The sequence below is a fragment of the Silurus meridionalis genome, chromosome 11 (genome assembly GCF_014805685.1).
Source record: "Silurus meridionalis isolate SWU-2019-XX chromosome 11, ASM1480568v1, whole genome shotgun sequence".
Lineage (NCBI taxonomy): Eukaryota > Metazoa > Chordata > Actinopteri > Siluriformes > Siluridae > Silurus > Silurus meridionalis.
The window spans coordinates 15,056,830-15,128,918 of NC_060894.1; the positions used below are offsets into that span (position 1 = coordinate 15,056,830).

General features: G+C 37.3%; 4 protein-coding genes across 5 annotated transcripts in view; all 4 read left to right on the forward strand.

Annotated features, from left to right (window-relative positions):
• timm10b (translocase of inner mitochondrial membrane 10 homolog B (yeast)) overlaps nucleotides 1-2,754 on the forward strand; it is a 2,818-nt gene extending 64 nt beyond the window's left edge. Inside the window, exons 1-3 of the mRNA XM_046861437.1 lie at nucleotides 1-166; nucleotides 264-359; nucleotides 1,800-2,754. The exon at nucleotides 1-166 is cut by the window's left edge and continues 64 nt beyond it. Coding sequence (XP_046717393.1) covers nucleotides 140-166; nucleotides 264-359; nucleotides 1,800-2,408 — 732 coding nt within the window. The 5' untranslated portion in view covers nucleotides 1-139 and the 3' untranslated portion in view covers nucleotides 2,409-2,754. The remainder of the gene's footprint in view (nucleotides 167-263; nucleotides 360-1,799) is intronic.
• Nucleotides 2,755-8,703: 5,949 nt separating this feature from the next.
• On the forward strand, nucleotides 8,704-24,472 carry ilk (integrin-linked kinase). Its single transcript, XM_046861468.1, has 11 exons — nucleotides 8,704-8,854; nucleotides 11,470-11,644; nucleotides 18,475-18,640; nucleotides 18,750-18,845; nucleotides 21,364-21,460; nucleotides 21,589-21,672; nucleotides 21,906-21,991; nucleotides 22,126-22,235; nucleotides 23,539-23,666; nucleotides 23,841-23,962; nucleotides 24,287-24,472. The coding sequence occupies exons 2-11, from the start codon at nucleotides 11,556-11,558 to the stop codon at nucleotides 24,470-24,472; spliced, it is 1,164 nt and encodes a 387-aa protein (XP_046717424.1). The 5' UTR covers nucleotides 8,704-8,854; nucleotides 11,470-11,555.
• Nucleotides 24,473-24,771: 299 nt separating this feature from the next.
• LOC124393857 (NHL repeat-containing protein 3-like) lies at nucleotides 24,772-35,739 on the forward strand. The gene is made up of 7 exons (XM_046861902.1): nucleotides 24,772-24,951; nucleotides 27,927-28,079; nucleotides 28,187-28,337; nucleotides 29,013-29,216; nucleotides 31,205-31,296; nucleotides 33,260-33,372; nucleotides 34,094-35,739. Exons 1-7 carry the CDS (start codon nucleotides 24,859-24,861, stop codon nucleotides 34,338-34,340), a joined length of 1,053 nt encoding a protein of 350 aa, XP_046717858.1. The 5' UTR covers nucleotides 24,772-24,858; the 3' UTR covers nucleotides 34,341-35,739.
• A 2,630-nt stretch (nucleotides 35,740-38,369) lies between these two features.
• Nucleotides 38,370-59,754, forward strand: emsy (EMSY transcriptional repressor, BRCA2 interacting). 2 transcript variants are annotated; one of them, XM_046861186.1, is made up of 21 exons: nucleotides 38,370-38,450; nucleotides 40,861-40,928; nucleotides 41,600-41,708; nucleotides 41,823-41,922; nucleotides 42,614-42,688; nucleotides 42,840-43,015; nucleotides 43,102-43,257; nucleotides 44,512-44,768; nucleotides 46,335-46,563; nucleotides 46,750-46,959; nucleotides 47,406-47,555; nucleotides 47,999-48,172; nucleotides 48,413-48,549; nucleotides 48,641-48,817; nucleotides 48,905-49,106; nucleotides 51,034-51,198; nucleotides 51,314-51,463; nucleotides 52,457-52,584; nucleotides 54,624-55,181; nucleotides 56,397-56,732; nucleotides 58,899-59,754. In XM_046861186.1, exons 3-21 carry the CDS (start codon nucleotides 41,603-41,605, stop codon nucleotides 59,094-59,096), a joined length of 3,684 nt encoding a protein of 1,227 aa, XP_046717142.1. In that variant the 5' UTR covers nucleotides 38,370-38,450; nucleotides 40,861-40,928; nucleotides 41,600-41,602; the 3' UTR covers nucleotides 59,097-59,754. The 2 variants fall into 2 exon arrangements, with proteins under 2 accessions (XP_046717142.1, XP_046717143.1); XM_046861187.1 differs by having other exon boundaries at nucleotides 46,753-46,959.
• The last annotated feature ends 12,335 nt before the right edge of the window (nucleotides 59,755-72,089 follow it).

Below are 72,089 nucleotides of genomic sequence, written 5' to 3' on the forward strand. Positions count from 1 at the left end.
AGTCATGCTACATCTTGTCGGGATCACTACGCGTTGTTGGGTTTTTTTAAATAACAATTTATGAACAATCACAATAGAGCAGTCTAATAGTAGCGTTTACAGATATTTTATTTATAGATACATTTACTGATTTACTAATATGGAACCCGACGGACAGCTACGGAATGTAAGTAAACGGAATACTTGCTTCATTAGATGGGGAACTAATACTACGAAGGTATAAAACTTATTGTTGAATTCTGTTTTGCGTTTGGACTGTTTAGCTTCGCGACTTCCTCTTGGTTTATAATCGAATGACGGAAATTTGCTTCCAGAGATGCACGAACAATTTCAACTACAGAACCCTTACAATGGATGAAGTAAGTCAAAGCATGGATGCGAACCAGTTACATATCAATAAACTGCAAGTGCTGAGCAACACTATGTACATTTAATAATGCTTTATAAGTCCAGTGCTCTAGCGTTCACTAAAGATTTGTCCTACCTTATCAAAATCTTATAGACCTTCATAATCTACATTACAATTGTTTTGTATTATTTGTTTAACATTTCAGTTTAACCTTTTAGGAAAATGCTTCCAGCATTCAAATAATAGGTACCTACTTTTTATACACTACCAGTCAGAAATATAGACACAGTTTTTCTTCAGTGTTTTTTCTTTATTTTTATTATTTTCAAGATGGTACATAATACAAAAATATCCTAACTACTGAAAAACACACACAGAATTATGTAGTAAACACAAACATGTTAAATACGTCTGCCACTAGAACTCAAGAGAAGTATTTATGTGAATCGTAGGTTTCTGAGGCTGTTAATTCTAATAAACATATCCTCTGCAGCAGAGGTAGCTCTTGGTCTTCCTTTTTTGAAACGATCTTCATGAGAGCCTGCTTCATCATAGTGTTTGTAGTTTTTTGGCAATTGCACTTGGATATGTTTTAATTTCTTGAGATTGACTAACCATCATTTGTTAATGTAATAATAGACTGTCTTTTCACTTTAATTAACTAAATGTTTTTGCCATAATATGGATATGTACAGAAGTTGTATCAGCACTAATAGGGCCCTTGACTTTGTATTCACCCTGAGGTGGTAACTCAGTGGTTAGGGCTCTGGGTTACTGATCCTTAAGCAAGGCCTTTAACCCTCGGTGCTCCAGGGGCACTATAACATGGCTGACATGAGCTTTCTAACATCACTGTGATATACAAATCAATTTTTTATTGTGCTGTAAAGTACATGTAATAAGTATGAAGCACCTTTTCCTCTGCACAAGACAACTATTAAACTAAAGCACATTAAGAAGGCAACAACCAGGCACACATGTGAATTAAAGACCATTCCAGGTGACTATCGTGTGAATCTAATGAGAGAATGCCAGGAGTTTGCAAAGCTGTCATCAAAGCTTTTTGTAGCTCCTTTAGACAATCTAAAATATTAAACATATTTGGGGTTGTTTAACACTTTTTTGTTAACCACATAATTCAATACATATTCTTTCATAGTTTGGCTGTCTTCAGTATTAATGTAAATATTTAAAATAATGAAAATAAAGAAATACCACTAAAGGGGTGCTCAAATCGTTGACTGGTGTTGTATGTATAGATTGTCTTGTCAGAAAGTGTTCAAGTGAAGCATGCATGCTCAGAAACCCATAGGCAATATAGATGGTTGTCAGAAGACTGGGAAGAGTTATTGTGGCATAATCATAATGAGCATGGTTTGATAGCATTAAAACATGATTTTAGTGAATTGTGTAGACATAAAAATGACAAGTTGTTGTTTGACATTCTCAGGAGCGTTGTGTGGACAACTGTGCTGGCAAACTAATCCGTTCCAACCATCGCCTCATGGGCACATATGTAAAACTGATGCCAGCTATGGTCCAAAAGCGAATGGAGGAGTTGGAGAGCAAAGCTGCTGAAGCAGCAAAGGCAACCGAAGCCATAGGCCCAGTCGAGCCTCACACTGGAGGTTTAAATTTGTCTGTAGCCCCATCTACAGACATAACATCTACTCTTGCTAAACCTGCACCAGATGGGCTGACACCTGCATCTGCTGCAGAAGTGTCAGGAACAGCATCTATCACAATCTTATCTGCACCATCACCATCTACAAATGAGGCATTTGTTTCACCCATCCCTGTTACAGAAAGTGCACACAAATGTTCAACTGAGCATCCATCAAAGCATGCATCCTTAGACCTGACTTCTCCACTTTTAGAGGGACTGCATGTCTCTACACCTCCTGCAAAACCTAGTGTACAAACACAAGAGTCCTTCCCCAGTGCTTCATCAGGCATTGCTTTAAAAAATGTAGATGTAAACCACATTGGTATAGTGAACAGCAGCATATCACCACCAGCCTCAGCCCATCAATTTACTGGGGGAGAAAGACCATCTTAATTTTAGTTTATTAATATATAGGGACAACTTTTATTGATCATAGCTGTTATATCAAAACATGTACTTAGTAGAATGACCAGTATGAAAACTATTGATTTTCATATTGTCTTGAGGGACGTTGATATTTCCAATTCCTATTGATAGCAGGCGCAGAGGCAACAAAATATGACCGTCATATATGAATGACAACTATGTTTAATTCATTTTTCTGTTCATGTCCAAATTTGGGAAGTAAATGTGATTATGTGACTGAAAAGACAAGCAACTGGGAAAAGGTGTTGTAATGGTGTTTAGATGGGTAGAACAAGTAAACTTTTGAGTAAAAAAATAAAATGTGTAAATCCTCTGAAGGTGTTTTTTCAACTTCTTAATATGATCTAATTTTGGGTTGATGATACTTTTACACTCATGTTATTGTAGTACAGTGGAACCTCAGAGCTCGCGAGGGTTAGGGACCAAGACCGGTCGCGAGTTCCGAATTTTCGCGACCTTTTGATACGCCCCTTCCAACCCAGTAAAAACCCAAAGAACACTATACGAAATCGATTTAAATGAGTAAATAACACTATTTCACTCCATAACACTTAATTATTAGACTATTTTAACAAAACTTTATGTAAATTAACAGCAATTACAATGCTTAATTAAAAAAAATAAAGTACAGGTAAAGTATGCAGTAGAGAAGTACAGAAAATACAGTACAATACAGTACAGAAAATACAGTAATGGTGTGTTTTATTGAGATAAACCTTGATGATAAATGTTAAAACTAGCATTTTGAGCAGCTCGCGGTTGCTCACGAGCCGATCTGAATGAGAGTCGCCGGTCGGAATGAAAGTCGCGAGCATGCGAGGTCGCGAGCGCTGAGGTTCCACTGTATATTGGACAAATAACTACCGTATTTTTCGGACTATAAGCCGCTACTTTTTTCCCACGTTTTGAACCCTGCGGCTTAAACAACAAAGCTGCTAATTTATGAATTTTTCCTGGGTTTTTCTCGGTTTCACAAACTTCAAGCCAAAAAACTGAACCCCATAACATTAGACCAATGAAATTTCTGAACGGAAACGAAAAAACCGCACCTCACCTGTGTTCTAAGCTGCACGGCTTCGGGAGAAAAAACTTCCATCGGGTGATTTTTAAACGCACGACGATGCCAAAAGATAAACTAGTGGTAAATGGTAAATGGAAGGAGGAAGACGGTGAACAATGACTTACTTGGTCGGCTACTGTTTAGATACAAGCCGTTGTAACGCGTTGAGTCAGGGTGAAGGGAGAGCTTCAGTCAGAGATAGCTTCTCCAGTTGCAACAGAAATCATATAAGCACAGACAGGTTTCCAAAACCCGTGCTTTTTTATTTTTCTTGGCAACAGCGTTACGGGTTAGTCAAAGAAACTTAGAAATGAGCATCAGAAAATAATAAGGACATTATCCTTGGTCTCCACACATGCAGTAATACCGGAAAAATGCGGCGGCATGCTATTCCCAAAATAACGCTATGCTCCTAAAGGAAGCACATATTTCACCCGTTACACCATGTGTAACGTGTCTTTCGTTAAAGCCTGTGTAAAGTACATTAGTGTAGACACCTGCGGCTTATTTATGTTCAAAATAAATATATTTGTAAAATTCAGTGGGCTTATATATGGGTGCGCTTTATAGTCTGGAAATTACGGTAAGTTTTGAGCTGGTCTGAAATTTCTCATGGGAAGTGCTACTGGGACACCTGACATTTCTCATATTAGTCTTTTATTTGTTTAATCTATTGTCACAATGAATGTATTAGATTATAGATAATACTATAGTTTACTGTTCTTTAAAGAAACTGAAACAAACACTTCACTCACAGACTGCACAAATGTTCTGTTTGATAGCATGTGTATTTAATTTATGATGGCTCTCAGTAGCTCAAGAAGCAATGCCTGGAGTGTAATCTTGAGCAATAAACAGTCATTCAAGACCTGCTAGACATTATTAGTTCATTCTCAGTGGTGGACACTAACAAAGTAAATGTAATTGGTCAAATATTGATACTTTTTACTCAACTTTGAATTAGTTTCGATTGCCCCTTGGTAGTATCTGCTAAGCACAAATATACAGTTCTACAGTTCAACAGCAAGCAGAACATTTTGAGAGTAATAAATGATGGAAGAAACTCCTGATTGGATCTTGCCAAAACACCCATGGCCTTATTTCTTTGACTTTCTTTTGGGCTCATGATTATATTGATAGAAAGATATCAGTGTTTGACTTGATATTATTCTATTTCTAGATTTGTGTGCTAAGAGTAACAGATTCTTTTCACATAAACTGGGTTGATTAAGCAAGAGTCTTGTGATCAATTATAATAAGTTCCCCCCCCCCAGGAGTGTAATAAAAATAGGCCAAGAAATGTAGTTGTAGAAATGTAGTATTTGTGCAAAACTCAAGAATATTTAAGGACTGAAACTGAAACAGATTTGAATAAAGGTAAAAGTAAAGAAGTAATTAGATATTTAAACATAATTTGTGCAGCTTTGTTCATATTTAGTTTGATTGATACAACATGAATACAGATGTAAAAGGAATAAAATGGATGTTTTTCTATGCAGATTAGGAAATACCCAATGCATCTTAGAATGGGTTACTCACAGGAAGTAGTAAAAATATTTTGCAGTGTTGCAATCTCCTCATCTTTTTATGTATGTATGTCACTGACAGTCACAGGAACAAGCTGTCTTCCTGTTGGCTATACAGATTAAAATACCATCATGATCTAAATCTCAATGTGTTTCTTTATCATTATTACTTATGGCACTTGCTGTTTCATTGTGAGCATATAAACAATAAATAGTGATATATTTGTTTGCCTGTTTTTATATATCTCTTTTTGAAATAGGTGTGATAAGTTAGAGTTAAAAAAACAAAAATAGGTACTACATAATCCACATGTATTAGTATAAATGAAAAATATGTTTTTTGGGCACAAGAGTGTTTTATCCCAGTCTTAACCTAAATACTGTATAACTAAAACAAATAATTTACACCCATAAAGTCATCAAAAGTATATATTATTATCCTGTATATTCTGTATATACAATGATAGGTTTCCGTATCATTGGTAATCCTATAATCAGACTGCGGTTAGTCCAGCCACAATAGAAATGAGGTGCGCACACATATGGGGTTTTATAGTAACCACCTTGTGAAATGTAAATGCTAGTTGACATGGACAATTTTTTTTTTCTTAGAATAGCTAGTATTTGTTCACTGCAAAAAAAAAAAAAGAAAAAATTATTTTTAAGGTAAATAATACTTAATAGGTAAATAATTTAAAGTAAATTATGCACTTTTCAGCCCCAGTCCTTAGCAATGGAGGAGGACCACAAAACACTAGGGCCATCCAAGGGTGGAGCTGGGGGTATGGCCAGGGGTGGCCATGGTCATCATTAAATTAAGATTGGGAAGCAAATATGCAAATAAATTTGTTGTCTTTTTTTATTCATCTGAGCTCACAAAATCAAAGTTCTTTTGAATGTTTAAAAAGAAATGAAAAATAAATAGTCAGACAGTTCCCAAAATCCGAAGAAATGTTAATGTATCTCCAAATGCAGACAAACAATCAACGCTATGATGAAACAGGAACTCATGAGGACTGTCCCAGTAAAGGAAAACCAAGAGCTACATCTGCTGCAGAGAATAAACAGAATCAATATTTGTCTAATAACATAACAAAAACATACAAAATTGATATAAAATACAACCTACTCACCAGAGATGCAGACTCATAATTTGCACCGCTCCTCAGAGGCTATAAGCCAGTGATACCGCTAGTAGGCACTGGTCTGAAAGTGGCAAACAAACAATTTCTGGGGCTGAGACAAGCTAGCTCTCGACCTCTCCTTTTGATGTCTGGCTTTTCTGAAAATGGATTCCCTCTGGTGGAAAAATGCTGACGCTATTCTGAGCAAGCTGGCCCTGTTAGGTGAATTTGAAATCTGATTGGTTAAAGAAACAGACCTATTGCTAATATAGTCTAAGGTAAAAAAAGGCCAGCACTACTGATTGTAAAGGCCCTGGACAGATTACATTGACATGGCAGCACAGAAAGGCTGAAATCTGATTGTACAAAAAATTTAAGATCTACATACACATACTGGAAACAGTGCAGCCAATAGAAATGCTACAAAATAAAGTGAATAAACTGTTGGGAATAAATTCATACAATTTCATGAAACAAATATTAGAATTTAGGTTGTAAATGTAGGTCAGTGCCTCTGATAGTGTTTAGGCCAGCAGAGAAGGCTTTGCTGGCCATGATGGCCCACCACTGGTGAGACCATCCTTTGTATTTCAACAAATTAATTTTTTAAAAGGACAACGACCCCAACGTACTAAAAAGCTAAAGGTTATGTAAGAGATATTTCTTTAAGAAGGAGAGTTATAAAGTGCCTCATCAGATGATCTGGCCTTCCCAATCACCTAATCTAAATACAGTTAAGATGGTTTAAGATTAATTGGACTGGAGAGTGAAGGAAAAGCAGCCAACAAGCACTCAACACCAATGCAAACCTCATGAAGCTAAACGAAAGAATGCCAAGAGTGTGCAAAGCTGTCATGGCCAAAATGGTGGCTATTTAAAAAAATTTTAAAATATAAAACAGTCTGGGCTACTTAACATGTTTTTGTTGATCACATAATCCATATTTGATCTGTCATAAATTCAATTTTTGTATAATTTACATACAATGTTGAAAACAAAAAAAAAAAAACCATTGAATAAGAAGGTCTGTACTAAACAAAAAAAAAAACATACAAACCTGCTTCCTCTGTAAGTATATAGTAACATTTTAAGTTATAATTCTATACAATTCTACTAACCTCAGTGCCCTCAATTCATTTTGCCATGTATTTTTTGACATTTAAAAGCATGATATTCCTATCTTAAAGGTTAGTACTAAGTTTAAAGAAAAGTAGATTGTTTATTCCTGTGAAATGACCTCTCGTACACAATGTTTCCCATACAGTAAAGTGTGTTTTGGGTATTTTTTATTTATATTAGTTTCGCTGGATCAGGGGCGTAGATTACTTTATTTTCTTTATTTTCCTTAAACTCTTTTATAGATGAGAAGCAACGTCGCAGAAACACTTTTGGCAGTTTTAAGTAGCTTTATATGTTGAGATATCTTTTAGCTTTAACACTGTGTAAAAAGCTACTACTTTTAAACAAACCAGTCAGGAAGCTTAAAAGAAGTGACACTAAATGTTTATTTGATCTCATTGTATAATTGATATAGGGTCTTGACATGTTTGTCAGTTGAGTTCAATACATATTTTCTTTCAATAGGTTGTTTTGAATTACCGTAATTTCCGGACTATAAGCCGCACCCACTGAATTTTACAAATATTTTTATTTTTAACATAAATAAGCCGCACCTGTCTACACTAATGTACTTTACACAGGCTTTAACGAAAGACACGTTACACGCGGTGTAATGGGTGAAATATGTTGCGCTTCCTTCAGGAGCATAGCGGTATTTTGGGAATAGCATGCCACCGCATTTTTCCGCTATTACTGCATGTTTGGAGACCGAGGAATATGTCCTTATTATTTTCTGATGCTCATTTCTAAGTTTCTTTGACTAACCCGTAACGCTGTTGCCAAGAAAAACTGGACTGTAGAATAAAACAAAATGAAGTATTATTTGAATGTGCAAGTATCTATTACTGTGTGCCATGTACTGCGCATACACAAAATACAATATGAAATATGTAAACAATATACTCTTAGTACCATTATAAGGACATCTTTGTACTTTTTACTCAAAAAGGTACACATTATTACCTTAGAGTACCAATGTGTACCTTAATGTACAACTATACATTTTTGGGGTAAATAAGGTACAAAGATGTCCTTTTAAGGGTACTGTCCCAGTGGCAAGCTGTTGTATTTCTTTCTTTCTTTCTGTTTTATAATCATATATAATCATAAAGCATATAAAGCAAAAAAATCATGATTAAAAATAAAACCTGTCAATTACACAACGGTTAACTGAAGAAAAAAAAAAAAACAGGTAACACTAGACATATCGTCTCAGGCACTTTTGAAATGATGGCTACGCCCCTGCGCTGGATGAAGATACCACTCACTCAGATGATTCATCTTCATCACAGAACTTCTGATCATCTCTGTAGATAACTCTACCTGTGGAAGTCCTCAGGACTTTGTTTTCTAGAGTGTTTTCTAAAATTGCCACCTGAGGGCACGGGTTTTGAGCGGATTCCCAACAGAGGGCGGTGCAGGTTGGTTGTTCTGTGTGTGGGGGAGCGATTTTACACTCCCAGCAAGGCGGTTCCTCATTCTGTACGTAAAGTCTCCGAGTAGGGTGTGGACAGTGAGGGCTAGTGTCCGCCACACTGTCCTTTCTCGGCTTGTTCACTTCAGCCAGAGCTGCCTCTTCAACAGGTAATAACCGAGGTTTATATTTCACATTTCATTGACTTTCAGTGGAATAATCCGCTTGAGTAAAGGCACTCCTGCGGTCTGCTCAGCAGATCTACGGTTCGCTAACGACCTAGCCTTCTAAGCTAAAATGGCTAAGAGTTGGGTTAGCTCATTGAATACCATTCTTGCTTTTTTTGCACTTAAAAACATAAACGGAAATGTATCGAAGGCGAATATTTTAGTCATTATTCTTTAGGTTTTTTGCTTTCATTACTAACTTTTCTCTATTTTCCTCCTCTGCCTCAGCGAACACAATCTCAAACTGCAGTGCTAACGTCACAAATCCCGAATCCACGTCTGAACATATCAGACATAGCTTTAAAACCCCTCATCTTTTTTAAGAAGATCGTTTATTTTTTCAAGCTAAAAACTCATATTCTATTATTTCTTTTAGAAACGTGCCAGGTGTTAGATTTTTTATGACCTTATATGAATGTAGGCAGAGGTGGTCTTGTTGTGATTTTGTGACGTCATCGTGTTGGATTTCTCCCCCTCTCCAGACCAACGTTTAGTTTAAACTGTAACATAATGCAAACATGATGTTCTCCTCAGAATGAAAGTGTTTAGAGAGAAGTAATAGTAACTTATTCTAGGGCTATTGCTTCATCTATGAATAAAAGGGTGGATCAATTAGAGTGTAAATGATTGATGTTTTTCTCTGGTAACTGCAGACAAGGCATGTGTCTGTACTCAGCTGCAGGATACATCAGTTTTACTGTCATGGACATTATTATCACATCCCCTGCATTCCATTAAGGAAGGAGCTGCTTAGGTTGACTCTTTTGGAATGTCTTTAGACCATCTCCTACAGAAGGTAGAATAAGTAAGGAACCTCGTAAATTCAAAACAATAATCAGTTGTGTGGATTTCTGATCAATTACTTTTACATCAGTAACAACTCCGTTTCATTCGACTGTCTGCTTATAATCTATACTATATCTGCTAAGATCCCATTAATGCACCTTCATCTAAAGTCTCATTTAAGATGTCCATCTGATGGCCCTGATATGATCATGCACTTTCATTCTCTCTTTTTTTTCACTATTACAATTTGCTGGTGCAACCTATGTATAGTTACTCAATTTCTACTTGCATATACAAAAACTTCATGTACATAGAAAAATTATTACGCGCATAACATTTCACCACGTAAACGCACCTTGATGTGCAGTTTACTAACTGTGTATCATAGGTTTTTCTACACTGTGTTGTGCTTGTACATTGTTGTATGTTTGTGAACTGGCTGCTGTAACATTACTCTTTGCTATTCATCCATCCATCCATCTACATATCTTAAACTAATCTATCGTGGCGACAGTGAGAATTCATCTTCACCTTGAGCGCAATGCAGCAGCCCTTTAGTTCTTTATTTGGCCCATCTCTTTCCCTCTACACTCTGTACTAAGAAATGAAGATACAGAGTGACACAGAGTCTACTTAATATCGCTATTTAATACCGTTGAATTCTTCATCTCATTACTAAATAGCCAAGCAAAGTCTCTGCTGTAACTCAGTCAAACTTCATCTTATAGCAATGTGTTCTTTTACTTTGAGTCTGTTGTTTGCTGTCTCTAGATTTCTCATAATAAAATGTCTTTAAATGTTTCTAACAAATAGTCAGTGCGAAATGAAGCTCCTGCTGGTTTTTTGTAATTAGGATTATCTAATTTTTATATCTCACGTTTGAGATTTGTTGAAAATTATTCTGCCAACTAGTACACAGACTAACCAACATCTTAGCAATTACCATTAAGCACTTCACAAACGTGTTTCTGGGTCAACTGTACCTGAAATTCATTTTGCCACATTTAACCGAATAAACGTGTTTAACCAAATAAATTGTGTAGTATTAGGCTATGATTTATGACCTCAAAATGTGAAGAAATGAAACATGCTAAAAACAAGATTGCACATAGATACGAAACAATAAATGCAGCATTTTCTTATATTTCCAATAAAACAAAAGCTGTTCAAACAACAAAAAAATGTTTCCAAAAGCAATCTGTAAAATAACACGTAATGTTTTCTGAAGCATTTTTAATCAAAATTGTTTAACGTTTCCAAAACATAACAGACAACTATTTGTTCTTGTAAATGTTTAGAAAGTTTCACTATATTTAACTAAAGTAATTTGACTCCACAGGCATTTTGCTGATGACGTGGTGAGACGGAGTTGAAAATAAGAAACCTGTCAGAGTTTTTATTTGTATTTTATTTTTCTTGTTAAATGCCACCCATATACTGCTAAACAAGTAGTGAGGTGGGATGTAAGAAAAATCTGTACTGCACATTTATCATGAGCATGTATTTGAATATTGTGATGTAATATTTTACCATATTGTCTTTACACATGAAGCACACGACATAGATATCCGACTGAATTGTTAATTACTTTTTATGTCTTCAGTTGACGAATAATAGGAGTTCTGATAACATTGCTATATTACCTACCTGCTTAATATGTAAAGTAACAAACTGTCATGTCTCTCGAATGTGTAACTGCTGGAAAATAGGGCTTTATCATGTTTATTCTCATTGATGTAAATGTCTTATTTTCTTCTGCTTGTGTGCTCCAGGTAGCGCTATATAACACCCCTCTCCCAGGGCACTCCTGGTAGGGGACGAAGGATTATATTAGGCAGAGGAAACCTAGCGAGTTACAATGGACGACATCTTCACTCAGTGCAGAGAAGGGAACGCTGTAGCCGTCCGCCTCTGGCTGGACAACACGGAGAACGACCTAAACCAGGGGTAAGTTCGCTTTTAGATACATGTGAAATGCTTCTAACTGTTAACGAGAAACAGCTGAATCATTGAAGTGGTCTTTGAGGCTAAATCATTCCACTGATCAATTGAATATTACAGTTCTGTGCAAAATACTATAGTTAATCTGTAAGCATTTTTTTTACGGAGTCTGTCACTTTAAGCAGGCAGGATACTTGACCTGGCTTGTTGCTTGGCATTTCACTTGCACTCTAAGCACTGTTATGCCATGTCTTTTTATTGTGTTTTTTTTTTTTTGTACACAGGTATATTTTGCTGTGTGTTTCATTGTAGCCCTTAATTTGTTCTGTTCTCGACAAATCTCGAGGTTCAAATCAGTCCAATCAATCCTTTTTGGAAGGTGTGGTGGTTCAGTGTGTAACCTTCAGTGTGTGATGGGAATCCTAATGATCCACATTAAGAGAGTTCAGTGAGTTGGTACTTGATTGCAGTTCACTCTTCCAAATAGTGTGATGGCGTTGGTCCCGATGTTTTTGGAGGAACTGTTGATTGCTGGATAATAGTGCTTGCTTGTGCCTTTACAATTTGCTTCCACATTCTTCTTCTCAGCGAGTAAACGGTAAAAACAGTGCTGGCTCTTCAGATAACTCGCTGACAGCAAAGTTATTTTCCACCGAAAGACCATCGGTGAACGTGGGCTTTGTTGGAAGGGTGACAGTGGAAAAAGCTGGAGTTGAGAAATCGAACGCGCGTCCCTATATGGTGCAGAGATATACAACGTTTATCCTTGACTCAATGTTCCAGACAGCTCTTCTAGCTGCTACGTTGAAATAGGTAGTGATATCATTTTAGGCACCCAATCCAAGCATATTTGAAGCAGATCCCATTCATTCTGCATTCAGTTCAGTTTGTATTTATGCAGACATTTCAGGCAAAAGTCCATTCCCGTATTAGCTTTGTTAAACTGTTGCCAAACAAAACCATTTGAGAATATGTGCTAGACAAGGAGAATGAATTACGAAGAAAAACCATTGCTATAAGCAATTAAGTGCAGGACAAAGTATTCTTTTATTAACACTCCCAGTGGAGAGTTCCAACATGTTAGGATGTTGTCATTGTCTGATGTGTTGATCACAGGCAAATACATGTTTGTAGCATGGCACTGCTCTGTTTATAGTGTAGGCACTATCACGTGAACAGTTGAGCAAATCGTCACATCCGTTTGTAGATCCTATCTAGGCATTTCCTGGATGCTTCAAACTGTTAACCACTGAAACAATCAAGCAATCAAGCCCACCCTAATGGTCAACTGAAATAGACTAATGAAGACTCATTAATGATAAGATTCGGCTATATATTCAGCCAGGTATGTTTTGCAGTGTGACTAACATAAGGGACATACTACATTACATGTTTCTAACACTATACTGACTGCTATTGTGGAGGTGGGAGGGGGAAGGAAAAGCCAGACTGCTCAGGAATGGCAGGGGCGAATAGTTTCCATACTATGAGCTCACTAACCCGAGCATTCTGACTTGAGCCATACCAGTGGTCTTGCTCATTCTCCTTTTCTCTCTTTCTGTCTTCCGTTTTTCTATCACCCTTTTCTTCCTTTCACACAATCTTTCACACAAATTTTCCTCTTCCAGAAATAGAACTGCTAACCAAAATTATCTGAATATAATTGCAATTCTGGTGTTCACTCACTTGTCCATAATAAAGTTTAGAATTAGATCATTCTGGAACTGATCACAAAACATGGCTTCGATTTCTCATGAAGTGCATAAAGTAAATTTGCAGCTTTTTCAGGGCTGTAAAAGGCATTTAGATGTCACGACCCTAAATTGTTGTAGGAGGGGACAGGAAATGGCAAAAAACATCCAGGCTGTGTAAATGACCATGGAAGCTTTAGGATTTCAGTTATAGACGGATCTTATCTGAGAGCACGCAGTTAGTTTGAGGACCCGCTTTCTTTTAATAAACTCAATGGTCTGTAATTCTACAGGAATTTTGCAATTGTCATTACAATGATTAGTTCAAGGTTTTCCACTGTGTTGTCATGCATTAAAATTAGTTACACGTTTTTTTGGTTTGGATGCAGGAGAAACTTTAATCAGAAGACCTTTTGTTTACCAACTCATTACTTAAATTGCTTCCAACAAAGCCAGTTTAGTCTGTAGAATCAGCATAAATAACAGAATGTCCTCATGTTAAGTAGGCTTTCATGTGTGTTGGATGGACAAAGATGGGGAACATCACTGCTTCTTCTCACTTCCCCTTTCGAGTTTAATACCGAATGGTGCATAAAAGCTGCTGTACGCTCAGATACTGTATATATTTAGAATTTGACTCAGAACAGTTTGCAGGGGTGGGGAAATCATCAGTCTATTAGCTGGTGCACCAGGAAAGTACAAGCTTCAGTGTGCCAAGTCAAGTCATGTCAATAAGCTTTTATTGTCATTTCAACCATATATAGATGATGCAGTACACAGTGAAATGAAACAACGTTCCTCCAGAACCCTGGTGCTACATAAAACAACATAAGGCTACATCACAGAAAACACAGGGCTAAGGACTAGTAAATGTCCTCACAACATAAAGTGCATCGTGTGCAAACAGTGCAAAGACAACACAGGACAGCGCAAGACAACACAGGGCAGCGTAGGACAAATACACAAAATAGTACCGCCGGTAAACCTGTTGTATATTACACACTGTGGTGTGTAAAAGAGTACTGAGTACAGGAGTGAACATTGAAATTAAACAAAATGTTGTTCAAAAGAGCAAAAACAGCATGTAAACAGTATGTAGTAATGAGGTGAAGTAATATGAGTGGTGCTGAAAACATGGATGTGTGAAGTGAGTGCGATTGTGTGTGTTGAGTCCGGGTTGTACAGATCAGTCACACAGTTGTGTGTGTGTGTGTGTGTGTGTGTCTGTGTGTGTGTGTGTGCATGCGCGTGCGTGTGAGTTTCAGTTCAGTTCTGTTTTGATTGCCAGGAAATTGATTAGAATAACGAATGGCAATCTGTTTAATTGCATATAGTGAACCAGTGTGTTAGTTATGTGCATTGTTACAGACTAAGGAAAACATTTGCGATTGTTATTCACATTGGGATTGTGCCATAGATAAAACGTCATCCAGCTGTTTGTCAGCATTTAAGTAGATTTGGTGTTTTGTCCTCTCATCACATCTATAAAATATTCAAGTCTGAATTTTATTTTATTCTATTCTACTGAGCTTTTTTCTAAACTAAGTTTTGTTAGTGTTTCCACATGAAAATCTGAAAAAAGTCTGGACGTGCGTAATGAATATTCCTGGTAAAAATGAGTGACCTCATGTGCTGTAGTTACTGTATCGAGGTATATTACACAACCATAAAGCGTGGGGGGTTATTATTTCAAAAAGAAAAATTGCTTGTAATGGTCTGGTGTTTTATCTCCCTTAATGTTTCTATTTTTTATTTATTTATTTATTTTTTATAATTTCTCTCTATATAGAGAGCAGTTGTAATTTAATGACATAATCTAAAGATAAATGTGATATTGTAATTGTCACATTCTAAAGTCCTTACTGCCAGCAGTCCATCAGTTTCACATTCAGAAAGTTGTTCAGCAATCAAATCATATCACAAGAAAGAGCAAGTCATTACAGCCTAATTAGAATTTTTACATTACAATTACTTTACATTTTGGTTTACACTTTATTACCTTGTATAATCCATGTGTATGTGATGTAATGCTGTTGCACTAGCGCACATATGCGTGCTTTTTGCTGTCCGTTTGTTGTACATGAAGAATCAACATTGCCATGACACACGAATGATGTTCTGTTTACATCAGCAAGGTCAGGGGTCTCAGTAGCACCTGAAAATTGCATCTGCCCGTGGCCCGGTTCAGGAAGGCACTAACATGTTTCCTGAGTGATCCGCTTGAATGGCGGTTGCACTAAGTACAGTTATAAACAGGTCAAAGGCCATGTGTCCACATCACATTTCTATTGTGAACATGAATGTGCTTCAGTGCATTTCAGACAGCAAGAAAGGATTGTCTCATTGCATCACTGCTTTAGCTTAAAATGTACAAGGCCTTTGCAAGACTGTTTGGAAATCGTACTGCCATTGTAAAAAATAAAAGGGTAGCGGCCACATGAGTGGCAGCTTGGCTATACTGCGGCTTGAACCCCCAACCTTTCGATCAGTAACCAATGGCCTTAACCACTGAGCTACCACCTCCACAAACATTAAAGAACCTTCAAAGAACATTATGCTGAATATGGACACAGCTTGCTGCAGCCTGGTAAACATCTGCTTGTTTAGATACTCTTTTATTTATTTTTAAATCACAATCATACTACTGACCTGTTGCCAATTAACCTTAATTTTTTTTTTTTTTTTATAGTAACATACTGTTCCAACCTCATGTTGTCACGTTTTGCAGCAATCAAATTCATTATTTTTTCCTTAAAATTGTACATTTCATCTGTTAAAACATTTTATATGATTTCAATGTTTTCTTGTGAATAAAATTAGGGTTTATGAAATTTGCTTCGATTTGAAATCTGTTTTATTTACATTTTACACAGTGTCAGAATTGGGCTTGTAAATGCAGTGGAAGACTGGTGTAATAAATGTACACCCTTCAGCAGAAACGATGTATGAAATCTGATAGGTAGTGACAGGGGACCTGTTCATCTCACTGGAGACGGATGTTACTACCAGGTGTGAACAGGGCCAAGCTGTTTGCTCTCCACTGTGGTGACTGGTGAATGCATTCGTTGATTAATTTATGCCTAATATCTACAGGACAGTCCTGAACAGAATTGTTTTTTGCACTTCCCTCTGGACATGTTGCTGTTGCTGATAGCACCATTAATTTGGGGAGAATTAAAAAAAAAATTTTTTTTTATTAATTTTTTTTTTTAAACAATACTGAGTACACTTCTCTAAAAGTATTCTACCACATAAACCACTATTTTTCTTCTAGTGGTGAATTTTCATTACAGAAGTATAAGAATACTGTGATCACAAATATAGAAAAATCATAGAGCTGATCATGCTTAAGCCAACCTTAGACACACAATAGTTATAAAAAATAATCCTGTGTAAAAGCATTAATTACAATTATTTAATGGAAGTATAAAAGTATGACTGTCACTCATCGGGCTGTGAGCGGTTCTAAAAGGCAATCGAAAAAAAGTAAAAAGAATTCTGGCTATTGGAAAGAAGTAAAAATTAACATCATTTATTTGCATAGTTAATTTGATGTTATGTAGGAGGTTTCAATAATCCTGCGTAGTATCGCTCAAGCTAATATATGTGCTTCGTGTTGGTTGGTTGTTCTTTTACACCCTCAGTATGAGTGTTAATGATGTGCGCCTTTGGACTTCACATCCTTACATGGACAAGAGAGTGTCTTTCTAGGAACAGCACAACACCCACACATGGTAAAAAGGCGAGGGGGGCAGCCAGGGGTATTTTCTATTTCCTGGCTTTCCTGCTTGCTTCGCTAATAGTCCTCCTTCCTATGTTTGATAGTGTCAGTCTTTTCTCTGCGGAATCATTGTGAAAGCTGTGTGATATTGATGCACAGCTGCTGTAATGTTGCATATCTCGCTTGCAGAAGGAAGCATGACTCTTTTTTTTTTTTGTTTGTAATAAAGCATGTCTTGTTGCTGGGCTCTTTTTTTTTATTTATTTTTTTTAATTATAAATACTTCCCTAAACCTCCCTGGCTAAAATTCTGACTCAGAAGCTTCCTTTTTTTTTTTTTTTTTTTTTTTTGGTGTGTCTTTATCTTTTTGTAAGGTCTTGTTAAGAAATCTTGTAGACAGGGAGTTCTGGACCGTTCTTCTTACATGGTCGCGATCCAGAGACCTTTAAACCCTCTAAATGTATCCAGTCACCAGTTTGTATTTGTGTGTACATGAGTATGTGTGAGTGTTTGTGGCTGAGTGTGTGAGTGTGTGTGGTCAGTGCCTATGTAGTAATGCAGCATGAGAAACACTAGCAGCTGACTTAAGGTTATCTGTGCTCAGGAGCAAAAAAAAAGAATCGAAGAATTTTTGCGATTGTAATAAACTCGCTACTTGGGTAGAATTACCATTGGATTGCTTATAAGATAAAGGTGTCCTCTGATTTTCATAGCCTTTAGTAGTTTGTGAAGTTCTTGCTCTTTCTTTAGTAGCTGTAATTATTGCTGCAGCTATACAGTGCAAATCATTGGTACCGGCCAAACTGCTGATATCAGCATTCACGACCGTTCCCATTCGACCATGAAAAAGGAAATGGATGGCCAGAGAAAGAATCCCGCATTCAAGTATAAATAAAACCCGTTGCTGATTGAGGTAGCATGTCACATACACACACAGAGCAGGGGGGAGGATGTGCTGCAGACAGCAGAGGGCCAGTTAACTGCTGTTTATATATAACCCGACAGGGGAGCCTTAGAGACTGACAGCTGAGAGTAGGATTGCCCGCAGTGTGCGAAAAGAGGGCGGTGGAAGTTTCTGTGGCCAGTGGCTTTATTGAATAAAGGAAAAAAATCCTCCTTATATGAAGAGATTATAAAGCTATTACATCAGTTCATTCAAATGAGGCAGCTACCTAACTTGGTAATATTTCTGTAACGTGTAAGGACATGCTCACGGCAGCACTCCTAGCTGTGATGTGTATTAACTTGAACACATGAGCTCACCACAGTAGTCAGAGTGTCAGTAAAGTACAGCGTGTAAACAATCTTGTTATACTGAACTATAAATACCCAATAAGTCCTACAAATCTGCTGTATGTATTTAAATTTTCTTCAGATTTGTCAGATTTTCATCTGACCGTAATGCTTCTGTGTTTGTGTCTTAGAGATGATCATGGATTTAGTCCACTGCACTGGGCGTGTCGGGAGGGCCGCACCAATGTGGTGGACATGCTCATTATGAGAGGAGCTCGCATCAACGTGATGAACCGCGGAGACGACACGCCTCTCCACCTGGCCGCTAGCCACGGACACCGTGAGATCTTGGGCAAGGTTTGCACATATTTCTATAGAAGGATATGCTGATTTTATTGGCTGGTTCAGAATTACATTTGCATTGTGGTATGCAAAACTGATGTTTGTGTGTTGACTTTTTATTCAGCTGATCCAGTGCAAAGCAGACACCAACGCATCTAACGAACACGGCAACACCCCTCTCCACTATGCCTGCTTCTGGGGCCATGACTTGGTCGCCGAGGTGAGTTTACGCCTCCCCCTGTTGGCCATAATATAGAACCACTGGATTTTTTGGAAAAGACTAGAATGGCTTTAAATTAAAGCCTGAACCTTGCCTGTACCAGAGATTGTTCGGCCAGAAACAACCGGTACTTTTGAATTTCAGTCATTTGCAGTCTGCCGTGTTTCTGGATTGCATGCGACAGTTTCATTAAAGCACAGCTGCCCCCCCAGCACACCAGCTCAACAGAGAAATGCCCAATTACCAGTTTGCTCGGTGAACAACAGATGTAAATTAGCAATTATTCTTGGAGCACAAAGGTTTCATATCAGAGATTGCAGAACCATTTTTTTTATAACCATTTATACAAACATCCTTATCAGTAGTATTTGTGAGGAAAACAGAACAGGCAGTTGATTGTTTCAGTGTGGACCTCTATTTCTATCTTAATAATATTTTGCATTATCTCAGCTAACTAGTTATAGCTAGAAGTCTGCAAGGTATTTCAAGTAAATGCAAATATATACGAATAAGATGAAAAAGAACATTGCTAGTGTCCAAACCTTTATGTATCATGTAAATCAAGAAGCTGTGACAGAATGACAGTATCAGTGTGACAGTAGTTCTAGAGTACACTGGTGGACACCAGTGTTAAGAGAACTTGTCTTGAGTGCAAGGAGAGCTACTGAAGACCTTTTTTGACTCTGAGGTGGCCTCAGCCATCTTCTATGGTATGGTCTGCTGGTGCAGTGGCATCTCAACTGTAGACAGGTAGAGACTGGACAACCTGATCAGGAAGTCCAGCTCAGTCCTGGGGATTCCCCTGGACACTGTGCAGGAGGTGGGAGAAAGGTGGATGGTGGCAAAACTATCATCATTGCATTGGAGACTCTTACCCCCTGTATGAGCAGCTCCTTTAGTGACAGACACACATGGATTTTAGGAAATGTGTAGTGATATTGCACATTACCTATGTTTGAAAGCGTAACTACTTTCTCTTTTTCTTTTGTTTTTATGTACTGCGATGTATATACTTGTATTATGTCTCTACTTTATATATATATTATTTTGCACTTTTGTTTTCTTTGCTGCTGTAACAGAGAAATTTCCCCACTGTAGGACAAATAAAGTTATATCTTATCTTGTTGAAGAACCCTTTACAAGTAATGTTCACAGAAGCCTCTCCTGATTCAGTAGAGCCCAAAGGCTTTTAAAGAAGTGTAATTCTGGGGATGTGGGAAGTTTGACGTGACCGTGGAAAAAGACATTTGGGTGGCCTCTAAAATGTTCTGGCAAACTGCTCAGATCTTCAGGAAGGGGAGATAAGACCATGCATAATTTTTGCTGTAAAAGTGTGTAGGAGTGTTTACATCTACTGATGATATTGTTGAGCAATAGAAGGAGCAGTTGAAGGATATCATTAAACCACTGTACATATCCCCCCTTTATGAGGCACTGCCAGAAAATTCTGGTGTTATGTACTCCCTCTCTATAACTGGGGGTTACTACAGCAAAATCTTGTCAATGAAAGACAAAGTTCAACAAGCTTCTTGAATGAAGATTCGAGGCTGTGTCTGGGAAACTGGAATGGTGGTCCCTATTTTTAAAAGAGGCTATGTTCCAATTATAGGGCAGTTGTGCTCCTCAGCCTCCTGGGAAAATGCCATTCCAGGGTTCTGTAGAGAGGATACGCCATCAGATAGTTAAACCTAGGACTCGCGAGGTATGCGGTTCTATCCCTATGCATGCCAAGAAACGGTTAACCAGCTCTTTTACTTTTGCACAGCTTTGAAAGAGGTTATGGTAGTATAGTCAGTTTACTTGTCTTATAGATTTTGGGAAGGCTTATGATTGTCCTTAAATTTTGGGAGGTACTGAACATGGGTGAATGCCTGGGTTTGCTTCTAAATGTGATCTCTCTGACCACTGTAAGTTGTATCCATATGTTTGGCATTAAGTGGAACTTTCCATCTCCATCAAGGGTGTGTCTTGTCCCCACTACAATTAATGGTTTTCTTGTATAAAAGGTATAAAGCTGTAGCCAAGGCTGGAGAAGTTTCCAGCATGGTGTGGGCAAGAAGTACCATCCCTGTCTTGGCACCAAATAAAGAGGGATGTAAATCAGCACCTCCAAGTCCAGAGCTTATGGTTCTCTCTCAGAAAATACTGGGATTCTTTGTTCAAGTGAGGAAAAATTGTTTAAATATTTTGGGATCCTATTCCTGATTAATAATAGGCACCTCCCACTGGAGATGCAGGACCAATTAGAGAGACTATTTCGTAGTTTGTTTGGGAAGGTATAGGGGTCTCCTAGAAGGAGCTGGAAGCTGTAGCTATGGTTTGAAAAGTCTTGGTTAATTTTTCCCTGCCTTTTGCCACCACTATCATTACAAGGAAAAGCCGAATGAATAAATACATAAATATCAGCTATCTGTTGTACCTAATTGAAATATTAAAACAATCAATTTCTTATGATAATATTTTTTACTTGCTCTTACTAAAAATATCATAATTGATATCTCGTTTAAATCCATTTTAGGACCTTGTCAATAACGGTGCTCAGGTGAGCATCTGTAACAAATATGGAGAAACACCAGTGGACAAAGCAAAGCCACACCTGCGAGACCATCTGAAAGGTGATCAATCTATTTGTGACCAATTGTACAACTAATGGAACTTAAATGCGTTCTTGTTTTAAACGCTATTTTGTATCTGCTTGTCACAACTGTCTAAAATTGTCAAAAATAAATCCTGGTTTATCTAGAAATGGCTGAGAAGCAAGGACAAAATCTGACCAAAGTTCCCTTTAAGGACACCTTCTGGAAGGGCACAACCAGAACACGACCACGTAAGCACACCCACAGTGTGAAAAATGTGCATGTAGGATGTACAGTGTGTATTGAGTTTCGCTTAGGATTCTCCTAATTATGCGCTTATTAAAATGTGATTTTAAAATAAGAACCGCCAGTCTGAACACTGTGATGTAACTGGAAGGAGGTACAGAATATATCAGGAAACTTCTTTAAAAAAAAACATACGTTTGTTCTTTAGTTTCACTGCTTTTACTTTTGATATCTGTAGGCAATGGCACCCTAAACAAGCATGCCGGAATAGACTACAAGCAGCTTTCATTTATGGTCAAGGTCAATGAAAATCACTCAGGAGAGGTGGGCCCAGTTCTTTGTTGTTAACATTTGGCAGTTTTTTGTTTGTTTTTGTCTTTTGGGATATTTCTTACTTTGGCTTTGAAATATTGACTTTTTTCTGAAATTTGTGTTGTTGATTACTCTCTCTGTGATAGTTGTGGAAGGGCCGCTGGCAAGGGACTGAAATTGTGGTTAAAGTGTTCCACATTCGGGATTGGACCACCAGAAAGAGTCGTGACTTTAATGAAGAATACCCCAAACTAAGGTATACATACACTCATCCTATGTAGCTGCTACATCTACAGACGGAAATGGGGATTGCATGACATCATTTTGTTCTCTTGTACTGTACATTTTAAGTCATTTGTCCCATTTCTAGCCTTTATGCCGGGCGCACACTGCACAATATATTGTTATTATTTTTAATATTCCTTGGTGATTACGAACAGGACCCCCATTTCACAGTGTAGGATCTCGGTAGTCATAATGTCAGACTGCCAGTCAAAAATTGATGCACACAAGAAAAAGACACGTCCAAAGTTTTATCATTAATCCGTGATGCGCTCAGACCCACTTTCTTTTACTAAAGGTAGCAAGCAGCAACAAAAACAATCTGTAGTTGATGTTGTTCATGACATTCCTTAATAATAAACAAACGGACAAAAAACACTCCTTTTCCCTTTATAACTCAATACGTTTTTCCTCTTGCTGTATTTTCCACCTGACCCACACCTCTACATTTTCCCTGAGGTGGTTTATTGGTTTCTTGGTTCACGGTGATCTGACACTGGCAGAATTAGACTTAAGGGAAAAATTATCGCAACAGCCAATAATCAGCTGTCGGTAAACATGTTTCCCCACTGACCATCATTACTGATGCACCACTCACCAAACTAGAAATTTCTAAACAGGGCTGGAAACTTGCGTACTCCACTTTTTTCCTCCTCTGTTTCTACATTGTGCATACGAAGGGCTCAAACTTTATTTACAGGTGCACACATTCTCCCGTCAAGTTTAGTTTTTTTATTTATTTATTTTTTTTAATCAATCACAACCTTTGCGTGACAAGTGGCGCACACACGTTTTCATCCTTGTTTTGTGCTTACACCACTTTTAGAAATTAGACCCCTGGATAGGTAAACACAGAAGACGCTAAAAACGAAGGAACGGAGAGAAAACGGCGAGATATATATATACTTTTTTTTTTTTTTGCGTTTTGATGTAATATGGCTATTAAATGCACTAAATGTGTTTTCGTTTTCACAGATTGCAATTTTAGCAATAAAAATTTTGTTTTTCTAAAGATGAAAAAAATTACTTGTTCATTTATAGAGACCCGTCTTATTTTCTCTTGAATATTTTGTATTACTCTTTAATTGTAGAAAAAATACTTCTCATCCAACTACTCGATGAATTGATTGAGTAATTAGTAGAATATTCTATTACTAAAATAATCCTTAGCTGCAGCCCTTGTTGATGTGGGTAGTTGAACTGTTTCAACCAAACTTGCTCTTAAATGTTTGTCTGCAAGCTGTCATGTGTTCATATGTGTTTGTAACCCACTGTAGAATATTCTCCCATCCCAACGTGTTGCCCATGTTGGGGGCTTGTCAGTCCCCCCCTGCTCCCCACCCCGTCATCATCACACACTGGATGCCATATGGCTCCCTTTACAACGTGCTCCATGAGGGCACCAGTGAGTAAAATTTTTAAACACAACACAGTCTGAACACAGACAACAAAAATGACATTGTTTTTAAGTGGTTTTGTGTCTCATGTTTGGCATCACAATTATGTTTTGCTTTTTGTGGTATATGTGTTGCAAAATTATGAGATTATGATTATGAATTCCTAATACGTCTCACTTTAGACTTTGTGGTGGATCAGATGCAAGCGGTGAAGTTCGCCCTGGATATTGCATGTGGGATGGCTTTTCTTCACACACTGGAACCCATGATTCCGCGTCACTATCTCAACAGCAAGAGTGTTATGGTAAGCATGAAATCAGCACACGATCATTGTAGGCTTTAAGAGTATCAGTACATTGGATGAGGTTTGCAGTATTTTGCACAGAAAAGCAGCAAGTTTGCATAACCATCCAGACCTAAACCATTTTGTGTTTAGTAGCAAGTCAGGCTGTTCAATATTATAACATTTTTAAGTTGACTTTACTCCACTACTAGACATTTAAAATGCATGGTATTTTTCTGTCCTTCATAAATAGTATATTCTGTAAATTACTACTTTCATCTCATTTATTTATTTATTTATTTATTTTTTATTTTATTTTTTTTTCTGCCATTGATGACCTAACAGATAGATGAGGACATGACAGCCAGGATAAGTATGGCAGATGTAAAATTCTCCTTCCAGTGTCCGGGCAGGATGTATTCTCCAGCATGGATAGCCCCTGAGGGTATATCTCTTTCATTTTGCTTTTTCATTAAACCCGATTTTTATATCTTTTCTGATTTCTTACCCAGTGTCCTTTTTTTTCTTTAGGTAAACCTCTAGGTTGTGGAGGAAGAGATCCTTATATTTTAAATTATCATGCAAGTTTTTTTCGGCTGATATTTTGAGTATATTTTGTGGCCTTTTGTTTATCCTGTTTTGGGCAGTTTATATATATTTTTTCATGTTAACAGGAGTTTACAACAGAAGACGAACAAATAAAGTGTTTTGGCCTTGCTTAACCCGATTTGGCTTCATTTTCTTTAAAAAAAATAAATAAATAAAATGTATTTCGGGGTTTGTTGGTTTTATATCTTGATCGGTGTTTAGAAAAATCTTGCCGTTTCAGACCCCTTGGTCACGTGATCAAAACAGGAAGCAGATCGCTCAGGTCAAGCTACTCGGTGTAGTTTGAGAACGCAGCAGAGCTTTTCTATATGAAAAAGAGGTGTCAGTTGTGTTGTATTTGTTCAGCTATGGCTATTATCTTCCTCGTAATGTTCGTGATGTATAGCACCTTAAATTCCCAGGTACGTGTTTTATTTTCTACTGCATTTGACATTGGAGTCTGCACAGACCTCGGTTGCAGATGTTTGGAGCAGAGAAGGCACCTAGCTAGATGGTTAATACTAAACAATTAAATGCAATAATAATAATAATTTCTGATGTTCTGATAAGAGGAAACAATCCTTGCTCTATGATCTGTCACGGTACCGTCCATCCTTAATGCGCAGTGATTCCAACCACCGGGCCGCCCAGCAAAAATGACAACTTTAGATATTTATTTTCATTTTATTAACGTTCTCGATCTGCATTGGGTTTTATTTTATATTCATAAATGACCAATTCTGCCTATATCAGTTTCACTTATGAGTTGCGTTTTTTTTTTTCTATGCACCGGTAAATGAAGCTCGACTGATTCTGCGTTATGATGAATGGAGTTACATTTGCATTATATATGCAGTAATTAAAAGAATACATCAATCATGTAATGTGCATAATAGGAATTTAATTTGCACGTTATTGTGTTTAGCACGTCATAGGAAAGGAACCAGGAAGTGTTTTTTGCCGGGTGTAGCCCAGCCTTAGTTATTATCACTGTGTCTGTGAATCATTTTTGTAAGCATGATGGACAGGACAGAATCAGCTTCCTTCTGTTTTATTAGGATTATTATTATTATTTAGAATTAGACCTGTACCAGCCTAGTATGGCTACAACCCTTAATAAAAACTCGATACCAGTCAGTGTACCAGTCCCTTACACTGCGCTGCTCGGCCTGTACCCCGGCTCTATTAACAGTCCTGGGTCTTCTTTGTTGTACTTTTTGCTTGTTTGTTTTGTGATGTTTTAAACTCGTGATAAGTTTGGACTGTAGGCAGCACCCAGCCTCTTTTACTACTATGCAATATGTGGTTTAGCATTGTCTTGCTGAAATGTGCAAGACCTTCACTAAAAATTATGTCTGGAGTAGAAGCATATGTTCCTTTATATACCTTTCAGCATTGATGGTTACTCCAAATGTGCAAGCTGCCCATTCCATAGACACTAATGCACCATCCATACCATCAGGGATGCAGGCCTTTGAACTGAGTTATGATAAACTCTATAGCCCCTCTCCTCATTAGTCCTCAATATTTTGGGAATTTTATACTTGTCTCTTTTTAACTTTGCCTTAATTCATTTAAAAGAGCTTTAGCCCAGAGAAGCTGGCCACTTTCTGGAACATGTCCACACCATGGCTTCATCTTTGCATGATAGAGCGTTAGCCTGTGTTTGTGGATTGCACAGCAAACTGTGTTCACAGACAACAAATTCGGCAGGTGTTTCTGAGACCATGCAGTGATTTAATTTTGGAATCTGCCGCTGTGTATGCCGTCCTGACCAGACACCTTGCGTGTGTCCACTCTGCTTAGTGCTGACATCTGTTGTGGAGAGTGAAAGTGGAATGTTATCAGAAGAAGGGTCAGCATTTGAGGTGAAATGTCCTATGCCTTGATTAAAGCGAGCAAAGAAGTGGTTAAGGTCATCTGAGAGGAAGTCACTACTAGTTGTTAGAGATTGTATTGCGGTCAGTAATAGTCTGGATGCCTTGCCAAATGTGTCTGGGGTCAGAGTTGTTGTGGAAGTGCTCTTCAATGTGCAGTTTGTATGAGTGTTTGATTCTTCCTAATACCCTTCAGGTTAGCCCTGGCTCTGTTGTAGTCCTCTGCATTGCCAGATTTAAAAGCAGCATCTCTTGCTTTCAGCAGGAGATGGACCTCAGAGTTCATCCACAGCGTTTGATTAGAAAAGCTTTTCATGTTTTTGACGGTAGTGACAATGCATGGGTTAATATGTTCCAGAACAGAAGTGCAAATTACCATGTCTGTGTGAAAGTCCAGTGTAGCCTGTGAGGCAAACATGTTCTAGTCATTATCCCAAAACTGTTGCTGTAGAGAAGAAATGGCCCTCTATAGCCATACCTTCACCAGTCTCACAGATGGTTTCACCTGTTTGATCAGTGGGGTGTATTTGGGTAGCATGAGCAAAGAGTGGTGATCAGACTGACCCATATGGGGAAAGGGAATGGCTTTGTATGGGAATGTTTGTGTATGCAATTAGTTTTTTACATTGTTCCAGGTAGGTTTGAAAAGCTTTTTTGTCTTAATAAATGAAATCATTATTTAAAAACTGTTTAACAATCTTATATTTATTAGTGTTATTTAACACTAAGAAAATGCCACCCAGAAATCTGAGTTTAGGTTCAAACTGGGAATCCTGGACCTGTGTGGCAGCAATGCTATTCACCATGCCACTGTGCTGCCCCAGCTTCTTGATTACTTGACTTATATTGTGTGTCAAAGGTTTTGAATAACAGTCTTCTATCGTTTTTGAGACACATGCATGTTCCTTTGGTTTATATGCAACAAACTAATTAAAAAAGAAAAACACACAAGAAATGACAATGAATGACTGGAAGAAATGTGATGAGATGAAGATAAGACCAATTTGACATTTTTGGCTCTGATATAAGAACTTACTGTATGTAAGATGGAGAACAGGTGAGAAGATGTTAGCAGACTGCATCACAACCACAGTCAAAAATGGAGATGGAAGCATTATGGTTTGGGGTTGTTTTGTAGTAGAGAAAGTTGGAGACATATTCCGGTTGAAGGGATACTGAGCTAACATGGCTACCATTCCATACTACAACGGTTTGCAATTGTGTCTGGACTAGAGCTAATTGGATGCAAATTTACCGTACAAGACAATGACCCGAGTATATATTTGTTTGGTCAGAGTAAGTCTTCATACTTTTAAATGACCTAGATTGTTGCAGGTAAACAAGAGGAACATTCACGTAGGCACATTTTTCAGCATTCTCTTAACCTACTGCATGCGTATTTGGTTAAATTGAGCTAAGATCAATTATTTAAAGCATTTTTCTCATTGTTACTATCAAACTATCTTTCCTCTACGTTACGTATTTGATAAATTTTTTTCTTTATTGTAATGTTTGGGAAGTATTTAGCATCGGGACATAAAAGGGACGTCAATACTGTCGGAAGATCCCTCTACAAGCTGGATGTCTCATGGCCCAAATATTCGGAGCATTTCACCGGAGAGGTTTTCGGAGTGGCTGTAAACCATCAGGCTGGCCTAGTGTACGTAGCGCAGGTGAGGTTTAAACATGCAACTGATTTAACTTACTTACTAATATTACTAGTTACTTATATGTAACTGATAAAACAATACAGATATTTATTAGATGTGTTTCCATGCAGAGAGGTGAGAATATCCCCAAAGTGCTGGTGTTTAGCACAGATGGGGAATTCCTGCATGCCTGGAACACCAGCACACTAGAGATGCCCCATGGTATTTTCTTGGCCAATGCTTCAAGTGCACCCTCTGTGTGGATCACTGATGTAGGGAAAGGTAAGTTCATGCAGAGATTTTCAATAATTTCAGTTCTGATCTTTTATTTAATACTAGGCAAAATTCATTTCAAGGATACTGATACAATTACTTACTTGGAAGCAAAAGTATTTAAGGAGGAACAAGTGCAAGATGTTGCATTAGGATATAATAATTAGTATTGTAGTACTCAAACCCATATTCCCAAATAAAACCAGGTCTTAAGCAGAACTGGCATTACTTTGTCTATATTAATAGTCACCTTACAACATGGTCACCTGGTGCACCACAGTCTGGTTGCAGAGCCATCAAAATTTTCTAAGACTGGGCAGTATGTGTGAAAACTGTAGAGTTTTTTTTTAATCCACTACCTGTGTTGAATGTCTGAATCAAATGGGATGTTGGCACCTTACAAAGCTTTATATTATACTTTAAACCGGAAGAAAGCTATTAAAAATATTTAGACTTGCACTATATAAGACTTTTACCTATTGTGCTTACTGTAACCATGTCCCTGTTTGGATAAATTACTAAATCCAATTTGTTCACTGAATGGACAGATAAACAGACAAACATCTGAAAATGGCAAAAGCTCAATAGCAGTCTATTAACAATAATGTATTAAAGGTCGGCCTCTTGTTTCTTATTCTAATAATAAAAAAAAGTAAACATAACTGTGTTCCTATGTGTCTGTAGGACCCTATGGACACACTGTAAAGCAGTATTCTCCCTCAGGGAAGCTGCTTCAGGTACTAGGAACAGCAGGGAAACCCGGCCCTGGTCTCATTCCACTACAGTTTGACCAGCCTGCTGAGATTTTTGTCCATGACTCTACCAGAGAGATTTACATTGTGGATGGAGATGGAGGAATGAACAACCGGCTCATCAAACTGTCTCAAGGTGTCTTTTCTGTTCCTCATTTTTTGCATTGCTCAGTTATTCACAATAATAATGATAGCTTAATTTATTGTATATTAAGAATGCTAAGAAATATTAAAGATTTGCAAGTTAGAAGTGTTCAATGCAGATGTGCAAATATACAGCACATAGGACAAGAGAAAGACATAATTAATTTCCAATAACTTTGATAAATGATTGGTGGATTAATGATCTTGGCAGTGCTAATGCATGTTTTTAAAAACTTGATCTTTGCACTGCATATTTAAACAGTCAGTAATTAAAAACAGAATCCTCAGAGCGTCAAATTAGTCAATCCAATGATTTTTTTCACAGTTCTCTGTGACTATTTGATGACTTTTAGAAAATTGACACCAGAGTGATACAGTAAGCTACAGCTTACAGGCTGAAATATTGGGCGGATATGCATCTAAGCATTTCACATTTATGTTAATTATTTTATATATTACCATCAAACAGATAATTAATGTTACCAACAGGAGAAAATATTCTCTTGTTTCTTTTTTCCCTGCATTACGTATTATTTTTTGAATAATATAGACAGAAGGCACATTTAACATATTTTATTAGTGTTTATGCATAAATTGACACTATTTTACTGACATTTGAAAAATGCTACTGAAAAATGACTAAAAGCAGAGACCTGATTTTTAGGAGGCACAAATAATTCTATTTAATTCATTTTATGTTTCTATAGAGATTTTTACAGTGGACATTGTCCCAAAGCAGCTTTACAGAAATAAATAGATTACTAGGGCTGCAACCAACGATTATTTTGCTATTTGATTAATCAGATTTTATTTTTGTTTTTTTTTTACTAAAAACATTTTTATTAATGTTTTGCTTATTATAACTATATAAAACCTTAATTCCGGGTATTTATGTATAAAGGTGTACTATAAAAAATTCAGTTTAACTATCTTTAATTTGTCGCGAAGGAGCTGATAACTTGAGCAGCCCAACTACTCAATAATGGCATTCTTTGACAACGAATTTCATAATTGATTTTTATCACTATAGATTACATATATATATATATATATATATTATCATTTTAAATGTATAAATCAGTTCCCTGTAAGTTTATATGAGCAAGCCATAGCAACAGCAGTAAGGAAAAACTCCCTGAGATGGTATGAGGAAGAAACCTTTAGAGGAACCAGCCTAAAAAAGGGAACTACATTCCACCTTGTTGATGTTATCATTTGGTTACTGATGGTCACTTGAATGGAAAAACAGTTTTGTAGCAAAATGTTTATATTAATCACAGTCCAAATCCATCTTCTTCTTTCTTAAGTTTAACCTTGCTCAGTAACTTAATGGATCTTTAGACTGTTCAAGTGGAACCATTATTAGCAGCAGCAATGATGTATAATTATCAGTACTCAGGCAACAGCATTTGACACTTTTTGTAGTTCCACTTTCAGGCAAATATCAATATAATCTATTTAATGGAAAATCCAGTCTCTGTGGAAACCAGGCTTTATGAACAGAAATCAATCTCCGACTATTCACAGCAAGGTCTTTTTGAAAGAATTCCTTTGAAGAAATACTGAACATTGTGTGTGTTTCTAATTTCTTATTAAACTACAGAGCTGTTGAATGCTTGATTCTGGTTGCTCAGAAAATGTATTCTCTGTATAATCAGCTATGATGGAAGTTCCAGCTGCCGGTTTTATATTGATATAACTCATTTTTACACATTAGCGTTTTTGTCAGTGGTTAAGCTGTAACACAGTTTTCAAAGTCACAGCAGGCTTTTTTGTTTCTTAGTATGAAAACAAGCTGTATTTATTTTACTCTTTTTAACTGAGGGAGGTAAGAGAATGACTGTTTTGTGGATTTTATAAATATCAACCTTATTAAAAAGTCTGTGTAATTTTTTACCAAATGATTGTGGTATGACAGGAATAAAGCACATTGGGACGTTTTTTTTTTTTTTTATAATTTTATTTTATTTTTGTATTTAGACCTACAGATGGTATGGATGCATGGTGAGAAAGGTGAGGGACTCTCGCAATTCTACATCCCTCACAGTGTGGCTGTCGATAACTTTCAGAGGGTATGTCACCGAAATATTTTGTGATCCTCTTTTAACTGTCATTCATCCACTTTTACATCAGTATGGTTTTTACAACCTTGTACACTGTAGAAAAAGGTCTGTTGTGCTCATTTGTTTTTTGTTTTGAGAAGGACAGTTTAAAATTTAAGATTTCATACAAAAAATATAAAAAATACACTTAGTTTATCATTTCGATAATTTATAATGACCGAGTTATCTGATTTTGTCACACTCTTGCGCAGCCCAGATGTAAAATAACTAATCAACCATCAGTGTATAAACCTTCTGTGGCTTCATCGAACAATCCGGCTTTGCTCTGGGAATTTAATATGTATCAGTACATGCTTTTCAAAAGCAACAAAAAAGTGACAGTAAATGGGAGTCCAACAAATATCCTCAAACACTCACCCTGCTTTGTACCATGCTCTACCTCATTGCCTGCAATCTATGAATATATTGCTGTAGTTTCTATTATATTATATTATACAGGTAGTCGTCGACTTCCGACCACAATTGGGACCAACAGATCGGTTGTAACACGATTTGGTCGTAAGTAGAGTAGGCTATATATACAGTACTGTGAAATGATGCCGGAAGCGGCCTCCGGCACCATTCGTAACACAATTTGGTCATAAGTAGAGAAGGCTATATCTACAGCACTGTGAAATCATGCTGGAAGCTGGCACGCAGCACCGCTTGCCACGGCCAGCAATTGTGGTCGTAAGTCGACGACTACCTGTATATTATATCCCCCTGTCCTCTACATCTGCCTCTTTCAAACCAACTACCTGCCAACTACCAACTTCCCTCACCACATCCATAAACCTCCTCCTTGGTCTTCCTCTTTTCCTCCTTCTTGGTGGCTCCATTCTCAGCATTCTCCAACCGATATACGCCATGTCCCTCCTCTGCACATGTCCAAACCATCTTAATCTCGCCTCCCTCACCTTGTCTCCAAAACGTCCTACATGCGCTGTCCCACAAAAAAAAAAAAAAAAGGCAGAAAATAAAAACGAAAATATATTGCCCCTGCACTCACATTAGCGCTCACATTACGCTTTTGCTCTAGCTATTATCACTGTGCTACCCAGAAAAGGACAATCATGTCAACGGTATGGAAGTATTTTAAAATAGTATTTTAAAGCAGTAGTGTCACCGCTACATCACAACTGGATGCGTATCTTGCTGAACTACCCAAAAGCGATAATCCACTTGACTACTGGCGCATGAACAAAGAGAGCTTTCCATCGCTTGCTCGGATTGTGCACAGGTATTTATCTGCCCCAAGCACAAGCACAGAGAGTGAGAGACTATTTAATGCAGCATCTCATGTTCTCAATGAGAAGGAGGAACCTTCTCTCCTGCCAGAAAGCGGAGGAACTGTTGCTCTTTAAGTAAAACCTGGCACTTTTATAGAAATCGAAAGTGGTCTAATTTGCTATTTGCAGTTACATAAAAAATATGCGCAGCCTTGAAAACGTTGTTCTCGACTTGTGGTAACATCTGTTATTTATAGTTTGAGGTTAGGTTCAGTTTGTATTACTGCAGTTTTGCACAATAATTGTAAAATAGTATTATGTTGAGAAGAACTCAATGAAGAATAACATTTAAGTTTATAAGTAAATATTTTGTTTAATACTTTTGGTTTATGTTTTTTTTTTTCCTTTAATTTGTTGAGATTCTTTCAATAAAAATCATGAAATGCATGTTTATTTTTTGGTTTATAGTTTGTCAGTTCAGATAAATAAAATTTCCCAACATTACAAAGTCTAATATTAAAACAATTAATTATACAAAAAATATATTTAAATAATTTAAAAAACAAAAAAAACACAGAAAAAAGGAATATCTAGGTCTAAATTCACATTTTGTTTTTTAATTGCGAATCAAAAATATGTATGAATGCAGTATATGTGTATTCTACACGGATGTTGTGTACTATAAATTGTTTGTTTATTGTCAGGTGTGGGTTGCGGACCGAGGAAACAAGCGGATTCAAGTGTTTAACTCTGTGACAGGGGACTGGCTGGGCTCATGGGGAAGCTGCTTCACAGACGATGCCCCCTACTCCGTGAGGTAAGAACAGATCACATGATGACATGATGAATAAAAACCCAGTATGTGTTCACATTTTAATACAGAGTTTCACCAAGATGATTGTTGCACATCTTAGTGGACAGATACACATTCGCATGTGCTTTCTGAACATTCAATTCCACATTTAGCTCCCATTTGCTACTCTTCTGGTAAGACTTTCCACTAGATTTTGGAGTGTGGCTGTTGGGGATTTGTGTTCATTCAGCTACAAGAGTTGTAGTGAGGTCAGGCACTGATGCCAGGTGAGAAAGCCTGGGGTATAGTCTGCATCCCATTAGATTTCATTGTTTTAATGGACCTTGCTTTGTGAACAGGTGCATTTTCAGGCTGGAACATGTTCAGGTCTCTTATTTCTAAAGTGAAGTTATAATGCTACAGAATACATTCTATACAATGTTTTGATATACAATACAAAGCCTGATGGGCATGCTCTTGGTCTCGCTCTGGTTGCTGTATCTCGTGCTCTTCTGGGAGAAGTGCCTTTACAAGGAATTTCACACTTCATAATGCCATAGAGGGCCATAGTCCTAAAAAACTTTCTGTAACTTATGTGAACTAGGAAGGAGCGTATTTTGAAATTTTACCATGAAAATCCAACTCTTTAACAGTGTAAATAACTCAGAATGCCCCCCCTTTTAAGTTGTTAAGCCTGTATAAACTGTGTACCAGTACACATACATTTGATTTTTTTTCTCCACAGGTTTACCCCTGACCAGAAGTACCTAGTGGTTGCACAGATAAACACTAACCGTGTCACTCTGCTCGAGGCGCCACCTGTAGGAATTATCGGCCAGTGTAAAGTGGTGAGTTCCATCCAGTTGGCTGACGACGTTAAACCTCACCTGGTGGACTTGGATCAGAAAACCGGTGCACTTTACGTGGCAGAGATCGGTGCGAAGCAGGCTCAAAAGTTCGTTCCGATCACATTCACAAATGGTGTCCTTTAAATGGAAGACTTCACCTGCTCAGAGTGGAAGAGGTGTGAGTGAAGGGAACACAAGATGATATAATATTGTTTAGATTCATTTTTAATAAAGGTGTAAACCCTTTGATATTTGGGTTTTGTTTCATTTTTGTTATATTTGTTTGATCTTTTTTTAAGCCGAAAATCTTTATTATTATTATTATTATTATTATTAATTATTATTATTAGATAATAAGAACACCTTGGTTGTAGTTATATGTAATAATGCTGGTGTCTATGTAGCACAAATATTTTTTTTAATTAAAAGTTTTTCATTTGTTATGAATTCATGCATATATTTTCTGACCTGTAAGCATGCATGCATACATCTTGCTCGGTGTTGATGTTTTTTAATGTGACTAATTGTGTTTGCTATTCTTTTTGTAAGAATCCATTCTGTATAAGGCTTTACCTCGTAACAAATTAATGCCAATGTTGATGTCTGCTGTCATTCTTGTTTGTACAATATGGATCAACTTGCAATTACACAACTGATTTTTATTCATCTATTATTTTTGTATAACTTTCAAAACCTTTGAAAGCAAATAAGTGTTTTTTGTTATGCATCGATGAAATTCACTTGGAGTTGGCTAATTTTTTCCTAAAATACTCTATATGGACAAACATTTCTGGACACCTGACCTTAAGATTTGTAGTTTATTTTTTTTTTAGAATATCCCATTCCCTATTTAGCACCCATTTGCTGTTATAATAATCTCGGCTCTTCTGGGCTTTAGTAACTGTGGCTGTGCCCTACTTATGTAGGGTGAGGAGGTCTAGAGTGCAGTTCCAATTCATCCCAGAGGTTGTTCAGTAGGGTTGAGGTCAGAGCTCTATAGCAGGTCAGTCAAGATCTAAAAGGTCAGTCAACACTAAATCATGTACAGTATGTCTTCTTGGAGCTTGCTTTGTGCACAGGAACTTTGTCTCCTAGCTCAAGTGAAGGGGAAATGTAATGCTATCCTGTACAATTGTGTGCACCAGTTTTATAGTAACAATTTTGGGGAAGAACCACATATGTCTGGGAAAAGTCCCAGTATGCTTGTCCATATAGTGTTAATTTATTATTATATATTTTTTTGTTAATTAAATGGACACAAATTTCATTCCAAAGTTTAAAAATCAAAACTGTAAAAAATAATTATAATTAGTATAGTGTTAATGATCACATCTATAAATATTATTATGGATTGATATTGTATTTATTTTTTTATTTTTTTGTAAGTGTTAATGTTTACATTTATAATGTGAATCAATCAATGAATCACTCTAGTAAAAGATGAAAGGTTCAGGGGCAACATGCCCAGACTACATGAAGAAACTGTCATTTTGTCTTTACTGGAAAGTAACCATTGTCAGATTAAATCATTATTTTCAAACCAGTAAGCGTACTTTTCAGCTGTGTATATAAATTGAATGAGTCTCACCTGAGACATGTGCTGTTACTGTGTGTTTTTCTCTGTGCATTACACACACCGTGCTTATACACGTTTTTCACGTCCACCTCTAGGAAATGATCCAGTCAGGCAGCAGTGCAATGCATAAAATCATGTACATACAGAGAAGTTTGAGAAGTTCAATTGATGTTAATTTCAGAGTGGTGAAAAAAGGTGAATCAATTAAGCACCTTTAAGCCAGAATTGTTATTGGTGTCAGAAGGATTGGATTAAGAATTGCAGAGTCTGTTGATCTCCTGGGATTTTCACACACAACAGTCTCTTAATGTTTATACAGAATTGTGTAAAGAAAGGGAAAAAAGGAAAAAACAAACATCCAGTTAGAAATGCATTGTTGATCAGGGTTTTATGGTTTTCACTTGTATCATGGATCTCCCACAAACATGTGCATGGTGGCCATTATTTGTTCCCACTGAAGTGAGTAACGAAGGGGGGGGATATATTGGGCTGCTCTTTAAATGCAGAACATGTTTTATGCTGCTTCAGTGAATAGGTACATCTTCCCAAAAACAGAGCTTGTTTTCCACCTCAGCAGGGTTAGTTATTTTGTGCTTCTCTTGTGTATGTTTTTGCTTTATCCTTATATACTAGTGGGCCCTGCATTTCACACCTATGTCTTTACTGGTGTCCTGCCTAAATCAATCCACCTCTTAGTATCATCATTATGAAATATATTCTACATATTTTGTAGAAAAACCATCAAAATCACACAGAAAAGCAGTATAAAAAAAGTGCTGCATCATAGACAGGTATCTCATGCAGTGTGAATGTCATTACTAAAGCTAGAAACCCAATGAACAAAATTCAGCAAGTCTCCTTTCCACCTGCATACATCATCTCTAGCAGAACAATCAATATTAACCTCATAAAATGACCTTAAGATTTTCAGTGCATTTTTGTACATTTGTGCATTGGTTTTACGGTTTTTCGGGGATTTAAATGAAGGCAAATTGTGTGTTTTTGCGCAGATTCTACAGGAAAGAAAACGCAAAAGTATTAATTGTTAATGAAAAAGCTCTGTTTTGTTCAACTTCTCATGATGTCTAGCTTTTCTTGAAAAGTCTATCTTATAAATGTCTTTGTAAGTAAATCTGCAAACAAATTAATTTATTCCTTTTTGTCGGGCATTGTGGTATGAAAAAACAACTATTAAATCCACATAATTGTATGTGAGCTTGTGCAGTTTGCTACAGATGCGGTTTGCGAGTTCTGAGTAGTGTGCTCTCTGACTATCCAAGGACACGAAAATGGCAACGTTATCAGATGCCTTTTAGATGGCATATTGAGTCCAGATCGCAATCTGAATGGTGAAAGCAACAGCTTAATTCTCATGTATTCAACGCTACCAGGCTCTTGTGGTGCTAATTTCTAAGATCCTTATGGCAGATAACTTAGAACCTGACAACACGTAATGTGACATCATAAAGCTGATTGGATGAAGGTTTTTGCAGCATTGCACAAAAAAATGGTATGAAATGAAGAGAATAGAGTATTAGGAATATTTTTGTACATATTCATAAAAAAATATATTAAAACCCAGTGGATGGCCGTGCAATTGGTACCTGAGCCTTCAGTGGGAATTTACCCGACTTAATCCACCTCTTGATATCACCACTATCACGTGGCAATTATAGAAACCATCAATACTATACAAAAACATAATATACCTCTACACTACAACACTTTATTTTTAACTATGTCCGAGACCAAAACAATTTATATTTCTCCATAAGCATAAAAAAGTTTAACCCTTATCTAGCGACTTACAGTATTTCATTTATACAATTGAGCAGTTGAGGGTTTGGGGCCTTGCTCAAGGACCCAGCAGTGGGAGCTTGGTGGTGCTGGAATATAAACTCATAACCTTCTGATCCAAAGTTCAACATATTATACATTGAGCTCCCACTTCCCTACTTGGTTCTTTGGTCAGTTATGCAAATGTTTTATCATCTTCATAAAAGGCGTTGTAGAACACCATCTCCCCATCAGAGGTCGCTGTTCTGCGATTGTTTGAAAGACTAAGTCACGTACCGAACAATTACATCATCAAGATCCCATTACAACATCCTCCTATAATTATATTTAACTGTTCTTGATGTTGAAGCGTTAATTACGGGAGGTTATTGGAAAAAATGCACCTTATTAACTGTACTTGTTTGTGATTATTGTTATTTCGTACAATCGTGAATAATGTCTGAGAGCGTACTACAGTATTATGCGCTTATGAAATCAAATAATTATATTAGTGTTTAAATAATGCATTATATAAGCACACAGCTATTTATTATACATTTGAATTTGTAAAGCAAAGTTGCGGCTTTCTCTCCGGGTAATTTATTTATTTATATATTTTTAACGAGGCCCTCATTGGGACACACAAAAAAGTGCCTGCTGTAAAGGTGGGAAAGGTCCTAAAATAATAAGGTAAAAAAATAATTTTACAAAGTGTTTAGAAATTTTTTCATGAACATGTTGTATTTGTAGTAAAAGCCTTTCATGATGAAATTATGATGCACATTTTTAAGAAAGATAATTTTATTAAGGCGTTCTTGTAGGCACCTATAGCTGCGGCTCTTGTGTTTTGGCGTCGATCAAACATTAAACATGGCGGACTTTGGGGACTGGGTCTAGCAAAGGTTGGTGCTTGGTTTTGTCTATATTTGGTAACACGGTCGCATTTTGCAATTGTAAAATTTTCATATTTGTATATTGATGGATTTTTTCCAAATGTGCTATTTTGATCTTGTTCTAATGTTAGCTGGTTCGTGCTGATTATGAGCTCTGTCTGTCCCAGCACTCTAACCCAGATACAGAACTGCGAGGAAATCCTCTTGGTGCTGATGAGGGATTCCGTGTGGTTTTTTCCCCTATATTTTCTCAAAAAGGAAAAATCGCGCGATCATGGTCACACTGGTGTTTTGTGTCACTTTGAGTGGGATTGTGCTGTAGAGAATTAACTAGCTGTCTGTCATGTTGGACTGATTTTTAATGATTTAATGGCAGCAGTGTGTCGTGAAAATAATGTTGTATTTGCTCACTGATTACAGTGGATTTAAGCGTGACGTTTCCCCACACTGTACTGTACTGTTTACACAGTGTTGTTTTTAGTAGTAATTAAATTTTAGAGGGTTTCCAGCTCGCACTTATACTGTTTTCCATCAAGAAGAGTTTTATTTTGTAGACATTTCCGCAGATTATTTGCTAAAAAAAAAAAGAGACCAATTCTCCGGATTTGTCTTATTTTAGTACAAATCTATTCAGATATACAGACAGATAAATAGTAAATATGTACATATATGTAGAGCCAATACACATAAAGACTTAGGTGCAGAAGTGTCTAATGGAGTCACTCATAACTGCAAAAAACATCTAAAAGTTCAGATGTGTCTGTTCTTTACTTTGCACTTTTTATGAACAGTGTTCATGTGGAAAGTGACTATTGTATATACAGAAAGTCGATAGAAGGCAAATGACAGACGCATTTGCATATTTGTTGAATCGACATGGTCATTTGCATATCAAACCATTACACAGGAAGAAGGAAGATTTCCCGAAGACCCCTTTCTATTTTCTAAAATAAAAATTACAGTGTGTATGTATGTGTGTGTATATATATATATATATATATATATATATATATATATATAGTGTGTGTATGTGTGTATATATATATATATATATATATATATATATATATATATATATATATATAATGTGTATATATAATGTAATCTATTTGTATAAATTATTATACAAATAGAAAATAATAAATGATATATTAATTTATATATAATTAAGATATCATTTATTTTCTCTCTCTCTCTCTCTCTCTCTCTCTCTCTCTCTCTCTCTCTCTCTATATATATATATATATATATATATATATATATATATATATATATATATATATATATATATTGTATATATTGAATATATATGTTTACACTGTGCTTTTTATTTGTATTTTCTCTCAATGCAGAGGACAAATGCAGCAGTATGGACTATAAAAGCCACAAAGGAAATAGCTATAGATGGAATAATGCACACGTATTACTTGTTAGCTGTAGCTAAGAAGCGAGTTGCAGTTTCTACAAACATTTGATAAAGAGTGGTGATCATTGATTGGTTGTAGGAATCAGTAGTGATCAGTGATTGGTTGGTAACTTTGGGTTGGAATCACATGTCCAACTCAGTCAGTCAGTTTATTGTAATGTTTAGCACATTCTCTGTCAATAGATCAAAACAAACAGTGATGAGGACCGATTGATGGTTTTATTGTCCTCATCAGTGTCTTCTACATGTTGAAAGCGGGAGAAATTTGTATACAGTATCAAATCTGAAAAAAAAGAAAAAACAGCTTTTTGAATGGGAAGGTATTTAGTGTGAATTCCCATTACCTCCTTATAAACTTATTGGGAAGGAACCCTGATTAACCTCATTGCTTATGCTTGTGGTAGCCCGAATATTTCTTGTCAAAATCACTGCTGTGAAAAAGGTCTGTTCTACCAGATTTGCACAAGACATGCTTGAGTATCACATACACATGTATGAGTTTAATTCATTTTAACTTGCTAATAAGACAAACTTTTTTTATTACATTATTCGGTTCAAAATGGAATTGATCACAGAATTGTCAGTATAGTGTCAGTATGGGATTACATGGACAGAGAAAGAAATAAAAGACCACCTAAATAAAAAACCTCAAGGAAGTGCTATAAGAAACCTGGAATCATATACCTGAAGATTCCTTCAGAAAACCTCAGAACTGTCTCTTAAAAATAAATCAATATACTGACTTTTGCCTGAAGAAGCCATTTTGTTCTCAAATCGTGTTTTTTTTTTTTTCTGTTTGTATGTTAATAAAGAGACTGAAAATTTTATATGGATTGTCATTTAAGCTTTGCTACAACAAAGCTGAAAAAAATAAAAAAATAAACCATCAGATTTAGCGACAAAGACCTAGAGTGTTGATTTTTGTAATGATAGTTAAATCGAAACATTTCTAATTATGTAATAAAGTTTTTTTTTTTTTTTTTTTTTTTTTAGGGTCATGTTTTCTAGATCAACACTAATCGAGCGTGCACGTTCCTGACCGTGTTCACACTCCCCCCAAGGTAACAGTTTATTTCTGTAAATGTTTCTATTGTCTTGTTATAGTAAAAATAAAGTCTGAAAATTATTGTTCATACCTTTTAAATCCAATTATATTAATGTGCAACAACTTAATGATAGTATGTGATAAATTGTTTTTATTTATGAAATGCATTGATCAGGCGTAACATTATGACCGGTAAATCATGGCACCTGTTAGTGGGTGGGATTATTATTATTATTAGGCAGCAAGTACATTTTGTTCTCAAAGTTGATGTGTTGGAAGCAGGAAAAATGGGCAAGCGTTTGAATTTGAGTTTTTCAAGGGCCAAATTGTGATGTCTGGGTCAGAGCATCTCCAAAACTGCAGCTCTTGTGGGATGTTCTCAGTCTGCAGTGGTGTCAAAAGTCGTCCAAGGAAGGAACAGTGGTGAACCAGCGACAGGGTCATGGGCAGCCAAGGCTCATTGATGCACGTGGCCGAAGGCTGGTCCGTGTGGTCTGATCCAACAGACTGGTCCTGTTAATGCTAGACAGGTCAGAACTGTTTTGGCAGCAAAAGGCAGTGACACAATATTAGGCAGGTGGTCATAATGTTTTGCCTGGGCAGTGTAGTGTATAGCTGCAAAATCATTTATTCTTAAAAAATTTTCTTATCAAAGGAAGACTGTTTTTTTTTTTTTCTTTTCAAAAGTGGATGATTCAGCAGGAGAAGCCTCAGCTGCCTGCCACCATGCCGGTGGTGTGGCCTACACTTCTCGACCTCAGCCGTGATGACTGTAAAAGAATCCTGCGAAAGCTTGGTGAGATGCTTTTGTTGTATGTTATCTGACATACTTTGACACTTTGTGAAAGTGTGAAGACCCTCTGAACATAATGTTCATGTGTAACTGTGTTTTTAACTGGTTTGCGTGTAGAGCTGGAGGCATATGCCGGAGTGATCAGTGCGCTTCGTGCTCAGGGTGATCTTACCAAGGACAAGAAAGACCTGCTTGGGGAGCTTACCAAAGTATTAAGGTAGATTCTACAGATTTTCTCGATTAGAATATTGTAAGATTTATGCGGGGGTTTTTTTTTAAGTGCATTAATCAAGGCAGAGAGTTTGCCATGAAAGATAGTTTGCCATGTACACCATCTGGTCATAAAAAAAAGAGTTTGTAGAGATAAAATGATCTCACTGGGAGACTGAGAGTAAGAGATAAAATTGATCTTTCTACCATGGAGTAAATGTAAAGAGAAATTTTACAATGTGCTTTTAGCTAGCATATGCAGACAAAAATGCCATACAGGAGGTAAAATATCACTTTTGTGCACTTCTGCATGTATGAATATATTAATATGTATAAACCTGGATAATTCACGTAAAAAATGATTCAAAGTCAACATTATGCATAATATTTCTGTGTAAACAAACAGAATTATTTAATTAGGGGTTGTCCAACTTTTTTGTAAGTAAAAACTCTACAGGGTGAAAATATACTATTAAGATTATAAATAATACAAATAATGGAATATCTTGGTATCCCATAATAATAATCTCTGAAACATTTGACATATTTCTTTATTCAACAATATTGAAAAGTCATCTGTTTATCATAATCATATGTGTCTTGTAATATCTCATTCTAGATATAATACAATGTACCATTTGCTTTTATAAAAGCCGAATTTTTGTCAATCAAATCTTTTTTTTTTTTTTATTGACCAGCATTTCAACTGAGCGGCATCGTGCAGAGGTGCGGCGTGCGGTGAATGATGAGCGCCTCACTACTATCGCATACCAGTAAGAAAGCCTCGAAACACTGCTAATAAAAGCTTTGTGCCTTAATCCAACTCTACAAGCTTAATCAAAACAGTATCTGGTTTATTTATAGCCTTTAAATTTATTATCTTAAACAAAATTTTTTAATAATAACATTTTTTTTGGGTAACAGCATGTCTGGGCCTAACAGCTCCTCAGAGTGGTCTATTGAAGGGCGTAGGCTGGTTCCCCTGATGCCCAGGCTGGTACCTCAGACAGCTTTTACAGTGACTGCCAATGCCGTAGCCAGTGCAACAGCACATCAGAACTCTTCTCTGCTTCTACCGGCAGAGACTGGCAACAAAGAAGGTAAATAAGAACAGGTGAAATATTGTGCGAGCTTGTATGGATTTGCTTATGCGGTGATGTGTGATAGTTGTGGTGTTGTTTTGCAGTGGTAGTGTGCTATTCGTACACCAGCACTACAACCACGCCCCCCAGTGTATCCGCCCCCAGTGGCAGTGCAGCAGCTGCGGTCAAGTCACCTCGGCCTACGAGTCCTGCCTCTAACGTGGTAGTGCTGCCCAGCGGTAGCACTGTGTATGTGAAGAGTAAGTACTTCAACGCACAGATTTAAATATCCATCTGTGTGTATGCATATGTAAGAGAAATGTAAAGATGATTGTCTGTAAGAGATGGAATGAAAGTAGAAAGAATTAGAGTTGACCTGTTTTACCGATACCAAAAGTTTTTAAAGTACCGTATTTTCCGAACTATAAGCCGCTTCTTTTTTCCCCAAGCTTTGAACCCCGTGGCTTAAACAACGAAGTGGCTAATTTATGGATTTTTCCTGGGTTTTTCCCGGTTTCACAAGCTTCAAGCCAAAAAACATTAGACTAATGAAATTGCCGAACGGGTTCAGGTGAACCAATGAAATTCTTTATATTAAATCAGATGCGCTCCCACTGAATCGGGCCACACCACATCATAAATATGGATGATGTTCCTTTGACGTTTGACCTGCCGCCCACTCGGACTGTCAACAGGAAATGCGAATCATTTGTCACGCTGAAAACAACGGGGCAGGAAAAAACGCACTTCACCTGTGTTCTGAGCTGCATGGCATCGGGAGAAAAGCTTCACCGATGGTGATTTTTAAACGCACGACGATGCCAAAAGAAAACTCTTGTGAAACAATGACTTTCTTGGTAGGATACTGTTTAGATACAAGCCGTGTAACAGGTACTGTCTGTCGTTAAAGCCTGTGGAAAATTCATTCGTTTCAATGTAGACTTATAGACTTAAATCTTTGTAAAATTCAGTGGGTGTGGCTTATATTTGGGTGGGCTTAATAGTCCGGAAATTACGGTAGATACTGGATTAAAAACAAAAAACAAATAAACATTCCATGTGGAAACGTGCTTGAACTTTATTAAAAAAAAAAATTAAGTACTGAATCATGAAGATGTACTAAATGAAATAAATATGAAAATATTATTAATAAATAAGACATGCATTCAAACCGAAAAAAGTAACACTTCAAATAAATAAAAACAGTTACATTCAGAGTGAATAATAAAAAAATGTAATAAAATAAACAAAAATAGTGTAGTCATTCGCCTTTAGAGGCCGCTCTTGTACTGTAAAACGCAACCCGGAAAAACTATAAGTATGGATTTTTGCTGATAGATCCAGCAATCTACTATTGGTGCTGATAAATTGGCAGAAAGAATGTTTCACATTTAATGGGGACATTTTGACCTAGTTTACATCTAATAAGTATTTCTCTCTGTTAACTGCAAGGTAATAATCAACATATTGACTATAAAGAAAGAAAACTGCGATTGTCGTTCTCTCTCTTTCAGGCGTAAGTTGCTCTGACGAGGATGAAAAGCCTCGCAAACGTCGACGCACAAACTCCTCAGGTTCTTCACCTGTTCTACTAAAGGAGGTGCCTAAAATGACCCCACCCACCTCAAAAAGCATCACAGTGCCACAGTGCAGCCCAAAGATGAGCAACCTGATGCAGAGCATCGCGAACTCATTGCCGCCCCACATGTCTCCTGTAAAAATCACTTTTACCAAGCCGAGCACACAGGCCACTAACACCACCGCCCAAAAGGTCAGCACACACTCACACACGCTTTTCTTCAGCTCTGTTAAATCAGTTTTATTGTCATTTCAAACACATACTCTTATAAAAAGAGCTGCACAACTAGTGATTTGTATTATTTGACCACTAATTAGTAAGCTAGTAGGGGTGTAAATTTACAAAAAATTCACAGTTTGGTACATACCTCCGTTTGTAAGTCATGGTTCGGTTTAATTTCAGTACAGTTAGGTGGAAGAAATGCAAAACAAAATTGCTCGTCATTTTCTTTATTAGCGCACTTTATTATTGTTACTATTTGTGAACATCAACAGTTTACATTTTAAAACAACTTTAAATAAAATGCCTGCTTGGTTAAATAATATATAAAATTATATTTCATAATATTTTATATAAATAAATCAAATTAATGCAAAAACCCTTTACACTGATTAAATTGAGTAATCTATTAAATTGGCACAAATTGATTAAATAACATTAAATAAATAGAAAAATGTAATTAAATGGATTACGATTGTTAGACCCCATGTTTTTACATTTAATATTTAACTTTCTAAGGATATGAACTACTTAACTGTTCTACTTATTTCAGCATACTTTAACAATTGTCTTCCTTCCTTCCTTCCATCCTTCATTCACTCCCTCGATATGAGGAATTGTCAGAATTGTCTCATTATAAGAGAAATTCTTGAATCTGGACATGAAACACACTTCCTGGTTGGTGCTAACGTTAGCGCGATAGATTCTTTAGCGTTTTTATACATGTGCAAAACAAATCCTATATTCAGTATGTAGTGAGTAGCCACAGTGTTACTGCGCTAACTTTAGTTTCGCTAACTCTAGTCATTTGAAAACAGATTAGTATAACTAACTAATTAAACACATCAGCCTGCAGCTTGATCAAAAGCTGCCATGTATTGCTGTTTATTGAACCTCAGATTGATGTGCTTTTTTGTTATTGTGTTTTGAGCATTTTTGTTCGCTTTCAAACTGTTTACAATTTACAAATCATATTTCCAGGTCCATTTTGTGTTTTTCACTGTTAATGACAAAAACAAATCAGTGGTATAAATGTTCCAAAAAATAAGTCTGTTTATCATATTACTAGAGGTCTACCCATAGTGGATTTTACCGATAGCTAGGTTCTCCTTGTAGGTAAATGATCAGCCTGTCTTAGATAAAGGATGAAATGTCTGTAGTAGCATCTGGGAGGTGTTTTCAAGCTGGTAATGACTCAGTAGTCGAACTAGCTTGTGCAACTTCAGCCTCGGTAGCATTGTGAAAATGAGTTGTCGAGTCAGTAAGTATGCGTTGCTCTAAATGAGCTGAATTAGAATTATTTTATTTTTCTCACTGGTTTTTTTTTTTTTATCACTCTGATTAGTCATTAGTGGCAACAGTGACAGCTAGCCTGTACAAACCTCTAGTATACATACCCATGAAATATCAAGCTTCTAAAAACACTAACATTCAAGATCATATAGATGTCAAAACAGAAATGTGCAATTGTAAAAGAGTGTGAAAAAAATCTGAATGTTGTTGTTTTGAACTTAAAATGATCTTGTCTTTTCACCTTAGGTCATTATTGTAACAACATCTGCCAGCTCCAGCTTTGTTCCCAACATCCTCTCCAAGTCGCATAACTATGCAGCTGTCTCAAAGCTGGTGTCCAGCTCTGCAGTCACATCGTCTGGTCAGAAGCAGACCATGGTGATTTCGGCTGGCAACACCACTGCCCCTAGCCCTGTCGCCGTGACAACTGTGGTGTCCTCCACTCCTGCAGTGGTCATGTCCACCGTGGCTCAAAGTAAGTAAAATAATTAGGCTGATTTATTTTTTATGTATTTTAATTGTTTATGGTTCACTAAAAAGTTTTTCTCTCTCTTTTTCTCTCTCTCTCTCTCTCTCTCTCTCTCTCTCTCTCTCTCTCTCTCTCTCTCTTTCTCTTTCTCTCTCTCTCTCACTCTCTCTCTCACTCTCACTCTCTGTTCAGCAGCGTCTACAGCAGCAGTAAAAGTGGCCACAGCGAGAATGCCCTCCCCCAAAGCTCTGGTTGGCTCTCCATCTCAGATCCTCCAGTTCCAAAAGCCACAGCAGTCAGTTTCACCCAAAGGCCTGACTGCGTCTCCTCTTTCCTCCTCACCTCAAACCACCAGTGTAGTGTCTTCATCCAAACCCACCATACAGATCAAACAAGAGTCAGGTCAGAACCCTTACTCTGTCTTTATCTGGATTTCATTTTAGGTTCCAAATCTTAATCCATTAGATTGTCAAAGACCGTGTCCTTGTTATAAGTTGTAGTTTGAATGAGAGAAAACATGAGAGAATATCATGTTTTCTTCCCCAAAAAAGATTTGCAGTAACATTTGGTGAGCAGAATTGCAGAGACATGGTGGAAATACATTGATTTTTATTTTCTTAATGTATGTGTAAGATGTTATATTCCTGAACAGTATGTATTAGCACTAATATTATTTATTATTAGTAGAAATTAGTATAATATTTAATTGGAGTCCTTTTTGAAACCATCTGGATCTGTTCTATCCCTTGTTCTATGATATGGTGCCTAGTGCTTTTTAGACGTTTGAATAATTTCCTTTTATCAAAATAGCTAGATGGAAAAAAGGTACAACGTTTTTGTGTGTGTAGGTGTAAAGATCATCACCCAGCAGATGCAGCCTAGTAAGATTTTGCCGAAGCCCACGAGTGCTGCAATGCCGAGTAGCAGCTCTGGTCCCATCATGGTGGTGAGCAGCAATGGAGCCATCATGACCACAAAACTGGTCTCCACTCCTACTGGTACCTCTTAAACATTAACTCCAAATAAAAAAAGTGCTTAGGTTCTGGTTAAACGACTGTAAATAAACAGTGTAATACACAGTGTTGATGTCTCTCTCGCTCTCTTTCTCTCTCTATCTCTCTCTCTCTCTCTCTCTCTCTCTCATATATATATATATATATATATCTCATCTGCAGATATTCCTCTGAGAATAAGCAGCAGTGAGAATTCCCATCTGTTTTTATGGGAATTTTAAGTTTGGACATAACCTGAAAGGAAATGCCTTTAAAAAATAAATAAATAAATAAAGGCTTACTGCATAGAGGTGGAACATGTGTATTAAACCTAATGTTAGCTAATGTGCATATAACCTGATGTTTTCCTGCTGAGTTTCTGGAAAGAATTATAAAATGTGCACAACATGTAAAAGTAAACATATAGAGTGCGTATAATGTGTGTGCAGGAACCCAGACTACGTACACACGGCCCTCTGTAGCTCCATCCATCGGAGCTCGGATGGCAACGTCACCTGCTGGGACTACATACGTCAAAACCACCAGTGGCAGCATTATAACAGTGGTCCCCAAGTCTCTTGCAACACTGGGAGGAAAGATCATCAGCTCCAACATAGTGTCCGGTAATTTGATGAGCGAAAAGAAGCACAGGGTTTGAATTTATGTTGGATGAGCCTTAGTGCACTGAGCGCATAGTTATTGGGAGAGTTATCATCCTTGTTTAGTTGTCTGACATAATAATGTGAAAAATATGTTACATGAGGGCTAGTTTGTGCATTGTGTGTGAGGCAGAAATCTGAAAAATTTAAACACTTGTCTCTGTAGTGCATGTTATGACTTCCTTTCTGTCCTCTTAATGACAGGCACCACAACCAAGATCACCACCATTCCCATGACCTCCAAACCCAATGTCATCGTGGTGCAAAAAACCACTGGCAAAGGAACCACCATCCAGGGCTTACCGGGGAAGAATGTGGTCACCACATTGTTAAACGCAGGGGTAGGATAATTATAATAATCTTTTAACTCCGATTTATTTTTTATTTTTTTTAAGAGTTAAAGACAAATAAGTGTGTGTACATGTTCCCCAGGGGGAGAAAGCTCTGCAGGCTGTGCCGGGAGCAAAGCCTGCCATCATCACAGCATCTCGGCCCATCACGAAGATGATTGTAACGCAGCCGAAGAGTCTGGGCTCAGCTGTGCAGCCAACTACCACCACCAAGCTCATCCCAACCAAGATTGTCTACGGGCAGCAGGGCAAGACACAGGTCTGCTGTAGCGTTATCTATTCGATCTTTTTGGAAAATGCTTGATTTATTGCACACAAACTAAATATCACCTCGAATTCCTTGCAGGTGCTGATAAAGCCAAAGCCAATGGCGTTCCAGGCGACGGTAGTGAGCGAGCAGGCAAGGCAGCTGGTGAGCGAAACGCTGCAGCAGGTGAACCGAGGTCCTGAAGCAGCCGTAATACCAAGTTCTAGTCAGGAGGGGGCGCTCAAGGATGAGTCTTCATCCTACTTGGAGAGCAGTCCAACTTCTTCAGACAATACTCATGGTGAGAGATTGCAGTGAGCAAGCCGCATTCTTTTGCCTTTAGTTATTCTAAAATTCCATAGTATATATTTAAACAAAGTCCTTTTTTTTCTTTCAAAACAGCAGCTTGTGTATTAGTCCTGCAAATAATTTAAGGAATATAGTAACACGTATAATGTTGTTCTGCGTAGAATATTTAAGAATACCACATTCAATAATTCAGTTTGATCAAACATAGTGCACATGACATTAGTAAAAGAGATATATTTTATATATATATATATATATATATATAAAATATATACACACACACAGATGGTCCTCGAGTTAGGGTTCGACATGGAAGATGTTTTGCTCTTACGATGACGAGAGCGATACGACAAAATTGAAAAAATATAAAAAATTTCGAGCACCAGTGTACGATGTTCGATGCGCAGCTGGGAGGACGTATCTCTCACCCTGTGAGATGCCCCACTCTCGCTAGCGGTCGATGGAGTAAAGTTGTCTCAGTGTGTATTTTTTTTATTGTTTCAAACTGTTTGTAACAGCAATTTTAATGATAAAAGCATGTCCTCCAAGCGCCAAGTATGTCTCCTGCTTGTAGTGGAAAAAAAATAAAATGAAAGCCATCAGTTTAGATCAGAAAATAACAATTATAAATCAGCATGAAGCAGGAAAGACTGTCACAGTCATAGTACCATCTTCGACTCGGTCGTTATAATGTTTCTCCATCGTAGGTAGAGGACTACCTGTGTATATATATAGCATAGACTTGGGACACACAATTGTATAGGATGTCTTTGGATTCGTTAGCATTACAATTTTCATTTATTTACTAGAAACTAGGAGAGAAACCTGTTCCAGCATGACACAAATCCAGCTCCATAAAGATATGGTCTACATTGATTTAAATGAAAGAGCTTGAATGGCCTTCTATAGAGCACTGACCTCAACCCTGATGTACACCACTGGGATGAATCGGAATGCTGACTGCAACCCAGGCCTCCTCACATCCCTCCTACATCAGTACCTGACTTTACTAATGCCCTTGTGGCCAAATGAGCACACATCTTAACAAGCACACCTTAAAATCTAGTGGAACATCTTCCCAGAAGAGTGGAGGCTATTAGAATAGTAGATGTGGACTAAATATGAAATGGGATGTTCACACAGCACATTATGGTTCACAACATTTTGCCTATATAGTGAATATGGCCAGACATTTAGCACATTCATGATTCCACAAGAGCCCCTGAACCACTAACCACAAGTTGGGCCTAAAGCCTGAATGATATACCACAAGATTTAACACTGGTTAACACTTGGGTTTTCTTGTTTCCACTCCCCTTTTGATTCCAAACTTGCTCGTTTTGTACACAAGCAAAAAGCTTGTTTTGTGGTTTGAATGACACTTTGTATCATTCAGTCTATGCATGAGCTTTCTGAGATGTTCACAGAAAGTGCTTCTTTTCAGTGTTTAAATAGCCTATGGTTATGAAAATTGATTTTATCAAGAGTTTTTTTTTTTTTTTAATCAGCAAAAGTTTGCAAGTCAAAACCTGTGACAAAATGCTTCCTCCTAAAGTTGACGATGGGACAGTTTGTTCACAAGTCCAATTCTAGGCAAATTTCCAACTGGTAAACACAATAATAATGCTTAATAAATAACTGCTTGTGTATTACTGGATGTGTGCAGATCATCAACTGTCTGTTACTGTAGTGTTCATTGGGTTTTCTGTGGGAAATCCCATGGATTATAATAGATGATATGAGAGATTTCCATGTGTGCAACATTTTTGGACTAGAAACAGGACATGGTTATACAACAAACCAAGTTTATTATAACAGATTTGAAAGTGTGAAAATAGTATTGATACTTTAAATTAACCTGTAGATTTTGTAGAAAAAAAACTTTATTTACTAAGCTTGGCTTTTCCGCATTCCTGCAGACACCCAGTCGGTCGTCCATGTCATCAGCTCCAGGGGCCAGGACTGGACAGAACAAGGAGTCTCAGTGGAAGCGAGTCCCACTATCATTTATCAGGACATGAGTGGAGAAGCTCAGTCTGCTACGTCTACCATTAAGGCCCTGCTGGAACTTCAGCAGACCACAGGTGCACATGGATATGGGTGAAGACTACATCACCTGTTACCCTTCTTTAAGTAACTGATTACTTTATCTGCTGCTGAAATGAACATGCAGCTGTGTTTTGCTCTTTTTTATCTCAGCGAAGGAAAAGGCAGAGGCCAAGCCTCGGCAACACACCATTGATTTGAGCCAGATGGCTGTGCCAATACAGATGCCCACAGAGAGAAGGCAGTCGCCTGAACCCTCAGGACAGGCTGCAGGCGAGCCTGAGACCCAAGCAGATGCCACAGGTATCAAAAAAAAAAAAAAGCCCTGTTTACTAATAGGCTCATTTGCAAATCATGAGTGTTTATTCTTTTTTTTGTTCAAGTATGGACTTTAGACTATGGTAAAAAAAAAAAAAAAAAAAAAATTCAAATAAAAAAAGCAAAAACTAAGAGCATTTCATTTATACAAAATATAATAAACCAAGTGATTGGCTTTTTTGTAAACAATTAAATAAATAAATATAATTAATTTATATATATATATATATATATATATATATATATATATATATATATATATATATATATATATATACAGTGAGGAAAATAAGTATTTGAACACCCTGCTATTTTGCAAGTTCTCCCACTTAGAAATCATGGGGTCTGAAATTGTCATAGTTGACATAGGTGCATGTCCACTGTGAGAGACATAATCTAAAAAAAAAACCTCGGAAATCACAATATATGATTTTTAAACTATTTATTTGTATGATACAGCTACAAATACGTATTTGAACACCTATCTATCAGCTAGAATTCTGACCCTCAAAGACCTGTTAGTCTGCCTTTAAAATGTCCACCTCCACTACATTTATTATCCTAAATTAGATGCACCTGTTTGAGCTGCATAAAGACACCTGTCCACCCCATACAATCAGTAAGAATCCAACTACTAGCATGGCCAAGACCAAAGAGCTGTCCAAAGACACTAGAGACAAAATTGTACACCTCCATAAGGCTGGAAAGAGCTACGGGGAAATTGCCAAGCAGCTTGGTGAAAAAAGGAAAAAAGAAAACCTCTTAAAATCGCACATTGCGCCAATAAAGTTTTCAAATGTTTCAGAATCCAAATGTTTCAGTAATTTCAAGGCATGTAGTTATTGTTTGAGGAATCTCTTAACATCTTGGTTCATTTTGAAACTGTTTAAGAAAAGCTGTTTTGAAATTGGGATTCCTTGATATTATGTTTGTGTATGAGTTTGCTAAATAAGAAAAGTTTTATGTTTATATGTTCAGGTAAAGCAGGGAAGGTTGCAGGAGGAGGTGAAGTGTCTACATCCTGCAGTCAGTCATCAGCTCTGTCTTCTACAGTGAAAAGCTCCAGCACTGCTCCATCCACCAGCACCAGCTCAATCACTGTACAGGTATTACACTAAAACTGTAAAGTGTCTGATTCTAAACTGATGTCCTTTAAATTTTGATCCTAACCGAAACGCAAATGAACACATTCTCTTGATTGTATCTTTAGAAATCAAGAGAACATAGGAAGGATATTCATCTTTGATTCACTGGACTGTTATTACTCAGAATGAAAAAAAAACTATTCCCAGTCACAATCACTTTTGCTTATGTAGCTAAAACAGCTAAAAGTGGAGGTAAAGTAGGTAAGCTCTCATGTATCTAACGGTTTCCTGTTTTTTACCACCATTTCTGCTTGTATTTTTAAGTAAAATTATTACTCAGTGAAATGTGAGCTAATAATAAAACTGCTGAAACAGTGGGTACAGTAGAAAACAAAAGAAATCCAAAAATAAATACTGTTGATGTCTTTAAATAGATAAAATGGCTAAAATAGCTGTTATTTTGTCCACTACAGTACCAAGTTTGTGACAGGTTATAGTATGTAGCATGTGTGGCTACGATTCCCTACTTCAACCCAATGCAATTCCATCTAATCTGTGGTTAATTGGAGCCATCTTCACCATACAGCAAGACAATGACCCGAAGCATATGGCTCTGTAAGCATTATTTAGAGAGCAAATAGTCAGATAGAATGTTATCTATATTGGAATGGCCTGTCTAGTCACTGCAACTAAATTCTTTTGAACCACTTTGGGATGAACTGGATGGCAAGGTCAGAAAGGAATACAGACAACACCGTTGGCACGTTTTACTAGAAGCATGGCAAAGTATTTCAGCTGAACAAACTAACTGTCTGGATGCCAAGAGTGTGTAAAGCTTTTATTTATATATATATATATATATATATATATATATATATATATATATATATATATATATATATATATATATATGAGCGAGAGAGAGAGAGTACCGTATTTTTCGGACTATAAGTCGCTACTTTTTCCCCCCACGTTTTGAACCCCGTGGCTTAAACAACGTAGCGGCTTATTTATGAATTTTTCCTGGGTTTTTCCCGGTTTCACAAACTTTAAGCCAAAAAACTGAACCCCATTACATTACACCAATTAAATTTCGGAACGGAAACGAAAAAACGCACCTCACCTGTGTTCTGAGCTGCACGGCTTCGGGAGAAAAAGGTTTTTTTAAACGCACGACGATGCCAAAAGATAAACTCCCGAGAGAAATTGTTGTGAAAGGAAGGAGGAAGACAGCGAACAATGACATTCTTGGTAGGCTACTGTTTAGATACAAGGCGTTGTAACGCGTTGAGTCTGGGTCATGGGAGAGCTCGCTAACTGCATTTGCAACAGAAATCATATACAGGTAGTCGTCGACTTAGTAGGTAGAGTAGGCTATATGAACAGTACTGTGAAATGATGCCGGAAGCTGGTATGACTGTCGGACGCCGCGGCTAGCGATTGTGGTCATAAAGTCGAATGGTTGTAAGTTGCATAGGTCGTAAGTCGACGACTACCTGTAAGCACAGACAGGTTTCCAAAACTCGTGCTTTTTTTATTATTCTTGGCAACAGCGTTACGGGTTAGTCAAAGAAACTTAGAAATGAGCATCAGAAAATAATAAGGACATATTCCTCGTCTTGAACACACGGAGTAATAGCGGAAAAATGCTGTGCCAGGCTATTCCCAAAATACCGCTATGCTCCTAAAGGAAGCGCAACATATTTCACCCGTTACACCGTGTGTAACGTGTCTTTCATTAAAGCCTGTGTAAAGTACATTAGTGTAGACTTAGGCTTATAGACAGGCGCGGCTTATTTATGTTAAAAATAAAAATATTTGTAAAATTCAGTGGGTGCGGCTTATATATGGGTGCGCTTTATAGTCCGGAAATTACGGTACACATTTCTGCCTGCATTTAATTAATTAATGGTTTAAAAGCAACCAGTATGAATGTGCAAGCAGATGTGACTACAGAATGCCATTCAGTTTTAATGGCATCAAAAGGAAAGAAATCCAGCCTTAGAGACTGTGAAGGCTTTGTTAATAAGATACTATGGTTCTGTGTGTGTTTGTTGCAGGCAACTCCTGGCAAGCCCATGGAGGAGCAGGCCATAGTGGAGGAGGGAGAATTAGAATGTGACACATTGGACCCTCAAACTGGACTGTTCTACCGATCAGTAAATCCCTCGACCCAGACTACCCCTCCTCCTCCCCCTCCTCCTCCTCCTCCTCCTCCTCCTACTACCCCTCTGCCTCCCCCTCTCCAGCAGCACCGCACCCCCCCACACACACTTAGCAAGCCTGTGGTGCTGTCCATATCCACACCCACAAAGTCTACTCTCAGCCAGACTGAGGTCACCAAAATCATCCCCAGTGCCAGGCCTCCAGCGCCTTCAGTGACTGTACGGGTGGATAAACCCACCATCTCACCTGCTCCCTCTCTTTCTGCTCCCTCTGGATCTGGAGCCCAACACACTCCCCCCACTAAACCAATTCACACTCCACAGCTGCCCCGACTACAGCAGGCACCGACCTCACACAACCGACCCAACACACACACGCAGCTCTCCCAGCCTCCACCACTGCAGGCCCACCATCCTGTGACTTCTGATAAAGCTGCTAGCAGCAGCAGCCAGGTTGGAATGCACACATATACATACACAAAATATGGAATGAAAGAAATCACACTAACCAATTCACTGGTATCGCACTGGAAAAAAGATAGACAGGCAATAGTTCACCAAGCAGAGCTTTCTTTATTCACTTTTGTTTTCACTTCGGCGACTTTCTTTCCAGTACTCACACCATGGCTCACCCACACACTCGCGGTTTGGGGCGCCTTTCCTTCTCGACGTTCGCTGGCAGTCCCTCCCGGATCGGCACACACTACTTTGCATTTTACTGGCGCCCACCCGCGCTTGGTCTTCATTTGGTGACCCTTCTGCTCATTTCTCTGTTTGGTGTCTCTCTCTCCGCGGTTGGCGTCTGTCTCCTCGTTATTGGCGTCGCCGGACTGAAACAGAGCGCACTGATTAGTCTCATCAGCTGCAGGTGTTTCTTACCGCTTGTTTTGTCCGGCCCCATCCACCACTCGTGCGCCGCTGGTATATACCCCCAACGCCCGACTCAGGCCAGGGAACCGTCCGGCGGCATGAGAGACAGAAGGTGGTGGAGAGTGCTCCCAGACTTCAAGGAGCGGGTGGGCGGGCATGCGGGTGGGGAAGGAGAAAGGGAAAAGAGAGAGAAAGAGAGAGAAACTGCCTGTCCCTGAACAAATTTATTCATACCGCCCTGGAAGAACGATAGACAGGCAAAAGTTCACCAAGCTGGTGGTTTCCTTTCCAGTACTTACACCAGGGTCTTACCCAGACACTCCCTGTTCGTGACGCCTTTCGTTCTCGACATTCGCTGGCAGTCACCCCCGGATCGTCAGGCACTCCTTCGGCGTCCTCCCGTCTCACTCGCGGATCGGCGCGTTTTCTCTCTTTGGCGCCCACCCGAGTTTCCTTGCGGACCGGCACGCCTTTTACTGCGTCCACCTGAGTTCACTCGCTGGCCGACACGTCTTTCACTGCCGCCCAATTTGTCCCCGTTCGGTGACCCTTCCGCTCGTCTCTCTGCTTGGTGTCTCTCTTTCTCTCTCGGTGGTTGGTGTCTCTCTCCTCTTTATTACCGTCAGCAGACTGAAACAGAGCGCACTGATTAGCTGCAGGTATTTCTTACCGCTCGTTTTATCCGCCTCCGCCCTCCACTCGCGCACTGCTGGTACACACACAAACTTAACCGAAAGGTGATTTGACTGAACAATTGCTTGCTGGATGTTGATTTTTATAAATTTTTTTATGTGACAGGTGCAGCAACCAATCATAACACAAGGAGCAGCGGTCACCAAAATCACATTTGGGGCTCCCCCTGTGTCTAGCAGCAGCGGTGAGGCTGCGGTAAAGCTGCAGGCCGAGTCCAGCTCGGAGAAGCCCAGCGTCTCTGATATCCTGAAGATCTCCATGATGGAGGCGGAGATCGAGCCTGGCACAGAGGCCGTGGTGGTGGACTCATCCAGTGACTGCAGCACCTTTACCAAAGCCGCTTCAACTTCGCCACTCATCAGCAGCTCAAAACACACACACTCACATACACACGCCACCTTTGGACGCATCCAGAAGAGCAAGGACCTGAATGTTATACAGGTAAGCAACCACTTGCTTCTCTGTGTGAGTTTTAGTTTTAATCTTCTTTAGCACTCATTTGGTAATTATAGCATATACTGAGGATTTCAGGTTAAATTTCTACATGCGAAAGGAAGGGTGATGCAGACATAATGAAATCGCATAAGCTTACTGCTTATTACGGTACATTAGTCTAGATCAGGGGCGGACACACCTTTTCAGCATGCAAGCTACTTATAAAATGACAGTCAAAATAATCTACCTACTATAAAAATGCAGAAATAGCTATTTTTTATGTCATGCGATCTACCCACACTACCTTTGCGATCGACCGGTAGATCGTGAACGACATATTGGGTACCCCTGGTCTAGAGGTCAACCCATAGTGGATTTTACTACCAATAGCTAGGTTGAATCGTACTTGCTGATAACTGAGTAAAATGGATACAAACATTCCATGTAAAAGTACTAAACTTTATAACAAAAAAAAAAAGTACTGAATCATGAATATGTGCTAAATGAAATAAATATAATTTATTACATTTAAATATAATTATGTAATTAGTAAATTATAAATTAGAATTATAGTGTTTCCGCTTTCCATGCAGTCTGCACGGAGAGTGTAAAAACAAACAGAACGTGACACCGGTGACTTGCCTCTAGAAGCTACTCTCGTAATGAAAATGGACTGGGAGGTGGAAAAACTAGCGGTATTGATTTCTGCAGATACTTCCAGCAATCATCAATCTGTGCCGATTAATCGGCAAAACCGATTAATTGGTCGACCTCTACAATCATCTATTGCCTGGGATGCATTCTCTTTTATTAAGTTCTATTTGTAAGCAAAAGTACTCCTATACAAAAGACTAAAGACTATTGCATGGTGTTATGTCAAAAACTGACAGTATTACAATTAGTAGATCAGAATGGTGCTCTAAATGTAACTATAGTGCACTGTATTGATGAAGTGTCCTGTGTCTATGTTTGGTAGTCTATTGTTTTAAATGTTGAATAAGATAATGGCAAAAAAATTAGTTTATGATTCTCCTTTGTTCATTTGTAAAAAAAAAAAAAAAAAAAACATTAAACTAAAATTCAAAAAGAAGACATACCCTTTCTGAAAATAGAGTATACACAATGCAGGTTTTCTTTTTTTTTCTTCAAATGTAAATCTTTACAAGATTAAATAAGGCCTTTCACTCTGCGCAAATTAATTTCACCGACATTTTTCATGCAATGAGCTACAGGAGCTCGCTGGATATAGCTTTCTTATCCGGCACCTACAACATTCACAGTCATGTTTATGATATCTTCATAACCTTTTCCCCAAAATAAAATGAGTCATTTTGTGGTTTAATCTGCTCAACGATGAGTAAAAGGAAGTGTGCCATCTTTTGAATGCTCTTGCAGGTTGATAATGTTCCAGTTTTTTTGTACAATTGCTTGAAAACAGGTAGGTTCTGTTCCACTGAATTCTCAAAATACCTCATTACCTAGTCCGATGACGAGAGCTGCGTTCTGACAAATGTACAGATCTTCTCATTTCATTTAATCGCGATATACACTTTCTATAAATGTTTATAATCTAGGTATCCTTTTTGGCCACACACCTCATAATATGTTCTTTATAAACGTCACTTTTTTCAGCTCTGATCGGCTTCAACCTTCATAGCGTTCAAAATGTGGATGATAAAGCTCTCTGTCATACCAAACACCCAGCACTCATTTCTGTGCTACTGCAAAAGATACGTGTTACCTGTTCTACAGCAGATCAAACTCCTACTTTGCACTTATAAAGCATGCCATGGCCTCGCCCCGTCTGTCTGAGCTCCTACACCTCTGCTCTCACACTCTAATGGTAATACCTGACATTATTAGGGGAGATAATCTTGTAGTGCTATTTTCCCCACTGAGGATGAACTACTTTTCTTTTCTTTTTCCCCCTATTTTGGACTTTCTCCTTTATTAAATATGTACTATTATTATAAATATGTACTGATTATTTTAATAATAAAGTAATAAAAAATTATAACCAAAGAATTGCTTTTCTATCTATTATATATTATTGCCAATATATGTGGTCATAAATAAGCCATAATTACTATTATAACATTATTAGTTATTAGTTTACCTCTCTATATTCCTCTATACACATTATATAACTCTCTTTCTCACTCTCTCCTGTAGGTGATACCGCAGTACTCCATCATGCCTGACTCGAGTCAATCAAATGTCGTGGTGGAGCCAAGTGGCTTCCTGGAGATCACTGACTACACCAGCCAGCGCCTGGATGATGAGGCCGCAATGGACCAGGAAGTGGACAGCAGTAATGATGAGGGTGCAGCCCCCAGCCCAATGGAGACCTGCGCTGATCAGTCACAATGAGCAAAGGCTTGTTTGAAAGATGCCAGCATTCACATTCATGCTATTGACTCATGGCTTCACTGGTGGCTTTCTGTGACATTTCCTGAAGGAGATTTTTTGAAAAACGATTCCTAACTAGAACTCTTCTCCATCGTACAGTTTTCAGAAAAGAGTTTTCACAATTATTTCTTCTCAACACTTTTTTTTTTTTTTAATAGGACAGTATTCAGCCATGTAGTGGCATTACTATTTCCAGGAGTTTAAAAAGTTTTCGTTTTGTTTACTTAATATCCTGCATTATTTTACCAGGCTGTGCAAGACAGAAAGAGCAGAAGTGTTTATTCTTGTCATATCGTGTATGCGTGCTGGATATGATACTGTAGATTTACAGAGCATGAGCTCTTGGTTTAGGTTGTTTATGTTGAATTGTCAAGACTAGAATCTTGAATTGTTTCATGCCGTTTATTTTTTTCTAAAAGGCGTGCGTGCACTGTGCCGCTGAGTGTAAATATTGTTACAGTTAGATTCTTATTGTCATGATGCACTTGTAAATTGACATTTTTTTCTCCAGGTCCCTAAAGCAAAAACCTTTCCCTATTCACCTAATCATGCTTTGTCTTTTAATGTAAAATCGATCATTTTAATAGAGTAAACTTTCATTTATGGTTTCTCACCAAAACCTGTACTGTGGTCTTATCTTATCAGTAGCATGTGCTTGACTTTCTCTAGTTAAGGGGCAGGTTAGGAAGTCCTGTTAGACATGCATTTAAATCTGGAAAGTACCAATTTCCCTGTTAATCAGCTGATTGCATTGTGTTGTTTAATCAGGGCTGGATTGGAGGTGTGTGAGGTATTACGTGTTATCAGGTTAAAAAAAAAAAGTAGTAGGATGGGCTTCTGGGTGGATTCCAGCGGCTGTAATGGTTATAGGTGTTTGGGAAGCTTTCAAAGTTTACAAGCATTATTTATGGACCTGTTTGATGAAGAGGCGGCAGCTGGCCTTTGTGGAAATTCAGAGCGCGTCACTAAAAGCCCCTTTCAGACCCTTATTTGCTTTCCCACTGCATGTCACTTTCTGTTTCTACGTTGCTCCATTGCCCTTGGTGGCATATTTCCATTCATTTCCATGTTTCGTCCAGGGGTTGGGACTTTCCAAGCCTGTTTTCCTGAAATCCATCAGGAGCCACAGTGTCCACCTTTGGGTACAATTATAGTGTCGTTATAACAATCCTTTTTGACATTTTCATTTTTCTATCCTTTTCTAAAAACACCAGCATTTTTTTGTCAGATTATGTTCTTCTAATGTTGCACGTAGACACCCTGCTTTTAGAAACATTGTGAAAACATTTTTTTTCTTGTTCAAGTTTCCAGTTTGTCTTCTTTCTTTGTGTTCTATAATCTGACACCATATAGTGCTCATGTTTGTGTATTTATCAAAAACAAGTATTTAAAAAAAAAAAAAACCCTAAATGTTTATATTTATGGGAAAGAGGCAAGCAGCCTCAGCTATTTCTATAGGCATTGGGATTTCCCAACATTTAATGCATATTTTAAATAGATCTGGTTTTCCCGCATTGGATAGATGTGCATGAAACATTATGAATAATTTGAAAGGGTGATGTATCTTGTGGTTCTGACAATACAAGTCAGAGACAATCAGCTGGTTGAAGTTACGCTTTCAGTTTCAGCTACCTTGTCATGTTAGAGTGAAGCATCAGGTGCGGGGAAAACCCATCTATAAGCTTAAATGAATCCTACACTCCTTAACTGTCAAGGGATCAGAGGTTTCTGTGTACATAGGTGTCGATTTTAAAACGAGGATCATTACTGTTAACTAGGACTAAGCCTAGGATTAATGTAGAACTGAATTCAGGATTTTTTTAAAGAGTTTAATCACCAAAAGGTTGATTTTTACCTTTAGTTAATTTCTGCTTGCAAAACTGGTCCTGTGAGTTCATACAGTGTGTAAAGATATAGGATCTTGTTCTAAAGTGCTACCTTGTGAAAATGGAAACCTGGTTTTGGTTTAAATTGCATTTTTCTACTATAAGTGCGTGATTAAATTATGAAAGCCAGAGCAATCAGTGTCTTGTGGAAACATGTTAAGACCTGTAAACAAGTTAATTAGATGATTGGGGATTTCCTGCACTGGTCCTGTTTTGATTCTAGGCTTCTATGCAAAGCTCTATCCTCCCAGAAAGACTACTATGGCTGCTTATTAAAGATTTAGAACTTTCATTTGAAAGTGACCTGAAACTCTTAACAGGTTCACATGGCCAGGCTGAGACCATTCACATTTTATTGATATGAAGATTTGGTTGACTCCTACATGTATTATTCATTCCAAAGTATTCCCCTTTTTTCTGTGGACATGGGGAATGCGGAGATGTTACGGTGCCAAGAATGTTATAACAGCAATATGTTTATTGGATTGGTTTGGAATATATTATCCTTCTAGTTAGTATTCAGGGAACAGGCTCAGTGGATAGGTCTAGGTTGAAAGCATATTTCTTGAGTCAAGCCTTTTATTAATATTTTTTTCCTAGAAAAGGAGCAGATCTGAAGGGTTCACAAATAGTGTTGATGAACTGGACCATTTTGGTTACGGTCTTCCCTCCAGTTTTGCTGTCGTAGGTGGTCTTGCCAGAATTCCCGCTTGCACTGTCCTGAAAATGTCCATTGCCCATTGCACATAACTACGCATGTCTCTTTCTCTGTCTGATCCCTCCAAAATGCACCACTTGGAAACCAATTGCTGCTCCTGATGGCTTCACATGGGCATGATGCTGACAATCGCTTCACATGGAATTGAAATTCTCTTACCACATGCATAAACCGTGCCTGGCTATTTCACTCAAAATATAAAGAGTTAAAGAAGTGTGACTGATGGCTGTGGCACTAGCATTTAGCTTGCACATAATGTTACATGGCTGAATTAAACATTCATGACCCTCCAAATCCTCAATGTAAAAGTATGCAGTTCATGAGACAATATGTTTGTTGTGGCAAACCGCTGTAAATTAAAAGCACTGCAACGCTAGGGCATGCTGTTATTGGAAATCTTCAGGGTCTTAATTATTTTCCACTGCACCCATTGTGTTCTATATCCGCAGAACTCCAACCCTTGGGAGCTATTTCCAAATAGAGTGAATGCTGGAAAGCTATATAGGGTTATTCAGCTGTGTATCAAAATGTAAAGTAATTAACATGAAGCTCAACATGCTTAGGCCTCCTCCTGAGATCAGTCGATAAGGAGGAAAGACTGAACATGTGTCTCTCGTTAGCTCGCTGGAATTTTACTGTCTTTAGGATAGGATTTATGGACCAGGGTCTTTTTTGGGTGACACCCTTTTCCTTTTCCCTCTCCATCATGTCTGCGCACTCATTTGAAAACCCTGTCATCCTGGTATCAGCTCAGAAAAACAGCCCCCACAATGCCTATTAAAACAAAACCTGACATCTAGAGTTTAGACGTCTTTAATATGAATTACGGGACAGTTCATGCAGGCTTACGCTTTTGCCTTTCTCAGAAGATACATAGTAATTGTTTTTTGATTTCTGCTCAGAAGAAGATTGTACAAATCGTACAGTTGCAGCTGGAACATATAACACTGGAATGCAAATCATTTCCATGGTCCAATCTCGTGAATAAGTGGTGAGGCACCTTTAGTGGAGAGTAGAGAGAGGCATGTTGGCAAGTTTATTGTATAAAGTAATCACAGAATGGGCTTCACAGGAGTGAACACGAGCAATACATTTCAACAGAGTTTGTTGCTCAACTCTCTGTTGTTTCAAAACCGAGTCGACTAAGTCTCACCAATTTCCGGATAGACGCTGTGACTAGCTGTGTCTATATTTAGTGTTATTCCTATCAGAGTGGTTGCTTTTTAATATAATGATAAAAAAAAAACAATACGTTTATTTGTATGACACATCATTTATGGTAACTTTTGAATACAAACCAGAAGGGCTGGTTTGAGTATTTCAGAAACTGCTGATCACCTGTGATTTTCATGCACAAAAGTACAAAAACAAAAAAAACATTCAGTGAGCAGTGTTTTTGTGGGTGGAAACACCTTGTTGTCGAGAGTTCGGAGGAATATAGCCAGACATGTTCAAACTCACTCACAAAGGAATTATACATTGACTACTAATACTGGCATACTTTGTGATTTCAAATTACTTGGTAATTATAATTACAAATCATGAAAAATACTCTGCTCTCATGGATATCAAATAATTGCAAACAACAATTTTATTAAAAATGTCTCATATTCATGTGGCGCAATTATTGCCACCCCTGTAAATTCATATGGTTCATTGGTCACATTTTATTTTAGGTGTTTATCACAATGCGAAAGATTAAAGAATATAGCTGTGATGTGTTGCAAAATGATGAGTTTCCCAAAATGGGAAGTGGCTATAAAAAATAGCAAAAGCCATTAATACCCATTTTCACCATCAGGAAATAATTAAGAGGTTCAACTGGAGATGTTCTGAATCAATCTGGAAAAGGATGCATGCCCAAACTGTCTCAATGAACTGTGAAGATTATTCGAGTGGCCAAAATATTTTTAAGGACCACAGCTGTAAAATTGCAGTAATTAGTTGGGGTCAGTAATCTCCAAAACTACAATCTGACATCACCACAAGTTGTTCAGTAGGGTTTCAAGAAAAAGGTTTCTACTCCTAACCAAAAACAAACTCGAGCAGATTCAGTTTGCCAGACAGAACTGCATTTTCAAAGTTCTATGTTCAGATTAAACCAAAATCGAGCTTTTTAGCAATTAACATCAGAAGTGGATTTGGTGCATATAGAGAAGTAGCCATGTGGAAAAGTATCTCATGCCCATAGTAAAATATGGTGGTGGATCCTTAATATTTTAGGGCTTTTTTTTCTTCTGCCAGTGGACATGAAAAATTTTTAGGTTAAAAAACACCATGGATAAATGTCAACAGATATAAATGAACACACGAACATTTCTACCAGAAAGCTTAAAGTGCACCATGGGTTGATATTCCAGCTGGACAATGACCCAAGACTTACATTAAAAGCAACACAAAATAGTTTACAGAACTGAAGCATGAACCCCAAAATTTAAAGGATCTGCAATGATGGAGGGATGTATGAAGAATGAGCTCAGATCTTTTGCCTTGTGTTCTCCAGAAGAAGATTTAGAGTTGCTTTTAAAGGGAACCAGCACAAAGTATTTTCTAAAGAGGTAGTGATAATTGTGGTACATATACATTTAAAAAAATATATTATCTTCGATAAACTCTTGTTGCAATTGTTTGAGATTCATAAAAAAAAAAAAATTTTCAACAAACGATCAAATGATTCAATAATAAAGAAAACTTTTCACAGCCTTCTTTGCTCATATTTACAAATGTTAGTGGGAATGTTAGCAAAAGGCCACGTCTGTCAATGTTTTTTCCAGTCTTCAACTATCCAAATCTGAAACAAGTCTGCCGTTCTCATCTGATCTTTTACATCTACCAGGAAGTTGCAAACCTGCCATTTGCTGAATGTTTTTGGGTTTTCCTACCGTTCTGTTTAAACTCTATAGACTGTTGTGTGTGAAAAATTCCGAAGAGATCATCTATCTACTCAAGCCTATCCAGTACCAACAACCGTAGCAAGGTCAGTGTAGCTGAGGGCATTTGTGCAGGTATTGATATTCGATGCAAACATTATCTGACGTTTTTAATCTGTATGTATTGTGCTGCTGCCACAGGACTGACTGTTAGATAATTGAGCAGAAATATTTAGGCCTACAGGTGTTTCTAATAAAGTGTATGGTGATTTTATGGAAAGCCGACATAATTTTTCCTGACTGCACTCTTTTTTCCAGCAATTTTAAAAGAGTTTGATCTAGTTTTCAACCTGACCAACCTTCTGCTCCGATTTCTCTGGGGTTTTAAAATGGCAAATCTATTTAAAATCATATAGTAAAACAGCTACGAGACAAATTTCTTTCAAATCTTTTTTTTTCTTTCATATCTTCTTTTGTATATACAGTATACTAATCAAAAAATAATGATCAAGCTTAGCTTTGCCTTTATATTGACATTTATATTGATTTTCCTTTTAAATTGTAGTAGTCATTCTGTATAACTTTGTGGATTCATCCAAATAAAAAAAAATCTAGAGTTTTTGCAAAGTACTCAATGAAACTTATTATAGATTATTTAAGGTTTTATTGTGTGAAAGCCACGACTGTTGGTGCTATAATGACTGATCTATCTTCAAATTTTAGTCTGCTCTCTCTCATTTCAATTCTGAAAGAGCAGACAGAACTGACTCATCAGAAACAATTTCGATGTCCTCCGATCTTCAAGCTGTCTGAACCCCAGACTCATACAGGAAACCGTCTCATTCTGAAAGGAACACATTTGATGTTATTTGGGTAATGTTGTAGGGCTGCTGCATAATGCTCTCTGTGAGGGCGAATAAGTTTCACTAACGTAATTATGTTTTGTCTGGCTCAAGTCTTATCAGGAGCTCAAACTCCTCAGATCTGGTAAATCTCATTGATTACATATAATTTGAGTTTTGTAAGAAGATGTTGGCATGTTAATACCTTCTGTGTGGAACACAGACACTGTTTTCTCATACTAGATGCTTGTGTGCTGAAACCCGAATCTCACGGGAGAAACAAAGCATTCCACTGCTAATAATTGCACAAGACAAGGGCTTATATTTTAAATGTCTGGTTCTAAAGGTATAGTTTAGTGTTTTTTATCAGAAGAAAAATGCTTCCTTCGTTAATTTGTAAAGATTTGGTTATTTATATGTAGTTTATAATGAAGCATTTGGGGCAGTTGCATGTAAATTAATGTGTATGTGTAATATTTATTTTATAGAACATAATGATGCATTCTGTTGAATGGTGGGACACGGTGTTGTGTTGCTGTTCCACAACTGACGGGTGGAGTTTTACATATTTTCTCTAAATCCATCTTGGTATCCTCCTTCCTCCCAACTGCCTTTTGCTGTCAATGTGTGTGTACATGCCCCCTGGTGATGGATTTGCCATTCCATCCAGATTGTATTCACACATTACCTTGTGTTTCTGGAATAAAGTCTGGATCTACTGAAACCCTCCTTATTATAAAGCATTTAAAGAACATGTTAAATATGTTCTTCTCGGATGACGCAAATTTTCATATTTTTTTAGATAAGAATAACTGGTTATACATTGTGCTGATCCAAGTGTACATAGATACTATGAAACCTCAGTGAAAATGTAAACCGCTATAATTCTTTTTTACTGTGCTACTCCAGTGTTGTAAAACAGAATAAAAATACTCCTGGAATTACATAGAGGAAAGAGAACAGCTTTGGAAAGAGCAGACATACAAGGTATTACTAAAGTGTAATAAATTACACCTGTTTAGTGTTTATAGAAATAAACAAATTCCACTTTGCTGAGTCTTTGTGCTGTTGGAGTTTTAATAAGCCCCCCATTTCTAGCCACACCTGCCCATCTGGTGTTACTCAAAGACTATGTGCGTGTGCGTTTGTGCCTCTGACTAAGCATTGCTTGATCTCTGTTTGAAGTAATTTGGGTTTGTGTGTGTGTGTGTGTGTGTGTGTGTGTGTGTGTGTGTGTGTGTGTGTGTGTGTGTGTGTGGACATTTAAAGCTAGTTTGTCATGGTTGTATATGTCAATTCTTTCATTTGCAACTCATACATTTATTCATTTATTTGTTCGTCCAGTCGTTCGTTGTTAATTCATCTATCTTTCTGTCACAGAATCACAGTCCTGGCTTATCCATTAGACACAGGTCAGGCCAGGAATATACCCTGGATGAAACTTTTTATAAAGCTTAATTCCAACATTATTATATATATAATGACCCTGTTTGACCCTGGCCACTGTGCTGTGGTTGAACTTTTTGAAGAGTAACAATTCTAATTCTCAAATCCTCAAAGAGTCTTTGTCATTAGGTGCCATGTTGAACGTCCAGTGGCAAGTATAAAGAATTGTACTCAGCACAGAATTCTAACTGCTCTGATACAAAATAGACAAATTTGTATGGTCCTGTCGAGCAGACAAAAGCATGAAGATGATGAATAAGAGATGTGGCTTTGCATGGTTACATGACATACAGCTGTTTTCACTTAGGGTGTACTTACTTTTGTTGCCAGCTATTTTGACAATAATGGCTGAAAAGTTATTTTCAGAGGACAGTAAATCTGTACTGCTATACAAACTGCACACTGACTACTCTAACTATATTCAACTTTCATTTCTATAGTATTTTCCCTTGAGAACATATACTAAAATGGTTGCTGAAATGTGAGGGGTGTACTCACTTTTGTGAGATACTGTACATATAAACCTAAAAAAACATTCTATTACTGGAATGTTTGATTAACAAACCGTAAATTTGATATACTCTTAGTGCTGTATGGCCATGGTTTGTCTCATGTCATATATCCTGTTGTAGTGGAAAAGCCCTAAAACAAAACAACAAACAGAAGAAGGGTTACATGGGTTAGACACTCAACTCAGCAGATTAGTTTATAATGAGTGTGTTTGGCCCAAATTTTTTTGTTTGTTTTTGCCATATTCTTTGTTCGAAATGAATTCCTTTTACATGTGGATGTGATTTGATTCATCACATGATTGAAACATCTAAGGCGAGAGATATCAAGTGACTCTGATCTCATTTAAAACTACAGTAAATAACAACAAACTGATTTCAAGCTCGCCATGTATTAGTTTGTAGTTTTGTAAAACAGGAAGTTGTTTGGAAAAATAAAGAAATCCATCTGGAGCACTTGGTCAAGCCTTAAATGTTTATTAGATTAAGTAAGAGAGTCTGGAATGTCTTTGTTCAGTTTGCATTTCTTAGGCATTACCATGTCTATAAAAGAACATACTGCTACAAAATGCCAACAATTATGCTGCAAATGTTCAATATATAATTAACCCAGGTGAAACTTTAGCACCAGGGTTTGAATTCCAGTATGGTTTCTATTACACCCTCACTGATTTTCCCCTTGTCATTGTCCCTGAAACAGGGGAAATCCCTTATGCCATCTCACTATTTATTGGCCTAAGTAAAGCTTGGTGCATGAACTATTGAATCAACGTAGGAACTGGCTTTAGCAGCATTTGTGTGAACAGAACATTAAACTGTGGGGTGGTGAAACTTTTCATAAGTGTAAACAGAAACAAAAAACATGCTGAAAATTTGTAAGTTATTTAAAGTGTTTCAATCTATACTTCGTCCCTTATGTCATTAATTGGCTAGTGAAAAAATTATTCACAGCAAGGAACATGGTTTAAAGCTTGCATAGTTCAGTTGATTGTTAGGGTTTTACATTTTTAAATCTACTAGACACCACCTCAAAAAACATGTCTACCCTTTCCATCACAGCAAAAATGTGTAATTGTGGGTGTATGTGAGCCCGTGTAAGCAGAGGAGTATGGAGTGTGCTTTTCTCCGAATGCGTTACACTCCCTGAGACACAGACAGAATGGGCAGAAGTTCAAAAGATAAGACGTCTCAGAGGAAGAACCTTTTCCCTTTTTTGCTGGAGAGATGGTGGGTAAAAGATTAGGAAAATTAGATGGAAAATGCAGGACTAGCAACAGCTTGTGTTAAACCGTTCAATGTGATATGACAAACCATTAAAAAAAAACATAGTGATATCGTCATCTAAGTTTTGGGATACATAAAAGAACATTAAAAAACTTCGCTGATGAATTTTGAATTAAGTGTAGAATGGGTGGAGTCCATACTTATAAAAAAAAAAAAAAAAACGGCCCATTAAAAGTAATTTACTCTTCCCATTCCTAGTTTATGTAGTAGAACAAATGCTTCCTTGAGCATTTGCACATTTCCTGCCAAAGATTGCTTGTAACTGTCTAAATATGTTAAGAAAAACAACAAAGATGTTTCTCTCTAATGGGGGAACTTCTTCCATAACCAGCGTTGGTGTTTTCTGGTGTTATGGTCATTGCTTTATTTCATTATCTGGAATAACAATTAATTATATGGGTGTTTCAACACAAAATCTTTTGAGTCGTATTAAAAACAATAATTAAAAGATTTCTAACATGCACATAACTAGCACTATATTTATTCATTCATATATTTAAAAGGCTTTAATTAATAGCAACATACAAAACAATCTTCAAATGAGGTAGACAAATTCAAACATTTTTAATCTGCATCACAATGGCAATTTTTATAGATTCTAAACTATATTGTATCTAAACATTTTACAGATTTTGAGTTATACAATTGCAATAAAAAATAATAACTCAGAATTATAGAATAAAGCATTAAAATACTTTCTAGAGATAATATACTGTATATCAGTATTCAAATTAAATTAAATAATAAATAACTGAGATATGTAGAATTTCTCATTAAAGTTCCATCTCTTGATTAAACAAGCAAAATGCTGCACACAGACAGAGATTTATCCATGGAAGTGTACTAATTTAATCATGTCCATGCTTCTGTGAACAAAAAAACGTTGCTTTTCTTTTGCTGACTCAGAAAAGTGTAGCATAGTAAAAGTTCAGTAAAATGTGACTCAGTATTGGGTCATAAAGGAGAAAAGTAAGTGCAATCTGTTTGCACTTTAGAGACCACCTCAAATGCATAGCCCTTTTAACCCCCATCCTCACACAGGACATCAGTCAGAATCTTTTTTTTTGCTTGGAAGAGGCCATGTGCAACTAAGATATTTATTTTTAAAGTGAGCTAATATGACTGCAATTAGTGTTCAAGAATTTACCAAGACTGTGTTTGCTTTTTAGTATGTACACTCTGATTAATAATTTTGGTTCATTAGACCAACAATGACTTTCATTACAGCTTCTTTGGAGCCTTTACTGGATTTTCAGCTCAGGGTTTTGAGTCTTCATAAATCTAAGTATATATAAGTTCTCATCCAGGCTATATTTCTGGCAGAAATTAACGGTGCTATGATCTCATCCTAACTGAAAAGCATGGCGGTGGCAGCATCATGATTTGCAGGTGCTAAGAGACACCTGCTTTGAGCACCTTCACCACAGCATATGCCAGCTTTTTCCATCTACCGTCATCCTACCTTATGCTACACTACACTGCTAGGACACTGATCTCTCAATGATGCTTTATTGATTTTAATGCCATCAATCATCATCTAGTTCATCTCCAGTCTGTTTATTCTTAATCATCTTATTCATCCACTGTCCCTCTGAAACACCTCTGAATAATTAGAACTATATTGAATTTTTAATTCATAGAATATCCTAGATTACCCTTTACAAAGCTATATATAATCTGTACATACTCTCTGTAGAACCTTGTACAATTGTGTATAGAATGTACATATATTGTGCATTTATATATCCCGCATTTCTCAACATACTGAATATTGCGCCTTACACACATCTTGTGCTAATCTAATTGTATATATTAATATATTATATATTTATCTGCACTTTTTAGTTTGCATAATGTAAATATTTGAACTGCTAATAGATGATAAACTGCATTGTGCTTTGTGCGTTCCTGTACTATGTTTCTGTACTGCTGGTTTTCAACCGTCTTAAAACTGTATAATTGTAACATAACATCAACTGATTGATGATCCTTTGTAAAGATCTGTGAGTAGGTGTAATAGTGATAGATAGTGAGTGGTATGAAACGCTTCCCTATCATACAATCAAAAGCTGACCTAGACATAAACCTCAAACAAACACAGTAAGGGGGTTTCAGAAAGTGAACAAAGCCACATCGAACTTCAACTCTTCTTTTTAAATGTGTCACTGAATTCATGCTTTTGAGTGAAGAGGACATGACTGTGGTGTGCATATAGTTCATATCTACAATAGCAGCTGTTTACTGCCATGATATCAATCTAAGTTTGGCCTCAGTGGAAGTCCAGAGGGTCCATGTTGCAGCAGCTTTGACATTAGAGGCCCACAGAGACTGCATTGCAGTGAGCTTGGGCTGTGGGAAATATTTTGGTTGGCAAACACAGAGAGACATTTTTATAGTATGTTTAGCAAATGACATTTTAAGTAAGTTAATAGAGAGTTGCATGCACTTTAGTGTTGGCTGGTAATTTATTTGGTTTACTTCACTGGCTCTTACATTCCCATAGAAAGACTACAAGCATGCAAAGTGACTTATTAGTACACAGAACTAATTACTTGTTTTGGCATCTTTGAACCAAAGCATGTTGTTATTGTCTGTTAGTTTGTTTGTGGGTAGCCATGGAGTGCCTGAGAAGGTTACAATAAAATAGAATGTAAAAAAAGCTGCTTTTTGCCTACTACGGAGGTTATTATCTCTCTCACAGACACACACATTAATTTCTTTATTTTTTTATATTAATTTGTAGTATTTTAAGTTGTAGTATTTACTACAACTATTATTAAAAGTGTTTTGCATAATGTTACTATGCTCAGGGAAAAGGAGAAATATAATATATATATATATATATATATATTATAAATATTATAAATATATATATATATATATATATATATATATATATATATATATATATATATATATATATATATATATATACATACACATTGATTCAGAAACAGCTTCAATGATGTATGCACACTTTAGGTGAAAAAAATAAATATAAACATTAACAAGTTCATGAGATTGACTTCAGTATTATATGGGTTTCTGGCTGCTGCTTCACACAGGTCATGTCATAAAAGAAAAATAAATGTGTTTCAGTGGAATGGCATCGTAATTGGTACCAGTTGTGCTTGTAAACTTACTCACAATGTGGATCCTAGTGGATTGTGAGCGGTGTGCATGATTTCAATACACCACCCATTTGGCAAAGAGCAATGCATGTTCCTTCTCAGAAAGCAAATCATTTGAGCAATAAATATAAACTTATAAAGAGCTATGGAACAGTAAAATAATACATTTTACTTTTTGCTGAAGTTGAATAGTGAACTTTTCATCTCTCATTTGCTCCCAAGCCCAGTTTTATCAAGTTGGAAGTAAGACAGATGCTAACCAAGAACT

Bases quoted from the DNA above. Each gene is read 5' to 3' on its own strand.
- LOC124393857 (XM_046861902.1), top strand. From the start codon at position 24,859: ATGAAAAAGAGGTGTCAGTTGTGTTGTATTTGTTCAGCTATGGCTATT. The intron at 28,080-28,186 runs GTGAGGTTTAAA...GTTTCCATGCAG, and splicing joins GCCTAGTGTACGTAGCGCAG to AGAGGTGAGAATATCCCCAA. The intron at 33,373-34,093 runs GTAAGAACAGAT...TTTTCTCCACAG, and splicing joins GATGCCCCCTACTCCGTGAG to GTTTACCCCTGACCAGAAGT.
- ilk (XM_046861468.1), top strand. From the start codon at position 11,556: ATGGACGACATCTTCACTCAGTGCAGAGAAGGGAACGCTGTAGCCGTC. The intron at 18,846-21,363 runs GTGAGTTTACGC...AATCCATTTTAG, and splicing joins GCCATGACTTGGTCGCCGAG to GACCTTGTCAATAACGGTGC. The intron at 22,236-23,538 runs GTATACATACAC...AACCCACTGTAG, and splicing joins GAAGAATACCCCAAACTAAG to AATATTCTCCCATCCCAACG.
- emsy (XM_046861186.1), top strand. From the start codon at position 41,603: ATGATTCAGCAGGAGAAGCCTCAGCTGCCTGCCACCATGCCGGTGGTG. The intron at 51,199-51,313 runs GTGCACATGGAT...TTTTTATCTCAG, and splicing joins GGAACTTCAGCAGACCACAG to CGAAGGAAAAGGCAGAGGCC. The intron at 51,464-52,456 runs GTATCAAAAAAA...TTATATGTTCAG, and splicing joins GACCCAAGCAGATGCCACAG to GTAAAGCAGGGAAGGTTGCA.